The sequence below is a fragment of the Oryctolagus cuniculus genome, chromosome 9 (assembly GCF_051225735.1).
Source record: "Oryctolagus cuniculus isolate XC-2025 breed Fujian yellow rabbit chromosome 9, ASM5122573v1, whole genome shotgun sequence".
NCBI classification, from domain to species: Eukaryota; Metazoa; Chordata; class Mammalia; order Lagomorpha; family Leporidae; genus Oryctolagus; species Oryctolagus cuniculus.
In genome coordinates, this window is record NC_142875.1 from 109,400,795 (window position 1) to 109,461,742 (window position 60,948).

General features: G+C 43.7%; 1 protein-coding gene across 6 annotated transcripts; it reads right to left on the reverse strand.

Annotated features, from left to right (window-relative positions):
- Positions 1 to 13,378: 13,378 nt before the first annotated feature.
- LOC127492064 (uncharacterized) lies at positions 13,379 to 60,544 on the reverse strand. Of its 6 annotated transcripts, XM_089304599.1 has the most exons (12): positions 60,005 to 60,544; positions 37,798 to 37,894; positions 34,713 to 34,799; positions 20,293 to 20,353; positions 20,086 to 20,166; positions 18,027 to 18,101; positions 16,494 to 16,664; positions 16,285 to 16,347; positions 15,890 to 15,937; positions 14,775 to 14,810; positions 14,260 to 14,310; positions 13,379 to 13,648 (listed from the first exon to the last, which is right to left on the reverse strand). In XM_089304599.1, exons 6-11 carry the CDS (start codon positions 18,094 to 18,096, stop codon positions 14,270 to 14,272), a joined length of 429 nt encoding a protein of 142 aa, XP_089160725.1. In that variant the 5' UTR covers positions 18,097 to 18,101; positions 20,086 to 20,166; positions 20,293 to 20,353; positions 34,713 to 34,799; positions 37,798 to 37,894; positions 60,005 to 60,544; the 3' UTR covers positions 13,379 to 13,648; positions 14,260 to 14,269. The 6 variants fall into 6 exon arrangements, with proteins under 6 accessions (XP_089160725.1, XP_069905494.1, XP_069905496.1 ...); XM_070049393.2 differs by lacking the exon at positions 20,293 to 20,353; XM_070049395.2 differs by lacking the exons at positions 20,293 to 20,353; positions 34,713 to 34,799.
- Between the last annotated feature and the right edge of the window lie 404 nt (positions 60,545 to 60,948).

Consider the following 60,948-nt stretch of genomic DNA (forward strand, 5'->3'; position numbering starts at 1 on the left):
GCGCCAGCGCCCCAGGCTCTAGTCCCGGTCGGAGTGCCAGTTCTGCTGCCCCAGTTGCTCCTCTTCCAGTTCAGCTCTCTGCTGTGGCCTGGGAAGGCAGTGGAGGATGGCCCAAGTGCTTGGGCCCTGCACCCACATGGGAGACCAGGAGGAAGCACCTGGCTTCTGGCTTCAGATCGGCGCAGTGCGCTGGCCGTGGCACGCTGGCCGTAGCAGCCATTTGTGGGGTGAACCAACGGAAAAGGAAGACCTTTCTCTCTGTCTCTCTCTCTCAATGTCTAACTCTGCCTGTCAAAAAAAAATAATAAAAATAAAAATAAATCAATCTTAGTTAAACCATCAGCCTGGATGGTGTTTTAATGCTTCATCACACTATTAATAAATAATAACCATATCACACAAAATAAGAGCAGAACAAACAATGGGGGAAGGACTCTCAACTTATTTAGTCTTGGTAGTTTGCATTTCTTAGAATCCATTCATTTTCTAGGCCATCCAGTTTTTGATGGACAATTGTTTTTAGCACTGTCTTATAATCTTTTCTATTTCTGTAAAATTGTCAGTAATGCCTGATTTTAATTTCTAATTTTAGAAATTTCAATCTTCTTTTGTTATTTAATTGAGCTAAAAGTCTGTTTATTGTGTTGATGTTTTCAATGGAGCAATCTTAATTTTCACTTGTTTTATTTGTTTTCTAGTCTCTATTTCCTTGTCTCTAATCACTGTTCTTCCCAAACTTCTGCAGGCTTTAGTCTTAGTTTCCTCTATTTTTAGTTCCTTCAGTTGTGAAACTGTGTTGTTGCTTTGAGATCTTTCTTGCTTTTAATGTAAGCATTTATAACTAAAACTTTACCCCCAGCATGGCCCTCAACCATAATTAACATATATTGTGTGGTTTCTCTTTTTTTCTACGTCTTCCTAAGTATTTCTAATTTCTTTTCTGATTTCTTGTTTGCATCACTGGTTATTTCAAAGTGTTGCATAATGTCTTCATACTTGTGAATACAATGATTGCATTTCTCTAATGTGGTTGAAAAAGATTCAGTAGTTCCTCCATATCCACCAAGGATATTTTCCAAGACCAACATTAAATGCCTCATACTAAAGAGACTACCAAACCCGGCTTATACTATATTCTTCCCTACAGAGAGATAAGGACACATGCAAATTTAATTTATAAACAAGGAACAGGAACAAATTACATCATCCTCTAGAACTATGAGAAATAAATTTCTAAAAGTTATCAATCACCAAGAGAAACTTACAAGATTTTCCTGTAGAAGCCAGAGCCAACTAAAGCAAAGGTTTATTTACAACAGTCGAGGGTACAATGTATGTGAAAACACCCATCATATGCACAGCAATAATAATTCAACACAGGCAAATTTATAATTTATTCTATTATTCCTAAAGACTGGCTTTGGTGAATCATTCCCAAGACAGCATTCTCATGCTGACATAGCTGATCTGACAAGCTGCCACTCTGCACAGCATTGGAAATATTCAAAAGGAAGCAAAAAGGCCACCTGAGAGCTATGTGGCTGCCTGAACACATCACTGCCTCACGGACACCAATGACATCTTAATCTCCTTCCACATTTAGATGCCAGTGAGCTCACCTTGAACAAAGAAACTCACAAATTACCCAGTTTGAAAAACAGAGAAAATAGACTGGAAAAAAAATCTACCTATCCTCAGGGTTCTTGGCATCACAACAAAAAGCCTATAATTGGTGACATCTGAGTCGCAGAATGAGAGGAAATCAAGGCACAGTTGACAAAGAACTCATATATGAAGGGTAAAAGCTTCCCAAATTTGGCAAGAATCATAAACCTGCAGACTGCAAAAAGAATAAAATCCTGGCTGTCTTAGACAGTTGAGGCTGGTTGGCTTCTACACAGCAAAGACTGACTTCTCACATCTCTGTAGGCATCAAGTCTGTTACCAGGACAACAGCATGGTCAGGTTCCGATGGGGACACTCTTCTGGGTTACAGACAGACATCTTATTGAACACTCACCTGGTGTACAGCAGAGAGACGGAGATCTGATGTGTTCTCCTCTTTTTTTGGGTACTAATCCCAATGTGATATACCCACCAGCACGATGTATTCTAATTCACCTCCAAATACTATCACATTGTTGGTGGAGATTTCAACATATGAAGGGGAGGGTACAAAAATATTCAATCCAGAATACCAACCAAGACAAGTACAATGAAATTAGCACAAAAATACTTCATAGTCAAATACCAAGCAATAAAAAGAAAAAGAGGTGAGTGTTGTAGAGCCACATCTTAAGTCTCTGCTTGGGACACTTGCATCTCAAATCAGAGTGCTTGGGATTGAGTCCCAGATCCCTTGCTTCCAATCAAGCATTCCTGCTAATGCATCCTGGAAGGCGTTAGATGATGACCCAAGTACTTGGGTCCACGCCATCCACATGGGAGACCTGGATGGAGTTTCTGGCTGCTGACTGACCTAGCCAAGTTTTAGGTATTGTGGGCATTTGGGGAGTGAACCAGCAGATGGAAGATCTCTCTCACTTTTCACTCTCTCTCTCTCTCTCTCTCACCCATGCCTTTCAAATAAATAAATAAATGCTTTTTAAAATCAATAAATAAAAGGAAAAGGAAAGAAATCTTGAAAGTCACCTAGAGAAAGTTTATATACAAAGAGAAATAACACAAATTAAAACAGACACTATTCTGAGACTCACATGAAAGTAATAGGAAGGGATATCACATTTTTTAAATGTTAAAATAAAAGAACTCTCAATCCTGATTTCTGCATCTGATGAATTTATCTTTCAGAAATGAGATAGAAGGACTAAAGAAAATGAAGAGAACTGTCACAGCCACAAGAAATATTTTTTAAAATGAATGACAAACTTTTAAAAAAAGCATGAAACACCAAGTAAAAAGAAAGAAAAATGGAAAAGGAAATACATTGGTAAGTGTCATATGTCTTACTTTTCCTCTTGAGTTTCTAAGTACATTTGACAGTCAAAGTAAAAAATTACAGTACTAACTGCTACCATTCTAAATATGTGTCAACGAATACAGTCATTTCAGGTATCCGTGGAAAATTGGTTTCAGGATCGATCCGGGTGCCAAAATCTACAGTTCCTCAAGTCCCTTATCTTAAAAAGGTACTATTATCACATAATATATTCACATCCTCCTTTATACATTTAATCATCCCTAGATTGCCTCTAATACCTAATATAATGTAAATGTTACATAAATAGTTTATGTACTAAATTATTAAGAATGATGAGAAAGCAAGTCAGTACATGTTAGCACGAGAATTTTTTCTCAAGTATGTTTAATTCATGCTTGGTTGAATTCACCACATGGTAACCCGTGAATATGTAGGCTAAATGTATTTAAGTCAATTATCCCAAACAATAGTGGGCAAAGAGACATTCAGAGAAGTAAAGTTACTACACTGCACCCAGGGTACTAAAGTGCTGACCCTTAGTCTGTGATTAGTTATATTCATATATATGTAAAATGAAATCAACAGCACCCACTAAAATAGTTAATGCAAAGACACACTCTCAAAAATACCATAGAACAGCCAAAATAGAAATCTATGACAAATGTTCAACACCTAGGAAGTCAAGACACAAAAACAGAGTTTTAAAAAAAACATAAGCAGAAATCATAATGAAAATGACATGGTTAAGTCGCAACATATAAAAAATTACATAACATAAATGGCTTAAAGTAGACCAAATAATTAAAACTTGGGAAGATGCTACATTGCATAAAAAATTAAAGTATATTCCTTTATATAAACCTGCTCAAAATTTATAGTGGTATGTTCTCATACTTTATGTTAAATATTATTTAATTAATTTTATATATTAATTGATATACAATTGATGATAATGTACATTTGTACATATTTTTAAGATTTATTGACTTATTTTATTTGGAAGGAAGAATGACAGAGAGGCAGAGACAGAAAGAAAAATCTTCCATCTGTGGGTTCATTCCCCAAATGGCCACAACAGCCAGGCTAGTCCAGGCTAAAGCCAGAAGCCTGAAACCCCATCTAGGTCTGCATGGGGGTGGCAAGAGCCCAAGACCATGAACCTTTTTCTGTTGCTTTCCCAGGCATACCAGAGAGACTTGGATCAGAAGTGGAACATTCAGGATTCAAACCAGTGCACCAATATGGGATGCCAGAATTGTGAGTGGCAGCTTAACCCACTGAACCACAACTCCACCCCTCTACATATTTTAAATAACCAACATAAAGCTCTCAGCTCAGTCTTTTCCTGCATAGGTAAGCCTTCTCTGGTGGCTGCTATTGCAAGGACATTAATTGAGTGGGACTCTTCACCCTTCCCTTTCTTCTATATCAAGTTTTCACAGTGCTGTCTCAAGTGCTTCACTCCTCCTGATACCCACACTAATCCTAGGGGACCACACTCAAGCACGTGGCCTCAACTGCCACTTATACCAGAGCCAGGGATTTGCATGGCAGTGGTGCAACAACTTCCCTTGTTCTGTAACATCTCACTATTCTCAGGGTAGTTATTATTAATTAATCAGTTGTAATTTGAAATAAATAAACCTGCTATTTCCCTCAGCTGGGGCTGCATCCTAGGAATCATGGGTTTTTATCGCTATATGATCTTCTATGCTGTAGTGGTAACCTTGCTCTGAAGCACAAATGTTAGAAAGCGATAGGTAGCAGGATGATGGACACATGGAACCTTTTCTTCACTTTTTTAAAATATTTGGAGCAAATTTGGCCTTGCAGTGAACAAACCCACATCCCATACAAAAGTACCTAAGTTCAGTCCCCAGCTCTGCTACTGACTCCAGCTTCCTCCTAATGCAGACTCTCGGAGACAGCAGTGCACCACATGGGAGACCCAGAAAGTGCTCCTGGCTCCTGGCTTGGCCTAGCCCAGCCCTAGCTGTTGAGGAGTGAACTAGCAGAAGGAAGCTCACTCACTCTCTCTCTCTCTCTCTCTCTCCCCCTCTCTCGCTTTCTCTCTATCTATCTCTGACTCTGTTATTGCTGGGTTCTGTGAACAAGGTGTTAGCAGGGTGGATATTTGGCTTAGTGGTCAAATCCTTGTTTGAGAGGCCTGCGTCTTTAAAATAAATAAATAAATAAATAAATCTTTTTTAAAATTATGAAGTAAAAATAATAAAAAATAGAACCTCTCTCTCATTCTAACTCTCTGGCTCTCTCTCTTTTCAGTATGTGTGTCTTTATTTCTCTATTGTTCTTCTAAAAATCCAAACAAATAATTCTTTTTAAAAATTAGGTAATTTGTTTATTTTCATTTTATTTGAAAGACAGAGAGACAGACAGAGACCTCCCATCTGCTAGTTCATTCCCCAAATGTTCACAACAGCCAGGGTTGAGCCAGGCCAAAACCTGGAGCTTGGAATGCTATTCAGGTCTCTCACATGGGTGGCAGGGACACAAGTACTTGGGTCATCATCTGCTACCTCCCAGAATGTTCACTAACAGGAAGCTGGATCAGAATTAAAGGAGCTGGGATTTGAACCATGCACTCCGGATATGGGATGCAGGCCTCTCAAAAAAGGATTTGACCACTAAGCCAAATATCCACCCTGCTAACACCTTGTTCATAGAACCCAGCATAACTGACTGAGAGGTCTTCCCTCAAAGTTGTTTCACAACACTGTTTTCATTGTATCTGGTGAGTTCATAGCTGGCATTTACTCTTTCATTACATGCAAATCTCTTTCCCGAATTTCTGAAATTGGAGAAGGTTAAGGAAAGGTTGAGTGATATTGCAAAGAATCACTTGTTCTCTTCGAGTACCCACCAAGCTAAGGTCAAGGTTGTCTTCCACCAGAACTATTTTTTCCACAGGTGCCCACACAGTGTGAGCAGGTCTACCTGTCTCTCTGCTCTGTTGCTTCTCTCTGACTACCATCAGCTATTTAGAGGTCACTTCATCTCCAGTTTCCTTCCCAGATAGCATCAGAAAAACAAGCAACAATCATTGAAATAAAGCAGCAGAACTGTCAGGCCAATGACACTGCTTTCCACCTTTCATAAAAATATGCCGTCCAGAATTGTACTGTTCTCCACTTCTAAGTGAAAGAAGAGTGGCCAGCTTCAGAATGCATCCCAAACCATGCCACGGAAAACACCATCTCACTGGTCACCTTCTTTGTTTTGTTTAGTTTTTTTTATTTTATTTTATTTAAGAAACACAAACTTCATGCATTTCATATACACAAATTTAGGAACATACTTTTTTTTTTTTTTTTTTTTTTTTTTGACAGGCAGAGTGGACAGTGAGAGAGAGAGACAGAGAGAGAAAGGTCTTCCTTTTGCCGTTGGTTCACCCTCCAATGGCCGCCGCTGCAGCCGGCGCACCGCGCTGATCCGATGGCAGGAGCCAGGATCCAGGTGCTTTTCCTGGTCTCCCATGGGGTGCAGGGCCCAAGCACCTGGGCCATCCTCCACTGCACTCCCTGGCCATAGCAGAGAGCTGGCCTGGAAGAGGGGCAACCGGGACAGAATCCGGCGCCCCGACCGGGACTAGAACCCGGTGTGCCGGCGCCGCAAGGTGGAGGATTAGCCTATTGAGCCACGGCGCCGGCCAGGAACATACTTTTTCATCCCACCCTACCCTACTTCTCACCCATACTCCCACCCTACTTCCTCCTCCCTCTCCTATTCCCATTCTTATTTTTTTAATAAAGATCCATTTTCAGTTAACTTTATACTCATAAGATTAACCCTACACTAAGTAAACAGTTCAACAAATAGTATGAAGGAAGAAAAAAAAAAAAAAAACTGTTCCTTAACAGTCAAGACAGCCTGTTCACAATCATTGCATCTCAAAGTGTCAATTGCACTCGTATAGATTATCTTTTAGGTACTCTTTTAGTTACCACAGATCAGAGATAATATATGGTATTTATCTTTATGGGACCGGCTTATTTCAGTAAGCATAATGGTTTACAGTTGCATCCATTCTTATTTATCAGAATATATAATTATCTTTTCTTAAGCATATTATCTTTCCTTAAACATATTCTGTCTCCACACAATTCCCCATTTTCTGTTTCTTGGACTCTTATGGAGATTTTCATGAAATGTCTAGTGCTCCTTTGCTTTCAGTTCCTACTTCAAAGTTGGGCACTAAGATGATCAAAAAGCTGTATATGCATTGTAAGACTTTTGGAGAACCCTGTGCCTCTGGCCACTGCCGGCCTGGGGCTGTTTTGTTGAAGAGCTCCAGGTGTTGCTGGGCAGCAGCTCTGTTCTCAGAAGAACCTCCCACCGTGTGCCCTGCAAGCACAATCCTCATTGCTGGCATTTGGAGCTGGCTGGGCCAAGAGGTGGGACAGCTCTCCGTTCGCTTGCCAGGCTTTCACTTGACTTCAGTATAACATTTCCCTCTTGCTTTTGTCCGTGCCTGTTGCCCCCAATTTCAGAAGCTTTTTGTTTCAGTTTTCTAAATAAACCTCCTGTCTCCTGGTGGACTAAGTGAGGATGTGAACACAGTTCTTTACTGCCACTTGTCTCACCACCGCCAAACCCTGCCCCTCCAGCCTAATCCTCAGAGCTCCAGTTCTTGAGTCTTGCTGCTTTGAGACCCGTCTGCCTCCTTTTTTCTGGGTACCATTTTGCCCCCAACCACACTTCCACAGTATGTGGGTATTACTTTGTCCTGTCTGCAATGCCATTAACCATTCCTCTTTCCCATCTTCACATAGGGTGGCTTGTAATTACCCTTTAAGACTGAAGATATTTGCACTTTGGTTTCTTCTTGTTTTTGTTTGGGGCTGGTCTTAGAGAAGAAAGATTTTAAAAATGCCTTTACTACAAGAACTCTGTTAAGCTCAGGAATATTTTAGGAAAACTATTTGCCAACAAGCTAAAGAATGAAACAAGCCTGCTGAAAACTTACAAACCATGGCCTCTATCCCCATCATTACATGGAAGCGGCTTATACCAGACTATCAGTGACTTTCAGCTCGCAAAATTCCACGGAAATTTCTCAGTCTTCATCTTATCTTGCTTCTCAACAATGACAAACATTGTTTACAATCTGCCCTACTTAAAAAACATTCTTCCTTGGGTTGCATGATGCTATATATATGTACTTGTTTTACATGTACTACACTGTACTTATTTTATATATTAGAGCATCACAGGTACTCATTCTCTGGTGGCTTCACTCCTTACCTATTTAATTTGTCAAATATTTGCTGAGTGCCTTCTCCATGCTAGGAAATTTTCAAGGAGTTTAGAATGGATGATGAATACAAAATCACAGTCCCCACCATCCCTGAGCCAAAACCCTGTATGTCCTTGCAGATGCATCTGCTTCCACCTAGCGACAAAATCATGAAATGCATTGCTTGTCTTTTATCACCATATACTATCTTTATCTCCTTAGAGACCCATCCTTCCTTAATTATGATCTGTGTACCAAGGCACAAAGTTCTCTCTTGCCAAGACTACAAGTTCAAACCTTTATCTACTTGACATCTCCATCTCAGTATTTTAAAGGCACTACTCAATCGGAGGGAACTTTGAAAAGTTTATGCAGAATGCACATTATCTTACTATTCCATTTTTCTATTAACTTTTCGAAGTCCCCTGATATTTCCAAAACAAAACTGAATCTGGTACCATAATGCCAGTGACCACCCCTCAACCATTCATGTAACATAACACCTACAGCTTTGCCTGTCTTACGCAACATAAATTCTACCACCAATTTTGTCCCCATTTCTAGTTTTCTAAATATTTCTCCATCTTACCCACATGTCCCTGTCTCTACTGTCACTCTTACCTACTAACAGCAATATCCTCCTTGCAGGGTGGTCATGTAACTACCAGTCTAGATTTCCCTCCAAATTCTCCAAGCATTAGCCTGCTGTCAGAGTAATATTTCCATACCACACGTCATCCCATAAAAATCCTCTGCTCACTATGGTTTTAAAATTCCCTGTAACAAGGATCCTGTATGCTGAGAGTGGTCTTAAGACCAGCAGGACCTGACACTTTCACCCTCTCCAGGCACATCTCAGATCCTTCCCTTTCACTCACCATTGTAGACCAACCTTCTGACCTTCCTGCTCCCTCTACTCACCTCCAGTACTCTTGTCCCACACCCTAGAGTGCTCCGCTCCCACCCCACCTCCCCTTTGCCTATTGACTCCTAATCAAATTCCTCTGCTATAACCTTGCATGGAGTCAAGCTCATTTCTTTCTGAGTTCTCAACTTAATTTGTAATTATGTACCCATTAGTACACTTATTTGATGTATAGCCCTATTTTCTCTAGACCCAAACTGTCCAATATAGAAGCCACAAGCCACATGTGCCTGCTGAAATATAATTGGGTTAAAATTAAACAAAATGCAGAATTCAGTTTTTCATTCACACTGTTCACTTTTTAAGCACTTGATAGCCACATTTTTGGTGGCTACCATGTGGGATAGCAGATATCGAATATTTACATCATGAAAGGAAGTTCCATTAGAGTGCATTTCTTTACCCTTTAAACTAAAGTAATAGTTGTAAGTTATATAATTTATGTAAGTGGTAAGCTATATATATGTAATATAAAACCTACAGCATTCACTGAAAAAAATCTGCACAGAGATACACTCAAAACCACTGTAGTTAAGACCAAAAAAAATGTTTAAGAAACATACAGGAATGCAAAACCTAGAATATAGACAAGTAAATAGGCCTAGGAAATAGACAAGATAAGTAGAAAACATGAAGTAAAATAGCAGGGCTAAGCCCCAACATATCAAAAACATCATGAACTTTAAATTGTCTCAAGTAAAACAAATGCTTGAAAACTGCAGTTTCCAAGTAGACATAGATTAGCCAATTCCACTACCAAAATGGACTCAATATTTATATTGATATAGAAATTGTACAGATTTTATATTATTTAATTAATATTTTATACAATTGATTTGGCTACAAATTAATTTTATACAGTTAATTAAATTGTTTTTTAAATGTACATATTATAATAAACCCATGTAAATCTCTTGGCTCAGTCCTTTGCTGGCACAGTAAGCTTTCTCTGGTGGCTGCTAGTCTGAGGACGGTAATGGATGGGGCTCCTTGTCATTTGCTCCATGTGTAGATTCCCACAGGGTGTCTCAAGTACCTTAGTCTTCCTGATACCTACACTATTCCCAAGTGTCCTAACCTAAGCCCATGGCTTCACCTGCCACTTACCTCAATGCCAGGTACGTGAATGGTCCAGGGGCTACAATTCCCTCTTCCAAGCAACTTGAGTTTGGTGTCCTCCTCATGACTCTAGAGAGCCACTTTTTGTTTGTTTTTAATTTTATTTGTTATACAAGTTTCATGTATTTCTTATATACAGATTTAGGAACAAAGTGATACTTCCCACCCCACCCTCCCTCCAGCCCACCCTCCAACCCGTCTTCCTCCTCCCTCTCTCATTCCTTTTACAAAGATGTATTTTCAGTTTACTTAATGAATGTAAAGTTAGCCCTACATTAAGTAAAAGAGTTCAGCAAATAGTATGAAGAGAAAAAACTGTTCCTCAATGGAATAGACAGCAACTTTTAATTGATCCATTAGAACTTGAAGTAAAATCTGGAGGTTTCAAAAAGTCCATAGGGACTTTTTTTGACAGGCAGAGTGGACAGTGAGAGAGAGAGACAGAGAGAAAGGTCTTCCTTTGCCTTTGGTTCACCCTCCAATGGCCGCCACGGCCGGCGCGCTGCGGCCGGCGCACTGCACTGATCCGATGGCAGGAGCCAGGAGCCAGGTGCTTTTCCTGGTCTCCCATGGGGTGCAGGGCCCAAGCACTTGGGCCATCCTCCACTGCACTCCTGGGCCACAGCAGAGAGCTGGCCTGGAAGAGGGGCAACCGGGACAGAATCCGGCGCCCCGACCGGGACTAGAACCCGGTGTGCCAACGCCGCTAGGCGGAGGATTAGCCTAGTGAGCTGCGGCGCCGGCCAGTCCATAGGGACTTTTAAGTTTAAGCCATCACCTGCAATGTTGGCATCCATATGAGCACCAGTTCAAGTCCCAGCTGCTCCACTTCCTTCTTTTAAAAAAAAATTATTTATTTATTTATTTGAAAGTCAGAGTTACAGAGAGAGGGAGAGAGAGAGAATTTCCATCTACTGGTTCACTCCTCAGATGGCTGCAATGGCAGGGGCCGGGCCAGGAGCCAGGAGCTTCGTCTGGGTCTCCCAGCTGGGTTGCAGGGGCCCAAGCACTTGGACTATCTTCTGTTGCATTTCCCAGGCCATTAGCAGGGAGCTGGATGGGAAGTGGAACAGCCGGGATTTGAACCTGTGCTGGGGTCACAGGCGGTTGCTTTACCTGCATGCCACAACACTGGCCACTTTGTTCTGCTTCTGATCCAGCTCCTTGCTAATGCAGGGAAAGCAGTGATAGATGCTCCCAAGTGCTTGGTCCCCTGCCACCCACATGTGAGACCCAGATGGAGTTTCAGCCTCGTGAGTTCAGCTTGTCCCCATTCCAGGCCATTGGGACGATTCAGGGAACAATCCAGTGAATGGAAGATTTCTTTCTCTCTGTGTGTCTCCCTTTCTGTCTGTCGTTTCGCCTCTTTTTTTGAAATGCACATTTTCCTGAACATTTAGGACTTCTCTGCTAATGAGTGCATCTTGTGTGCCCTACTATTTTGTCTTGTCTCAATTTCATAAATCATTGTAACAGCCCAACATAAAATTCCATGTTGAAATCAACTTGCTATTGGGCCGGCGCCATGGCTCAATAGGCTAATCCTCCGCCTTGCGGCGCCGGCACACTGGGTTCCAGTCCCGGTCGGGGCGCCGGATTCTGTCCCGGTTGCCCCTCTTCCAGGCCAGCTCTCTGCTGTGGCCCAGGAGTGCAGTGGAGGATGGCCCAAGTGCTTGGGCCCTGCACCCCATGGGAGACCAGGATAAGTACCTGGCTCCTGCCATCGGATCAGCACGGTGCGCCGGCCACAGCGCACTGGCCGTGGCGGCCATTGGAGGGTGAACCAACGGCAAAGGAAGACCTTTCTCTCTGTCTCTCTCTCTCTCTCACTGTCTACTCTGCCTGTCAAAAAAATAAAATAAAAGAAATCAACTTGCTATTGGAAAGAAAATAGTAAAGGAAAAGAGTTAATACTAGCTGGCAGATTAGAAATGATTTTGGTCTTTTTAAAAAAGACTACTTTCTGTTTAGAAGAAAGCACTGAGTCAAGGCCTGATGGAGCCAATATAAAATCTGATGTTATCTCACACAAGTTCATTATAAGGGGAATAAGTACAAGGGACTTGTTACATATTGCATGAAATCCACTAGTGAATTAGAATATTTCTCTGAGAGGCAAGCTAATGAGTCAGTAATTCTGTAAGTTAATGACTCCAAAGACTGATGCATTATTTGTGACATATACTAAAGAACAGAAATGGACTTTCAAATTGTCTTGGTAAAACTGATTCATTTTATAAAAGGAAGTAGAGTTTCTTAAAAGACCGACCAAAGTCAGTGAGAGTTACTATGAGAATCCACCCCAAGTTTGAACACCCCTCAGAAGGGTCTACCACCCTCAACTTACAAAGCAGAAAAAGTCAAAATAAATTTCTGCCAAAAGTAGTTTGTCATTCACACTATTGCATATAAATCCTGCAAAGTACAGATGTCTAATACCAACTAATTTTACATAAACTCATATATATCCTTTTACAAAAATCTAGTGTAAATCTATGAAAAAGGCTGTTTCCACTCACCCTGAACCAACCCATATGCAGAAGTAAGACATCCATCCTATGATATGAGAATAACAGCCTCCCAAAGACACACACCTGCTAATTGCCAGAAGCAACAAGGATGTAAATTTGCATGATAAAGGGGAATTAAGATTGGTAAACAATTCACCTAAAATAGAAAGATGTTGTTGTATTATAGAAACAAGCCCAATGATGCCATTGCAAAGTTGTTAAATGTAAATGGAGGCAGAAGTCCGTTGAAGGGGATGTGACTTCTCCACTGGTCACTGTTGGCTTTGAAGATGGGCAAGGGCCAAGGGATGTGGGAAAGAAAACAGGGTTCTTCCCCAGAACCTCCTGAACTTGGCCAACACATAGATCTAACCCAGTGAGCCCCATGTCAGACTTCTGGGCCGCCGAACTATAAGATAATAAATTTGTGTTGTTTTAAGCCATTATTTGGGGTAATTTTTCACAGCAACAGCAGGGATACCAATACACTCCCACATGTTCATTTCATATTGTCCTGTAACCCCAGATAAGTGCTGGAGTGTGTTTATAAAGCATCAGAGGAAAACCATGATTATGGGTATTATCACAAAGCAATCTCTTCCCTCACAAAATAAACACCACTCTGAAAATTAAATTCAGATTAACATTTATTGAGCCCATATTAAAAGGCACACAACTACAAAGTGCTCCTCCCCCGGTTGTGTAGAATTCACCACACCCACCCAGGAGCAGTGCTTTGCTGCTTCTCCTCAGCTGGGCATACTTGGGTTCACCAGCGTTCTACATTTGTGCCATCTCCTATCTGCTGACACTAGGCTTGTTCTACAGCTCAGAATCTTCTTAGAAAGTGCTAGACAGAAGAGTGAGCTTCAGATCTCATGAAGAATATACTTCGTTTTCTAAACAAACAAACAAAAATAAGCATTAGCAAGAGTAATTACCAGTGCTCAAAAGATCAGCCTCATCTTTTCTGATTTGCCACTGGGCCCCTGGACATGGCTATAAATGTCTTTAAGTGTAATTCCTCAGCCTCCTTCCCTCCACTCGAGTCTCTGGTGAGATAGTCACATACTTCAGGCTCTTCCAAAGAAGCCGAGAGTGAAGTATTAAACTCACCCTCCTGATTCAGAGCCCCAAGCTTTGGAGTTTTTAAGTGGATTGTGTGTCCTATGCATCAGAAATCCGCAGGCTTCTCTTCAGACTCTTGGTTAAGATTCCTTTGACTAAATTGGAGTTCATATCCAAAACAGAAAGAAAGGAATCTTAAAGAACTCTGCGGGGAGTCTTCGTTCACCCCATGCCTCTTTGGTTACAGAAAACCCAGTCAACTGAGCTGGGAAGATAAACCCCAAGAAGGATTTCATAGCTAGATTTCATCGCTAGATTTCATAGCTAATAGCAGCACCTGGAAAGTGTTAAATTTGGAATCTTTTTCCAGTAAGTTTAAACCAGCATCAGAAATAGTATCAAATCGCTAGAAAGACACCAGGGACAAACAGAAGAAACTTACAAATATCCATTTAGAAGGATTCATCGCTTTCTTCAGAGCTGTTGTTCTGATCTGCAAATAAGAAATGGTTTTATTCATCTGCAAATAAATAACACTCACAACACGTCTAGCATTCTGTTAAACAGCTTCAAAGCGTTCATTAAAGTGAACTCAACGAAGTCAATGGCACCAAAACACTTCTTGTCCCAATCGCCAAGGCACTCTTCCAGGGCTGACATGTAGCCAGTGGACATGGAATGAAATGCACCCCATGAAAAATATTTGGTTGAAGGTTTTGTCTCCACTTCCACTCAGAAGTTCCCAGGAGCAGCACTCAAACCAGATAGGCCTGCCTGTGCTGGCACCACTTATCTCTCCCTCCCAAGAGAGGACTCAACTGAGCAAGCATGGTACCTACATAAGAAAGGCAGAAAATGGGGCAGCGAGCCATTGTGTCTGTCCAGGAATGACTTACGAGAATAGACACCCCTCAAAGGCCAAGAATAGAGAATTAAAGCAAAGATCTTTGTCCTTACCAGTTGCTTCACCCTGCTCATCAGAATAATTAAAACCTACAAGAAATAAGGGAGTAAATTTCTGAATTTAAAAAGTTAAAACTCTCTGAATTTTTCTCTTCCTACTTATAACAGAAGTTTCTGATTGTATTGGTAATTGCCATAGCTAGAAATCTCTTAGCAGATAGGTATAGAAACAGGGAGGTGCAGGACAGCCGTGTTGCTGCTTCTCGCTTTTCAATCATGAGAATTTTCTTGGTATTCAGTGGGTTGCAGAACAGGGAACACTGATAATTCACTAATCAATTACTACAGGTAAGATAGACTACAATACTGAGGCAGAGCTCCATTACACAGATGAGATGTTCTGTAAAGATGGTCTCAAAATGTAAGGTCACATGACCCACCCCATTTTAATAGATCATTCCAGCTCCACAAAAATAGTTTCTAGGTTCTTCAAACTGCCAATTGCAGTCCTCTCACAGTCTTAGAGCAGTGCTAGATTTCAGCCAGCTATTATTTGTAGACATAATGAGAATACTTAAAATGTAGCTTTCAGGTAAGGCTCTAAGCTCAACTGCACTGAAACCTTCAAAGCATCTCTCCGACTACTGGCATCTGCGTGGGGAGACAGAAGGCTTTGAAATCCCTTGATCCCTTCTTTAAGTGGCAGACAGAAAAGTGAAAAACACATAGAGGGGGCTGGCGCTGTGGTGCAGTAGGTTAATCCACCGCCTGCAGTGCCAGCATCCCCTATGGGCGCCGGTTCTAGTCCCCGCTGCTCCTCTTCCTATCCAGCTCTCTGCTATGACCTGGAAAAGCAGTAGAAGATGGCACAAGTGCTTGGGTCTCTGCACCCACATGGGATACCTGGAAGAAGCTCCTGGATTCAGATCAGCTCAGCTCCAGCCATTGAAGCCATTTGGGGAGTGAACCAGTGGATAGAAGACCTTTCTCTCTATCTCTCCCTCTCATTGTCTGTAACTCTACCTATCAAATAAATAAAATCTTAAAAAAAAAAAAATGGAGGGCTTGTCAGAGGGAGTCAGTAGAGATAGGACCCTTATTTGATTCCTGAAGCTCTTAAAATCCTTTTTCTTCTGTTCAGTCTAAATCCAAACAACATTTACACTTACCATGGTCATCAGTCACAAAGCTCTCTGTCTGAAAAGTGTCGTAGTAAACTGGAAAAGAAAAGGAAGTTGTTCACCACATTCTCCCCACCACGCCCATCAGCCCATGGAGACACCGGGAGCTCGTCCTTTTTACAGAAGCCCAGAGGCTGCTCCCAGGGATCAGTCGAGGTGGACCCCAGGGCTGGGCCATGTCAGCTTCCAGCAGATTCCTTCTCATGACAACACTCTGGGAAAGTGCTTAAATTCCCCCCAAATTTCAAAGAACCTTTGGCCAAAGTCTACTCTGCCTGAGAGAACAAAGCAACAAAACTATCCCCAAACCACAGAGCATCCTGAGCTGTGAGACATAGCAAGGAGGAGGAGAACACGCTGCTGTCTGAAGACAGAACTTCTACCTGTGGTCTCAGTAGCTTCTCCCACAAGGCTGGAGGTGGCTGACTCCTCGAAAGTAGCAGATTCTGGAATGCAACACAGAAGATGGGTGTGGTCACAGCCAATGGTGGGATTCCAGTACAACAGGGGCTGGGGGGAGCGAAGCGGGAATGCAAGAGATGGGGCCCAGCAATGCATGACTCGCCACCCGTGAGGCCACACCCCTACTCACCGACAGTCTGTGTGCTCTCCCGATACTCAGCTGTGGTGGACTCTGTGTCCCCAGTCGGGTCCAGCTCCGTGGTGGAGACTCCATCTGTGACTGCCGCTAGGTCTGTGGTTAAGTCTGCGCCAGTGGTCAGCTCTAGATCAGAGATCCATTCTGGTATGTCAGCAGTTAATTCTAGAGCAGCCAAAAAGGAAAGAACAGCTCATGGACTTTCCAGTGGGACTGTGTCTTCCATTTCCACACCCTTCCATTCCCAGCTGCATCTCTCTCTGGGGAGAGCACGGAACATAAAGTGGGAGACTGAGTCCAGCGTGGTCTCCCCACAGGCTGTCCTCTGCCACTGCTAGAAAGCCAAGGGACCGAGGCTGCCCAGGGCTGTGCACAGGGCCCCTCCATCCCCTCTCCGGCGAGGGTCAGCTCAGGGTGGGGCTGGAGACACTGTGCCTCCACACAGTGTTGATCAGACTGGAGCAGGAGAAGAATTCCCAGACGCCCTTTGTAATCCTTCCAGTTCCTGGAAGCTGACAACAGAACCCGGGAGGAGTCAAGGAGCAGGGAGACAGCCATTTCTAAGAAGTGGGAGCCAGGATGGGGGCAGCTGTCACTCGGGCTACTCCTACCACTATCTCATTTCACGGCTGCTGTGTAGGACAGCAGTTTTCAGCGTGCCCGCAGAACACACCACCCAGGCCTGCTGGGGCTTGCTGAGCCCGAGGCACCCTGTCTGTTAGGTCTGCGGAGCGGGCAGGGCCTCCTCAGGCCACAGTGAACACGCATCTGCAGCCACTGTTTCCGCCCCGGGGAACCCGCCCACAACAGCAGAGTCCTTAGCTCTCTGGCATAGTCATTGCACTTATCAGAAAGAAGCCCAAAGCTGGCAGAGCAGACATTGAGAGCTGCCAGGGCAAGAGCTGGGAGGAACTGGGCAGGGAAAGCAGCCATTTTTATGCAAGCTAGCAAGCTGCCATCCCACTGAGGGTCAGGCCTGATTGCAGGAAGAACTGGCAAAGAAAGCTGGGGGAAGGGCTCCTTCCCCTCTGGCTCAGGGGACCCCGACTTCCTTCCTTCCTCAACGTGACTCGAAATTTCCTTTCCAGACCCTCTGATTCCACAACCTGAAATCTACTAAAATCCACTGTAAGCAGAAGTGCCTAGGAGGACTTTCTCGCCTGAATGAAATAGAATGACGCCTCTGAAGCAGCCAGTAGTGAATGGGACCCGCAGGAAAGCCTTAGTTCTTTCCCTACCTTTCATAAGGCCCAGCCTAGAGACCAATTGAAACCCCATCATCCAAATCTCAGCTTAGCCACTTAACTACCCAAGGCCCCAGAGCTCGCCTGGCCATACCCACCTTAAGACCAAGTCAATATAAATTTTGCTCAGACTGATTTTATGAACTTCATAGCAGATGTCTCTTTGTCTCTCTCAGTCTCTGTTTCTCTCTGCCACCCCCTACCCCATCTCCTTCCACACACACTCAAACACACAAGCACATCCCAAAAGAAGTTTAGCTCCATTTGCCAGCAGTCCTCTTACCGGAGGGCAGAGCCGGGAAAGCCACGGCCAGGCCACACAGGGCAGAGAGGATCAGGGCCGTCCTGAGCATGATCCCTGTGGCAGGGAGGGCAGGAGACCGGTGAGGGCAGGTAGACAAGTACCACGGCTACAGCTCCACTGCACTTTTATAGAGCCCTCAGCCCCCAGTTCCTTCATTCCTGGGTGGCTGGGGAAAAAAAAAAAAAAAGAAAGAAAGAAAAAGGAAGAAGCCTCGCCCACACAGGAGAATGCCCCTGGAGGGAAGGTAGGAAAAGAGAACTGGGGGTTGGGAGCAGCCAGGATGATGCTTGCAGGAAACTCTGATAAGGTCCTTGGAGAAATGAGGTTGCATTGCCCCACTGCAGTTACGCGGGTTACCTGCTTCACCGGGGTCAGGGGAGAAATTCCTGTCCTGCCAGATCAGGCAGGCAACTCCCCTCCAGGCCTGACTGGAGCCAGAGACAGCTCTACAGAACCTCCTAGATGTTGCTTCCATCAGAGGTCAGGACCCCGCATCCCACATCAGAGCCTGTGGGCTCCTTGGACTCCCAGGGAACCCCCCAACCCCAACCTGCATTGCCAACTGTGACCTCCTATTGTCAACCCTGGCAAATCCCTGAAAGAGAACTGGATGTTGACAGTAACTATTACTACATTATGTAAGCACAAAAGTGTGAAGAACCTTGTGATTCTACTTGGGCTATTATCTCATTTCTTTCTTTCTTTTTTTAAAGATTTATTTATTTACTTGAAAGTCAGAGTTACACAGAGAGAGAAGGAGAGGCAGAGAGAGAGAGAGAGAAAGGTCTTCCATCTGCTGGTTCATTCCCCAGATGGCTGCAATGGCCAGAGCTGTGCCAGCCCGAAGCCAGGAGCCAGGAGCTTCTTCCAGGTCTCCCACATGGCTGCAGGGGCCCAAGGACTTGGGCCATCTTCTACTGCTTTCCCAGGCCATAGCAGAGAGCTGGATTGGAAGTGAAGCAGCTGGGACTTAAACCGGCGCCCACATGGGATGCTGGCATTGCAGGCGTTGGCTTTACTGGCTACGCCACAGCACCAGCCCCTATCTCATATATTTCTTACCATAATCCTATATGAGAGGTATTATCATCCCCATTGTTCTGTAGGAACCTTGAGGCTGAGAGATTGAATTATTCCATATTCACCCTGCAGCAGTGACATTGAGTACTCTGGCTCTGTGGACCTCACTCCTGCTAGTGACTTTCCCTGTCTTCTGGGAGTAAGCTGCCCTGCGTCCCCTGCTGTAGTACCTTCTCATTAATCCACAGAGAGATGAAAAAGGACTTAAGAAAATGCAAGGGTAAGGGACCAACTCATAGGCACCCTCATCACCACTCCTCCCTGAAAAGTAGGACTTTAACAGATAGGCAGGACTCCCATCCCTTCAGTCAAACTGCCATAAGTTTTCTCTACATTTCAGTTTTCTTTACCTAGAGGATGACACTATATAACCATTCCCCAGAAACCAAGGGATGGATGATATCATTGAAAAAATAATAATTCACTATTGCTGAGTGTCTGACTATGCACCATAGACTTAGTTGATCCTAACACTGTGGTAATCTTATCATTCCCCTTCACTAGACAAGGAAGCCATGGCACAGAAAGCTTCGTAAGCTTAAGAAAAGTCATCCAATAAATGTTATACAGCCAGGAGACAAACGCATTGGCAATCTGAAACTACAGCCTGTTTTCTTAGCCACTTTCCTGTGGGGGTACTTCATGAAGGAAAAAAAAATATGCAATTTAAAAATAAGTTTATTTCCATCCCCCAAAATTTTGAAATCCCTGCATGTAAGAGGGCTTCAAAAAGTTCACAGAAAACGCATGTGATGAAAAAAGTTATACATGAAATTAAAAAATTTTTGCAACAAAATAAACCTGTCTTTGAATTTTATTCCCCATGAACTTCTCAAGGTACCCTCTTTTTTGTTCCCCCAGCCCAGTTATCCCTCAGACCTTCTCATTGCTGGCTTTGTCCCATAAAGTGTGGCACTCACTGTACAAGGCTTCACGCTAATGAAGGGTACGTACACACCTGGACGGCATTGTTTTGTTTCCTTGGCAAGCCCAGTCCAATGAAGTGTAGCCCAAACACAATGGTCAGGAGCTTGGGGATCTAGAAATGCAGAAAAACTCGCTGGCAAATAAGGCAAATAACACTGGCAAACAATGGGACTCACACACAATAACCCAATAAGTCATGGGCCAGTGGAAGAAGAGGACGTGTTACTGTGTTACTTACATTGGGTCTGATAGGAGACTATTTCCTGCCACCGGAAAATAGAACATGAACTTCAAGTTTGCTAAGGAATGAAAAAATTATGGAAGGGGTCAGGAGCAAGTTACTTGCTTTGGAAGTTTTAAGGTTTATTTACTAATTTATTTAAAAATGGAGTAGCACACAGAGAGAAAAATAAAGATCATCCATCCTCAGGTTCACTTCCTAAATGGCCACAACAGCTAGAGCTGGAGCAGGTCAAAGCCAGGAGCCAGGAACTCCATCTAGGTCTCCTCCATGGGTGGCAGGTACTCAAGTACTCAAGCTGCCTTCTGCTGCTTCCCAGGCACATTTGTGGAGAGCTGCATCAGAAGCAAAGCATCCAGGACTTCAACCAGAATTTCCATAAGGGATATGGATCACAAGAGGCAGCTTAACCTGCTGTGCCACAGCACCCACCCAGCTCTAGGAACTTTGACTTGCTCCCAGCCATCTAAAAGTAGGGACGCATTTTAGACATCCTTGCAAAGGTCATGTTTCCATATTTATGTATCTCAGCTCCCACCAGATTCGGGGAAAGAGGCCACCTGCTGACCCTTCATGGAAACTTGAAGATCATTGCTGTCCATCCTGGAGATGGAGTCACTCTTTGTCACCCCAGGAATGTTGTCAGGTCACAGACACAGTGAGTCCACAGTGGACGACAGGCCTCACGCTGAAGAGCGATCTAATGAAATTGTAGGGCTATCATTACAAACTTCTTATTTAAAGGGACTGTAGTTTTGTTTTTATATTAAAGACAAAAGGGTTTTTTTTAGATTGAGACATAAGAATTGTGCAGATTTATGGGACACCATGTGATATTTCAATATGTGGCTACATCATATAATATTCAAATCAGGGTGAGTTTATCTCTCCTCCCAAACATTTAGTATGTCTTTGTGATGAAAACATTCAATACCCCTTCTTCCGACTGTTTTGAAATGCACGGTACCTCATCACTATAAATTGTCACCCAACAGGGTGGCAGAGCACCAGAACTTACTTCTGCTAAATATTCCTGCTGACGGACCTTTCCTGACTTTCCTCCCAGTTGTGCTCGCCAGCGTCTGGTTAAACGCTACTCTACTATTGTCTGTGAAATCAATATTTTTAGATCCCACACATGTATGCAGTATTTGTCTTTTTGTACCTGACGCTACTGCACTTAAGATAATGTCTTACAGTTCAATATATGCTGCTGCAAATGACAGAATTTCACCTTTTGCACGGCTGGATATTATTCCATTGTGCTTATATACAACTCTTTTTATAGCCATTCATCAGATGATGGTCACCAGTTAGTTTGGTTCTATTTCTCAGCTCTGCCTCTATTGGCTTTTTACATTTGCTACCAAATGTTATAGAATTACTTAATCTCCCTGTTTGAAGGTATCTTAAATTGTGTCCAGCTCAATCAAATATCCAAGGTTTCTTTGTTAAACAAAAGGCATCTTGGAGCCAGTGCTGTGGTATAGTAGGTTAAGCTTCCGCCTGAGACTCCAGCATTCCATATTGGCACTGGTTCATGTCCTGGCTACTCCACTTTATATCCAGCTCCCTGTTAATGCCCCCTGGGAAAGCAGCGGAGGATGGCCGAAGTGCTTGGGACCCTGCACCCACCTGGGAGCCCTAGAAGAAGCTCCTGGTCCTGACTTCAGATTGGTCCAGCTCCAGCCATTGAGGCCGTTTGGGAAATGAACCAGTGAATGAAAGACTTTCTCCCTCTCTCTCTCTCTCCCTCTCAAATAAATAAATAAATCTTTAAAATAAGTAAATAGAGGGCATCTTTCCCTCAGGTAACATACCTATCAAGCCCCTATCATCCCTGGTGATGGGAAACTCACTACCTTGAGATGAATAGTCCCTTTCAGGACAAGTATTTCTTCCAGTTGATGAAATATGCTTTTTGCTAATTTTGGCTTATTTGCCCAGTTCTATTCTTGGAGGCTATATATATCAAATTAGGTCTTTCTTCCCTCTTCAGATGTCAAAGGCAGCTTTCACTTTATTTTTTAATTTCTTCCCCATCCTAAAAGGAGTTAAGGATAAGTTCGCTCCTATCTTTTCCCCTGATATTTCTCCAGTACGTAACACAGTGGCCAGCACATAAGAAATAATGTTTAAAAAGTTATTACTAAATTAAGGACCATATGTTTCCTGGCCACTAGTCTGTGATCTCATTTGTCTACTGTCTTCACAAAAGAAGCATCACAGGGGCTGGCACTGCAGTGCTGTGGCATCCCATATCAGAGTGACGGTTCAAGTCCCAGCTGCTGCACTTCTGATCCAGCTCCCTGATAATGTCCTGGAAAAGCAGCAGAGGATGACTCAAGTGCTTGGGCCCTGCCACACATGTGGGAGATCTGCATGGAGTTCCAGGCTCCTGGCTTCAGTTTGACTCAGCCATGGTCATTGCAGTCATTTTGGGAGTGAACCAGCAGATGGAAGATCTCTCTCTCTCTCTCTCTCTCTCTCTCACTGCTTTTCAAATAAATAAAATAAATCTTAAAAAATAAATAAATAGGAGCCGGCGCTGTGGCACAGCGGATTAATGCCCTGGCCTGAAGCTCCGGCATCCCATATGGGCACTCATTCGAGACCCAGCTGCTCCACTTCCAATCCAGCTCTCTGCTATGGCCTGGGAAAGCAGTAGAGGATGGCCCAAGTCCTTGGGCCTCTACACCCACGTGGGAGACCTGAAAGATGCTCCTGGCTCCTGGCTTCGGATCGGTGCAGCTCCAGCCGTTGCAGCCAATTGGGGGTCGAACCATTGGATGGAAGACTTTCTCTCTCTCTCTCTCTCTCTCTCTCTCTCTCTGTAACTCTGACTTTCAAATAAATAAATAAGTCTTAAAAAATTAAATAAATAAATAAAAGGAAGCACTAGAGTTAAAACAAAATATCACAGGGCAGTAAAACAAAAAAAGTCCCACTATCCTTCTTTCTGAGCAATATGTGCTATTAATTATATTATATTATATTATATTACTTTCTACATTAACACAGGGTAGACCTGGCAGAGAGTAGGGAAGTTTTCCTGACAGCACCAAAGGGGCTCAAACTTCCGCACCTGCCTCCTCCAGAGTGAGAGCAGTTTGGGGAAGAGAGTTGAGCCCTCAGTTTTGTCCCTGTCTCTCCCAACTCCCACCCCCAGCAGATCCAGGCTCTGAAGCAGCTGGGAGCAGCCAGGCAGGCATCTGACCTAGGGCAAGGTGCCTCCTTCATCCCCCAAAAAGCCCAACCATCAGCCTCCCACCACCACTGCTGAGGGAGCAGTTTCCACAGACCAAGACCCACATTGCCCCTGGGTAGAGGGAGCCCAGAGTGAGAGAAAGATATTATGACAGGAGCCATCTGTCCTTGCAGACTGGATAGAGATAAGGACTGACTCAGCCTTCTATGGTCATATCAAGCATTTTGCAAGTGGCTGACTCAACTCTTATACAAAGCACAACCTTGAGCAATTTCAAAAAAGCCCCCATATTGATTCCTTTTTTAAAATTATAACCACAGAGTAAGAATATTTATAATACAAAGCCAGTTCATAGCAAGATGCTAAAATATCACATCAGGTGCCAGTAGTACAAAAAAACCTATTTACGCAACAAATGTTTACAGACTGACTGTACAGTACAATGGCTAAAGTGGAAAAGGCACAAAGCCAGGAAGTTAAATTTGCAGGCTCTGAGGTTAACAGTCTGACTACAAATCCTGGTTCTGCAGAAATAGTTAGGTGACCATGTACAAGTTACTTAACTCAAGAAACTTCAATTTTCTCTTCTAGGTTGTACAGATTAAAATAGATTTTACTTTAATGTGCTGTACACTGAGGCTTAATGCTATAACGAGTACTCAAACAGTATATTTCACTTTGTGTTTCTATGGGGGTGCAAACGACTGAAATCTTTACTTAATGTACACTAAACTGATCTTCTGTAAAAAAAAAAAAAAAAAGAAAGAAAGAAAGAAAGAAATTATCAATTCCCAACTTGACTCTCACTGGGATTAAACATGACAATAGGTCTGATCTGATTTCATCATCATTTAAAAAAAATCATCTATTATTTTTCACTTTATGTTTCTGTGTGGGAGCAAACTGTTGAAATACTTACTTAAGGTATACTAAGCTGATCTTCTGTATATTAAGATAATCGAAAATGAATCTTGATGTGAATGGAAGGGGAGAGGGAGTGGGAAAGGGGAGGGTTGTGGGTGGGAGGGACGGTATGGGGGGGAAGCCATTGTAACACATGAGTCGTACTTTGGAAATTTATATTCATTAAATAAAAGATTAAAAAAAAAATAGATTTTACTGTGTTGGGTTGCTGTGAGAATTAAATTAATGAACTCATACAACATGCCTCAAATAAAGAAAGCACATGATAAAAAAAAAAAACTAGCAGTTATTATTGGGTGCTGCCCATGGAAAAAACACAGGTCCCCACTGAGTTGATAACAATATTTTATGGTGGGAACATGAAGGAGTATTATCTTGGAAAGTTCCATGGTGAAGACGGAACAAGTTGAAGTGAGAATAAGATTCATTTGAATTCAATAACTGTATCTCTAGGCTTATGAAGAGACCAAAATATTTCCAGGCAAAAGAAACTAACAATGCATTGGAGGAGATAAAAAATATGGATAAAAAGTGATGTTTGAAATATCATGTCATGTGAACTAAATAAATTTAAGAACATAGAAAAAGAACATATTAATTCCTAAATTACAAACCACTGAAAGCTGGAATCATAGTAAGCAACTTTGCATTGCCCCATTCTTGCAGAGTCTATTATAATATTTTACGCATAGCAAGTACCAAAAATATATATTATTTATTTATATTGATTTCTTTTTTTTGACAGGCAGAGTGGACAGTGTGAGAGAGAGAGAGAGAGAGAGAGAGAGAGAGAGAGAAAGGTCTTCCTTTACCGTTGGTTCACTCTCCAGTGGCCGCTGCGGCCGGCGCACCGGGCTGATCCTAAGCCAGGAGCCAAGTGCTTCTCCTGGTCTCCTATGGGGTGCAGGGCCCAAGTACTTGGGCCATCCTCCACTGCCCTCCCGAGCCACAGCAGAGAGCTGGGCTGGAAAAGGGGCAGCCGGGACAGAATCCAGCGCCCCAACCAGGACTAGAATGGGGTGCCGGCGCCACAAACAGAGGATTAGCCTATTGAGCTGTGGCGCTGGCCTATATTGATTTCTAACATGGGGTAGAGGAGGAGGCACTATGAAATTCACCATTTGAGCAGAACGGTATTCAAGAACTTGGGATCTAGGCTCAGATTGTCTGGATATGAATACAAATCCTTGTGAGACCTGGAATTTGCTCAGTTCTTCAGTCTTCCTCATCTGCAAAATGCATGTGGTGGGTGCTGGCGTTGTAGTGCAGTAGGTTAATCCTCCGCCTGTGGCACCAGCATCCCACATGGTCACTGGTTCTAGTCCCAGCTGCTCCTCTTCTGATCCAGCTCTCTGCTATGGCCTGGGAAAGCAGTGGAGGATGCCCCAAGCACTTGGGCCCCTGCACTCCCATGGGAGACCCAGAAGAAGCTCCTGGCTCTTGGCTTTAGATCGGTTCAGCTCTGGCCATTGCAGCCATCTGGGGAGTGAACCAGCAGATGGAAAGCCTTTCTTTCCATCTCTCCCTTTGTCTGTAGCTGTACCTCTCATATAAATAAATAAAATCTTTTAAAGAGAGAGACGGAGGGAAAGAAAGAGATAATCTTGATGGAAATACCCTACGGGCAGCAGAGAACAAGTCTAAGGAGATCCAATCAAGGACAATAATGGTTTTTCAGAGAAAGGTTAAGAGTCAATAGAGGGGCCAGTGCTGTAGCTCAGTGCGTTAAAGTCCCAGCCTGCAGCACTGGCATCCCATGTGGGTGCTGGTTCAAGTCCTAGCTACTCCACTTCCGATCCAGCTCCCTGCTAATGTGCCTAGGAAAGCAGTGAAGGATGACCCAAGTCCTTGGACTCCTGCACTCATATGAGAGACCCAGAAGAAGCTACTGGATCTTGGCTTTGTATGGGCTCAACTCCAGCCATTGAGGCCATTTGGGAAGTGAACCAGCGGACAGAAGACCTCTCCATTGATTAGAAGTGCTAACTGCCACCAAAGTAGCAGATATGGCTCCAAGAAAGAGTTGGAGAAAAGCAGGGGAAACAGCCCCTGCCTAGCCAGACAAAACCTTGGTCTAGGGAAATTCTCATATTTAGCGAGATGGAAGAAAACTTAGAAACAAAAAGAGAATTTAGAGAAGTAGGAAAATCAGAATGCTACAGAAGACAAGGAGAGGGAGGAGTTCCAAGATATAGTTTACAGTGTCAGAAAAAGATGAGTCACAAAGACAAAGGGGGAAGGAAGTAAAGGGAATAAAGTCAAGGAAAAAAATGAGGGTTTTTTTCTCTTTTTCTTTTTTCTTTTCTTTTGAGAGATGGTTATTTGGGTCTTTCAAATTTTATTTTTTTATTTGATTTTATTTGTAAGGCAGAAAGACACAGACCAGACACAGAAAGAGATCTACCATCCCCTGGATCACTAGCCTGCAACAGCTGGGATTGGGATAGGCCAAAGCCAGGAGCCTAGAACTCAATCTGAGTCTCCTACATAGGTGGCAGGGACCCAATTATTTGAGTCATCACTGCTGCCTCCCTGTATGCACATTAGCAAGGAGCTAGAGTTGGGAGCGGAGGTGAGATTTGAACCCAGGCACTCCGACATGGGTCATGGACATCCCAAGTACCATCTTATTCACTGCGCCAATGCCTACCCTTGTTCTTTAAGATAGCAAAGTACAGTTTGGTCAAAAGGAAAAGGAACAATGTGGAATAAGAAAGTGAGAGTGTTGATGGCAAAAATGCTGAGATAGGCTGGCGCCACGGCTCACTTGGCTAATCCTCCACATGTGGCGCCAGCACACCAGGTTCTAGTCCCAGTCGGGGCGCGGATTCTGTCCCGGTTGCTCCTCTTCCAGTCCAGCTCTCTGCTGTGGCCTGGGAGTGCAGTGGAGGATGGCCCAGGTCCTTGGGCCCTGCACCCGCATGGGAGACCAGGAGGAAGTAGCTCCTGGCTTCGGATCCGCGGAGCGCACCGGCCCCAGCGTGCCAGCCGTAGCAGCCATTGGGGGAGGTGAACCAAGGGAAAAGGAAGACCTTTCTCTCTGTTTCTCTCTCTCTCTCACTGTCTAACTCTGCCTGTCCAAAAAAAAAAAAATACTGAGATAAATGACGACACAGGGTTGCATAACATCCGTTTAATTACCGACTTAGACTTCTGCTTTCTCCCACCAAAGTAAGCAACTCTTTGGGAGGCACCAAGTGTCATTCATGTTTGTTTCCCCAATTGCTTGTTATCCCTGTTGTCCATTTCCCCTTCTGTCTCAGAGCAACAGAATCTCTGATGATTTGTGGGGACACTCAGCTACCCAGTGAAGACTGCATTTCTCAGCCTTCAAGAGGATATGAACAAAACCGACATGTGCAACCTATGGAGTTCATCCTCAAAGGGAAGAGAATCTTTCACCTCCTCTTTGCCACTGCAGGAGATGGGCACAGGGACAGCAGGGAAGGCATAAAGAAAGGATCTTGCGTTCTCTCGAAGTGGCAGGAAAAAGCCACCATACCAAGTCATTCCTGCTTAAGACACCATTGGTGAAGCGTACATTGTCAGTGTCTCCTACCCTGAATCAGCCACATCCCAGCACCTAGCACATCTCTATTTGTTGAAGGAGAGGAAGGAAAAGATTGCTAAGATCTGGGTCAATAAAAAGATAGTTAAGATGCTGGCAGTTACTGCCGGCGCCACAGCTTACTAGGTTAATCCTCTGCCTTGCGGCGCCGGCACACCGGGTTCTAGTCCCAGTCGGGGCGCTGGATTCTGTCCCGGTTGCCCCTCTTCCAGGCCAGCTCTCTGCTGTGGCCAGGGAGTGCAGTGGAGGATGGCCCAAGTGCTTGGGCCCTGCACCTCATGGGAGACCAGGAGAAGCACCTGGCTCCTGGCTTTGGATCAGCACGGTGTGCCAGCTGCGGCGGCCATTGGAGGGTGAACCAATGGCAAAAGGAAGACCTTTCTCTCTGTCTCTCTCTCTCACTGTCCACTCTGCCTGTCAAAAAAAAAAAAAAAAAAAAAAAGATGCTGGCAGTGATAGAGGTAGAGGAAGCGAGCTGGGTTGGGTTAGACTTAGGCAGACAGCTGAGGCTGGGGGTGACTACAAGGTCAGGAGGGTGGCCTTTGGTTACCTGGCAACACAAGGGTGAAAGGAGTCACAGCAGGAGTGGTAAAAAGGCAGGGAACAAAAGGGCCCCTCGGGTAATTAGCTGAGCTGGGAAACTGGCCGGAGCTAGAAAGCAAGTATGACAATAAAAGAGGCATAAGGAATCTCACTGATTAGTCAGGAGAAAGCAGGCTCTGCCATCAAGGTCACGAACGGCGGGTGGCTGGAATTGTCTGTGACCGGTCTCAGGAGTGTTGGTTTGTTCATCTGCCTCATACTTCACCGTCAATAGAAGTCCCTGGGCTTCAATATAGGCTGTAACAGCAGGACTCAAGGAATCAAAGAAACTTTGCTGGGGCAAGCGTTGTGGTGCGGTAGGTTGGCTGTCCCATTCTAGAGCCTCTACTGGAGTTTCACTTCCCATCCAGCTCCTTGCTAATGTGCCTGGGAAGGCACAAAGAGAAAGAGGACCAGCACTGTGATGTAGCCAGTAAAGCTGCCGCCTGTAGGGCCACATCACATACAGGAACCATTTGAGTCCTGGCTGCTCTACTTCCAATGCAGCTCTTTGCTATGGCCTGGGAAAGCAGTGGAAAATGGCCTAATTCCTTGGGCCCCTGCATCCATGTCAGAGACTCAGAGTAAGCTCCTGGCTCCTGGCTTCAGATCACCTCAGCTCCAGCCATTCTGGCCATATGAGGAGTGAACCAGTGGATAGAAGACATCTGTCTGTCTCTCTCTGCCTCTGCTTCTCTGTAACTCTGCCTTTCAAATAAATAAGTCTTTTTACAAAATGTGCTGTGAATGTGTCAACACATATGTTTTTGCTCTCTGTGTTTCCATTTCTTATGCCAATTCAGGATTGCTATGACCAAAATCTCCAATTTGATCTCACCTCAGTCTGCCATTAACTTAATTGAAGGCATGTTATAAGACGTCTAATCTTAAATGATCAAGAATTTCTCTCTGATTTTCAGCCTTTTGTTCTGAGATGTGTGAGGTTTATAAATGTTTCAAAGGGTTTTCAAATCTGTATTTGATTCCAGTTGTGAAAGATTGGCAGAGCACATATTCTTTTCAAGTTTTTATTAATTTTGATCTACTTGAAAGGTAGAGTGAAAGAGAGAGAGAGAACAAGATTGATCTTCCATCTGTGGGTTCACTTCTCATATGTCCCCAATAGCCTGCGTTGGTTCAAGGCAAAGCCAAGAGGTAGGAAGTCCATCCAGGTCTCCCACATACATGGCAGGAACTCTAGTACTTGAGCCTACTGCCTCCCAAGCACCTTAGCATGAAGCTAAATTGGAAACGGAGGCAAAAATCAATTCTGAACTCTCATATATGACATATGGTCATCCCAAGCTGCAGCTTAGCCACGGAGCCACATTGCCTACCCCAATGCACATATTAATCTCATTTTATAAGTGAGCTCCCAGAGCATTATTGCTTCCACAAATAGTTAACTAGTAAGTGCCAAATAAGGCAAATGGGAATCCAAGGTAGTAAATGACTTGCACAAGGTCATAACCTGGGGAGGTAGAACCAGGGCCTCTAGAATTCTTTCATCTCACATTCCAGACCTAATGGACAATGACTTCGGGGGAGTGTTTTGATTCTATTTAGGATAAGGTTTCTCTGGAAATACAAGGAGGCGTCCAATTCCCAGTATATTCTGTCTGAAGCAACAAATGTCTCAAGATTGGCATTATTTTCACCATCATTTAGAGAGAAATACAGGCAAGCACCTGCTGATAGTTTGTTTTACACTGACAGTGGCAGACAGCAAAAGGAAAATTCTTTTAAGCAGCTTAGATTAACACATTCTCCATTTATTCCACTCTTTGCTTCCATGAAACGCAGGCCCTCCCTGTCATAGTGAACACTGGGTTCATCTTCCTTCTGTATTGTTAGCTAGGGAGTCTTACAGCAAGCATGTTAAGTTCAGCCTTCGCTCCTTTAGGACATATAATTAATATTTGACATTTAAGCCACAAAAGTGGTCTTTAAGAACAACAGCAAGAATCCACTAATTGCATAATCATGGGAATTTCCAGGAGACTGAAAGGCAGATTTTTTTTTTGGGGGGGGGGGGTGTTATTTTTTGTTTTGCCTTCCAGAGCTTTGTGATTCTGTAAGATGTCTTTGCTTGGTGCCTTTGCTTGAGCAGTGTCTCAAGGACAAATAAATCAATGACAAAGGAAACTTGTAGTGCTGTCCCTCCAATTCCCAACATAGCTTCAGAGTGCAAATCCCAGTGCGCCCAAGGGTTATAGAAAATTTCCAAACTTTCCAAAACTTCTCAGTCATCAAAATCTCGGCCCCTCTCCCCCATCCGTAAGAATTTCCCTGATCTTTCTCGAAGTTGGGCTGCTCACAGTTCCTCCACCGACATCACCTCTCCATCACCCACGGCTGTATAAAACCAGATTGCTGACCCAGTCTCAGTTACTGTTGGTTTATCCACACAACAAACACCAACTGCACATCTACACTACTTAACCTCTGGTAATCCCATGGGTTTTGTTAAACCTGACTTCTGTGATGAGCTTCTTACCTTCCTGGTCTAGTGACAGAGCAGGGCTGATGTGTGATACTCTTCTATCCTTGGGAAGAACAGGACCTAACCCCCGCATGGTCTTCCTCAGGGCCCCTGTTTCCCTTAGGAGGCTCCTGATGGAGTGAAGGGCAGCAATGGGGACAACAAGCTGCAGCCTGTTCACTGTTAGGCTGCTCAGCGCTCATTCCTCTTGTAGGATACAGGTCTCTCCAAGGGAAGGCAATCCCTTTAACTCCATCTCCAGTCATAGTCTTCAAATAGTGGGAATTCAATTCAACAAATATTGAATAATAAAGTCAATAAACTGAAGAAATGAGTGATGAGGATGGGAATGAAAAGTCTGGGAATGAGCACAATTCAAAATCACAAAACAAGCAGCATTTGAGATGTAATTATAAGAAATTTTGTGCTTCCTAAAAAATTTTTATTTTTAACCAGTTAGAGAAATTTAATAGAAAACATTGGAGCATGGGTGCCTGAGAACTCTGGGTAGTGAGCAAGCTTACTGGAGGGCTCTTCGTGAAGGTGCCTGTGTCTTACCTCCAGCAGAGTGAGAATAAAGCTGAGGGTATCTTGCACCTTAATTAGCACAGGCATGGACCAAAGCAAGCACAACATCTGTGCAGGCTTCCTAAAGTGCAATTTGCAATCTAATAAGAAAACTAGTTTCTCCAGTTTCTTAGTTGTGAATCAGAGTTATTGGACAATGCCAATATGTCTTTGCCTTTATACAGAACCTAAGTTACAGAATAGTTCCCAACCGTTACCTTATTTAAGCCTCACAACAGCCATGTAGGGTAGCCATTATCCAAATCTTATTGAATATCTTTCAGAGACTGATATTCATTCTTTTTTCTTTCCTTCTTTCTTTCTTTCCTCCTTTCTTTTTCTTTCTTTCTTCCTTTCTTTATTTCTCTCTTTCTTTGAAAGACAGAGTTACAGAGAGAGGTAGAGAGAGAGAAGTCTTCCATCTGCTGGTTCACTCCCCAAATGCCCACAATGGCCAAAGCTGAGCAGATCCAAAGCCAGGAGCCAGGAGCTTCTTCTGAGTCTCCTTACAGGAGTGAAGGGTCCCAAGGGCTTGGGCCATTCCCCACTGTCTTCCCAGGTGCATTAACAGGGAGCTGGATCAGAAGTGGAGCAGCTGGGACTTGGACTGGAGCCCGTATGGTATGCTGGTGCTGCAGACCAGAGCTTTAACCTCTGCGCTGCTGTGCCACAGTGCCAGCCCCCAGATATTCATTCTTTAAAGGTGATAAAAATGGGCTGATTCAGGCTTTCCTGTAAGAAGCAGATAGTGCCACCCTTGTTTCAATTGATATCACCTTCCAACTCCAAAAGCAAAAACCAAGAAAAATGGGAGGAAGGAAAGAAAGGTTTCTGTAGTACTGATAAAAGCAGTTACCCAGGGTTCCTAACCTTCTACATGAAAGCAAAGCATCCTAACATCCCTATCTCTGAAATAACAGACTTTGTAACAGGGTCTTAGAATGGAAATAAACATGAAGAGCATCAACTTACAAATAAACTTAAGATCGTTCAAATAGAATAAGCTTAAAAATAAGCCCCAAACTTTCATTTTACTGAGAAAAAGAAATTCAGAAAGATTGGATAATATTTTATTTTATTTTTAATATTTTTTTCATATTAGAAAGGCAGAGTCTGAGAGAGAGAGAGAGAATTTCCTGTCTGCTGGTTCACTACCCAAATAGTGGCAACAACCAGGGCTGGGCCAGGCTGAAGCCAGGAGCCTGGAACTCCATCAGGGTCTCCTATTTGGTGCAGGGGCCCAAGGACTAGGTCATCATCTGCTGCTTTCTTAGCCAGAAGCTGGATTAGAATTGGAGAAGTCAGGATTTGAACCAGTGCCCATATGGGATGCCCGTATGGCAGGCAGAAGCTTAAAGCTACTGTGCCACAGTACCTGCCCCTAGATAATATTGTCTGAGTTCCAATCCCAACACTGCTTTTTAGCAACTCTCTTAACATCTCTATGCCACATTTTTCCTATATATAATATGAAAATAATAATACTCATCTCAAAAGGCTGTGGTAAAGATTAGGAGAGTCCCTTTACTTAGTAAGTACTGAGTACTTAGTAAGCTAAGTATTCAATGAATAACTGATGCTATAATCACTGTTGTCATTTACTAGGTACTCAGAGAAGAGTTGAAGCTAAAATTTGACTCTAAATCTGATATTTTCCTCCCAACAGAACATTGATTTCTGTAGAAGAGCACTTTGGTTTTCTTTGAAGTATCAAAGACATTGGCAGTGAATTCCTGTTCTCTACATTTAAACGTAGAACAGGAACTAGATTCAGATCAACCCTGAGGCAACAGGTATCCAAGAAATGTGGGCTCAGTTTGTTATCTTCCCTAGGTTCTCAGACACAATCTCAGATGACTTGGAATCTTTATTAGTTACAGTTTCAGGCATGAGCTACAGAAAAAAACAATGGTCATTACAGTGACGGGGTAAGTTGAAGAATGTGTAACCCTCCCTCTCTATGAGGGTACTTCAAAAAATTCATGGAAAATAGAACTAAAATATAAGTTTACTTAGGTGTAAAAAATGTTGAAATCCATTCATACAAGAGTTTTCAAAAAAGTTCGTAGAAATAAATATTATGGAAAAAGTACACATGGATTTCATGTTTTTTACACCAAAATAAGCATCATTGTTATTTATTTTTTATTTGAAAGGCAGAGAGACAGAGACAGCGACAGGGGCAGAGAGGAAAACAGATCTTTCATCTGCTGGTTCAATCCCTAAATGTCTGCAATAGCCAGGGCTGGGTCAGGCCCAAGTCATAAGTTGAGATCTTGGACTGGGTCCCCAACATGGATAGAAAGGACTCATGCACTTGAGCCATCACTGCTGTCTCTCAAAGTGAGCATTAGCAGGAAATGAACATGGAAACAGAAGAGCTGGAACTTGAACCCTGGCATTCAAATATGAGATGTGGGGACTCCAAGTATATATTAACCACTGTACCAAATGGCCACTCCAAACTTACCTTTTAATTCCATTTTTCCATGAACTTATTTTTAAAGATTTATTTATTTATTTGAGAGGTAGAGTTACAGACAGAGAGAGGAGACACAAAGGTCTTCCATCAGCTAGTTGACTACCCAAATGGCTGCAACAGCCAGAGCTAGGCCAGTCTGAAGCCAGGAGCCAGGAGCTTCTTCCAGGTCTCCTACATGGAGGCGGGGCCCAAGCACTTGGGCCATCTTCTACTCCCTTCCCAGGCCATAGCAGAGAGCTGGATTGGAAGAGCAGCAGCTGGGACTCGAACCAATACCCATTTGGGATGCTGGTGCTGCAGGCAGAGGCTTAACCTACTACACTATAGTGCCAACCATTCCATGAAGTTTTTGAAGTACTTTAATATTTTCAGTGACTGATTTCCCAGTGTCCTCTATGTGTAAAAGGAGAGGAAAGGAATAGAAAAAAACTAGAAAGTCTAGTATTTCAGAGTTATTGCAGACAAAGTAAAATAAACTTCCAGGTTTAATAATAGAATTGGCTAATTTCATCACAAGGCCAGACATTTCTGAATAATACATATTCCAAGATAGAGCACACTAGAAGACTGACAAAACAGCCAGAACCATTAAAGAGAGTCTTACCGAGTGAAAATCCAGCCATAGCATCCCAGAAATATTCCGCCACCAAAGCATGTAGAATAAAGTCTTGTGAAGGTAGAGTGGAGATACCTGGAGAAGATCAATCCAACTCCTCAGCATTTCCCCAATGCTTAGACAGAAGTCAGGAATATAATAAATTCTCATAGCTTGACAAAGAGCAGGGAGAAATATGATGGGGCAAAGCATTCATGTAATAAATATTAACGTGATCATAAGACTTATTTGTCCATGAAGGCATTAGGATCCCAGATGAATGTAGAGTGCCCCAGGAGAATAAAATCAGATAGCAGAGCCTGCAGACCACATACCTCCCTCAAGAAGTCCCAGTCACCCTATAGCTTGGTATACGTGATGCTGGCCTTGTAGCCCTTCCCAGACTGTGGGACTACAGTAAAAGGCAGGATAAAGATCAAATTCTCCAGCTGCCCCATAATCAGGAAGAGCCTTGATATGGAACCCAGTGTCAGCAGAGTTAGAGCCCCAAGGTGTTGTAATCCCAGTAAAGACCATAAAGGGAGACTAAAAAAATCACTCTAAAATTACAGGGAAAGTCCTAGACTCCTCAGATGGCAATCGAAAGAAAAATTTACTTGCCACTATCTTGTTGTGTTCTCCTTATCGACCAAATTCCTAAGTAGGCTGCTCCGGTCCCACTGCTGTTGACAGCCAGGATGGCCTGCCCAGCCAGAGTCCTCACTGCATTAACCTGGGGATTTTCTCCTGATGGCTTTTTCTGTTTAGATTCCACAATGGGTTCTTTTTTGGGGTTTTCATCAAATGGTTCAATTGAACTCTCGATAAATTCCCAACTGAAATCATGTTCCAAAATGTCTCTGAATTCTCCACCGCTATTTCCTAGTCCATAGACATCATTCCATGTAGAAGACACTAAATAAAAGGCACAGAGCAAACGAAAGCAAAAGATACTGAATATTTCAGCAGCCAAAGCAATGTCTGCCATAAATATCTTTTTTTTATTATTTTCATTTTTTACAGGCAGAGTGGACAGTGAGAGAGAGAGACAGAGAGAAAGGTCTTCCTTTGCCGTTGGTTCACCCTCCAATGGCCACCGCGGCCGGCGCACTGCGCTGATCCGATGGCAGGAGCCAGGTACTTATCCTGGTCTCCCATGGGGTGCAGGGCCCAAGCACTTGGGCCATCCTCCACTGCACTCCCTGGCCACAGCAGAGAGCTGGCCTGGAAGAGGGGCAACCGGGACAGAATCCGGCGCCCCGACCGGGACTAGAACCCGGTGTGCCGGCGCCATCTTTCCCGCCTGCCTGATCCCAGGAAGAGAGAGGACAGCACACCTACAATTCTCAGTCATCTCTACAGTGATGGACATGTTCTGTCTCTGCACTGCCTGATACGATAGACACCAGTCTCTAGTCATGAGTAGTTGGTAAGCCCTTGAGTTCTTAATTTTGTTTGCTTTCAATTATTTTAATTTTTCTAGTTACCTGTTGCTGGTGGACAACACAGTCTTCACCACATTTCTTTTGTGACAGAGACGCCTACTTCTTATACTTTATAACATAGATACCTGTTCTCTGCTAATTTTCCCATCTAATATACTTTGTTGAGAAAAGAGAATTCCTTGGGGAAAATGTACCAATAACTGAGCTGTTTTGAATTTCAGTAGCACAAACATAGACTGAGTCATTCCCATAAAACCATTCTTATGGTCTTCTTTCCACAGACCCAACCAAGTGATATTAGAAAAAGATACTGTTGGCCGGCACCGTGGCTCAATAGGCTAATCCTCCGCCTGTGGCGCCAGCACCCCGGGTTCTAGTTCCAGTCAGGGTGCCGGATTCTGTCCCGGTTGCTCTTCTTCCAGTTCAGCTCTCTGCTGTGGCCCAGGAGGGCAGTGGAGGATGGCCCAAGTCCTTGGGCCCTGCACCCGCATGGGAGACCAGGAGAAGCACCTGGCTCCTGGCTTCAGATCAGCGTGGTGCGCTGGCCACAGCGGCCATTGGAGGGTGAACCAACGGCAAAGGAAGACCTTTCTCTCTGTCTCTCTCTCTCACTGTCCACTCTGCCTGTCAAAAATAATTAATTAATTAATTAATTTAAAAAAAGAAAAAGATACTGTTGGAATAATCATTCCAATAGAACACTTTGTGTCTTTCTTGTGCACACTCTCACTTTGCCATGTCACTCAGAGAAACTATCATTCATTAGAATATAGTTATTAAGAGCATTGGAGAGCCAAGTGAGGTATCTAGGTAAGTTAAAGAAGAATGTATATTAGGATCCATTTTCTCTTTATCTCTATGATCTAAGAGTCCTTAGTCATTCCCACAACAGCTTTATCTCTATTTATACTGGCTGGCCTGCCTCTCAGCTCACCTGTCCAAGGGCAGAGGTCAGGGACTCTCACTAGCTAAGCAGTCAGGACTTGGGCTCCTTCGTGGTTTTGCCAGGTGCTATAACCTTAAGCTCATTTTCCTCTTGGAAGAAAAAGAAGCAAGATATGCTTTCTTCCAGAAGTGATATGCTAATCTACAGGGGAAAAGATGCAAAAATATTTATTGCTGTTTTTATTCTTCGTAGCCCTCAAACAGCTTGAGTTTGCACTTCTTTGGGAAGGAAAAAAAAAACTGCTCATCACCTCCTCTAGGTTGACAGCATCTTGAATGGCAGATCAAAAAATAGTATTTCCTAAGTTTTCCCTATTCTTCCAAGACCTTTTCTCTATAACTCACCAATATGATCCTGGCAGACTTTGTTTAATCAGTCTGTGTCTTACACAGTGCAGATGCCCCAAAAAATTTCTTTTATGATTGAAATTATTAAAGTTGTGAGAAACAGATCAAAAAGACCACTCACACTAATATGGCATGGAATTCATGGAAACCTCCTCAAGGATCAGGCGAGTGAGAAAGGCATCAACCAGGAAAGAGGGCTGTCTCCATGATTTCCTATGCACCTGATTCAAATACCTAGGCAATAATCAGCAAGTATTACCGAAAGGGATAAGCTGTGATAATAAGCTGGTCATGCTGGAGCAGAGGAAACAACAAGAAAGCAGAGCCCATGAGAGCCCAGAAAGTAACTGTGTTACCTTGGCTTGGCACCAGGCTCCCTTGAGGCAGAAGGCATGGGACAGTACAGCTTGCCTTTCTGGTGCTGGGAAGTCTTCTGTCTGCACTGGAAGCAGACTGAGAAACAAAACAGAGAAGTACACAGAGGTCAGTGGTTCTCAGCTAAGGCAAAAACCAGGCCCTGGACTTTCCCCACTTTGCAATCTCCATATGATAGGAGGAGAACTGGTATCTGACCCACTGAATTCTATTGGGATGGTCACTGGGAGCTGAATTGGTAGGAGTTATTGCACAGAAGAAGCCAAGTCAGAGATTTCTAAGCAAGGTAGAAGGAGGAGCACAATACATTGAAAGTAACTTGGAGGGGCCGGCGCTGTGGTGTAGTGGGCTAAGCCTCCACCTGCGGTGCAGATATCCCATATGGCCACCGGTTCACCTGCATGGGAGACCCAGAAGAAGCTCCTGGCTTCGGTGAGGCCCAGTTCCAGCTTTTGTGGCCATTTGGGGAGTGAGCCAGCAGATTGAGGATCCTTCTCTCTGTCTCTCCCTGTCTGTAACTTTACCTTTCAAATAAATCAATAAATAAATTTTAAAAAAATAGAAAATAACTTAGAATCACACTAAATATGGCCATGATAGTTTTTTAAATGTATTGAGCACCTGCTAGAAATTGAGCAGAGATGATTAGTTTACAAATTCAAGAAAGTACAAAACATCAGAGACCAATACAAGATCATTATTACCAGGACCTGTAATTGAAACACTCAGAAGAAATTAAAAAAAAAAAAATGGAACTTGAAGAAAAAGAAATCCAAATACAAAACACGTTCTGTAGCAGCAAGTCATGTGCTGGAAACACACGGGTGCTACCAACATCATTTTCTCTCTTTTGGGTTAGGTTTTAAAACTTCTTTCTCTGAATTAACAAAATAGTTAGAGGATGGAAGGGTGAACATGAAAGGAAGATTAGAAATCTGGCTGCATAAACCAGCACTGGAAGGAAAGGAAGAAAGCAAAGGGGGAAATTTCCATGGGAAGTAGGTCTACCTTGAAAAAATGTAAAAGGATGAAAAGAAGCAGCAAGCATGAAGAAACTCTGCAAAGTAGCAAGATGAACGTCTTTACCGTGGGGCCGGCGCTGTGGCGCAGCAGGTTGACGCCCTGGCCTGAAGCGCCGGCATCCCATATGGGCACCAGTTCTAGTCCCGGCTGCTCCATTTCTGATCCAGCTCTCTGCTATGGCCTGGGAAAGAAGATGGCCCAAGTCCTTGGGCTCCTGCACCCGCATGGGAGACCCAGAAGAAACTCCTGGCTCCTGGCTTCAGGTCAGCACAGCTCCGGCCGTTGCAGCCATCTGGGGAGTGAACCATCGGACAGAAGACTTTTCTCTCTCCCTGCCTCTCCTCTCTCTGTGTAACTCTGAATTTCATATAAATGAATAAATCTTAAAAAAAAAAAGTCTTTACCGTGACCCAGGCAGGACAAGCTAGGTGACCCACACAGAGGTGAAGTAACCTGTCACAGCATACAGCTGGCTAATGGCATATTCAAGGGCTGTGAAATATCCATTAACAACTCCAACAGTCAGCTTCATCCAAAGCTGATTCAAGGCTTATAAACCAGAACAGAGCTCAGCTTACAATCTTCAAACAAATTTTCTTTCCCTCACTCCAAACTCTCCCAGTCAGTATTAAGGGGATCTGGCGAAGAGGATCAATATAGAAACAAACAGGACCCTGGTGATATGAAGCAAAGAAGTGCTCTTGGTTGATCTCCATTCTGTTTTGACAAACTCAGAGGAACGAGTAGGAGCTAGGAAAATGGGAGATTGTAGAGGAAATAAGAGAATTGCCTGCTTGGCACAGGCTCCTGGGCCAGAAGTCTTCAAGAACATTGTCTCCAGCCCAGAACAATGCCAGCCCCACAGGTCAGAGCTAAAGGTTGCAATAATATTGATTAGACAAAATATAAAATGTAGGAATGGAATTTTTTTAAAGAAGTTAGAAGACGAGAATTAGGGAAATTCCAGAGTAAGAGAATTTCAAGATTAGGAGATCATCAGCCATTTCTCTGAAACCACCATGACAACAGGGGCAAGCATTTGGCACAGCAATTAAGATTCCCCTGGAAATGCCCACACCCCATATTGGAGTACCTGGGTTCAAGTTTCAGCTCCACTTCCTGCTAATGTGTATGTACCCTGGGAGGCAGCAGGTGATGGCCCAAATACTTAGGTCTCTGCCACCCCACATGGGAGACCTGGATTGAGTTTCTGGCTCCTGGCTTCACCATGGTCCTGGCCTGGCTGTTGCAGGCATTTGAGGAGTGAACCAACAAATGGAAGACTTCTCTCTATCTCTATCATCACTTTATTTAAAGTGAAAATAGTTTTTCTTAAGCGCACATCAAATGCATGTGATCTGAAATCTGAAAGCGCATTTAAGTAGCAAGAGCTATCAGATACTGAGTCAGCCGCACACATCAGGTCGTTTGGGAAAGCAGACCTGGAGGGCCAATAGAAAGCAGAAAGGACCAGCATCTTCCTTATTTCCATAATTATACTGTTGACCACCCATGCCTTATGCCTCTTGGCAAGAGCTGGGACCACATGATGGTTTCCACAGCACAGGGCTCACCAGACACTTCTTTTGCTGCTGGACCTCTGCACTGACAAGTCCGTAAGCTTCCCTGAGGGCTGTGCTCCACAGGGCTCCAGGAGTAGCTTGCAATTCTCAAGCACTGTGGGGTTAGGGTTCAGCTCTGCGGCAGAGCACCCCACCACCAGTTACAGGAATCAGGCCGAATCAGTGGGCTTGGTCTACTGTTTCAACTGTTTCAACCTCGCCCATCTCCTCAACCTATTTTTCATCCTGTGTCACCTTGAGCTGGACATTTTCCAGGGACATGCTCCAGACACTCCTGAAAGACACATGAGCCCTTGCTGCTTGCCCAATGTCCAATGGGCTCAGAGCCAGTACCTGAACCCAGGCTGCCTTTGGAGCAGCGTAGCCCTGCTGTGGGCCTTGGAACACAACACCGTGACCCCTGCCCCTCTACCTTCCCTTTGCCTATGTCCTGTATGTCTGCCAAGCCCCAGGAAACGATTTCTAATTGCCAAGCCCAAAATGTGTTCTTCCTCAAGAACTTAGTTTACAGGGACAAGTGTTTAGCACAGCAGTTAATGCTTGTGATGCCATACCACACCAGAGTGTCTGGGTTGAGTCTCAGCTCTGCTTGTGATTCCAGCTTCCTGCTAACAAACACCCTGGTAGGCAGCAGATACTTGAGTACTTGCTGTCCACATGGGAGACCCAGATTGAGTTCTGGGCTGCTGGCTTCAGTCTGGCCCAGCCCCAATTGTTACCTGCACTTGGAGAGTGAACCAGCAGATGGAATCTCTCTCTCCCTGCCTCCCCCCCATCAAGGAAGCCAAACTTCTAAAAATATATATTAAAAAAAAAAAAAACTTGCAGTTTGTATCATGATCTTGGCACTTAGCTTGTTGTTTTTCTTTATTTTTTAATCATCCCTTTCCAAAACTAAATTCAACTGACCTTTGTAAAAAATAAGAATGAGAAAGGGAGAGGAAGGAGAAAGAAGTGTGGAAGTATGGATGGGGGGGGGATCACCATGTTCCCAAATTTGAATATATTAAATGAGTGAAGTTTGCACTTCTTAAATACAATTTTTTAAAAAAATTTAAAAATCTCCATCAGGACAGGCACATACTTTTACCTCTGTTTATGTATTAGTGCCATAAAAATATATAGATGGTGATGACAAGGATGAGAGGAAGAGGAAAAAGAAAAATACATGTTCTTTATGATGTCTGATACATTTGCATACAATTGATTGAGTACGACACAAGCCAGGCATTGTCCTAGCCACCAAAGTGTTATGGCTCATCTTCTCTACCCTCAATGAGTTCATGATCAAATGATCAGGACAAACACATGATGCTTTGGTTTTTAAAGAATAAAACGTAGGGGCCGGCACTGTGGCATAGCAGGTTAAGTTATCGCCTAAGACACCAGCATCACATGAGGACTCCAGTTCAAGACCAGGCTGCTCCACTTCCCATCCAGTTCCCTGTTAATGTGCCTGGGAAAGCAGTGGAAGATGGACCAAGGGAGGAATACGATTTTGATTTTTACAATCTTAGTTCTTGATTTTTACAATCTAGTTTTAAGAGACATGTGTGTAAAAAAAGGAAAAAATCATGAAAGGAACAATGCTATATGAGAACAATGCTGTATGAGGAGGGCATCTGAGTGAAATTGGAACTTGCAATTGGAAAGGTAGCACTTGGCTTGAACCTTAAAAGATTAGGAAATTAGAGGTGAAACGGGTATTCTGAGCCAGAAACCCTGTGTCCAGTTTCACCAGACTTTTAAAGTTGACACTAAGAAAACACACCCAGGAGAGATTTAGATCTGCTGAGGTTTTCTCCTCTTGCCAATAACTCTGAAAGGATTCCAGTGAAGAGATAAAGACCTTTTTAAAAAATTATTTGAAAAACTTACAGGAATGGGGTGTGGGGAGCAAAGAGAGAGAGAGAAATCTTCCACCTGCTGGTTCACTTCCCAAATGGCCACAAGGTGAAGACCAGAGCTTGGAACTCCTACAGGGTCTCCTACACAGCAGGGTTCCAAGCACTTGAGCCATCTTCCACTGCTTTTCCCAGGCTATTAGCAAGAAGCTGAATTGGAGTCAGGGGAATGCATGCATCACAGACAGGGGCTTAACCCACTGGGCCACGATGCTGGCCCCAGGAGTCTTCCTTGTCCCTCATGCCCTGAGACAGGAACTGCAGAAGGGCTCCTGCTGATGAGGAACACACGTTCTATTCTGGGTCTTTTTCCTACAACATGGGAACAAATGTTTTTCTTAATTCAGTCACTTTTCTCTGACCCTGGGAGCGTTCCATCAGTCCTCATTCATTGATCATGCACTGAGCACATGTGAGCTGCCAGTCACGGTGCTAAACAATGTCTATAACAAGATTAAAGTCACAGAATTTCTCCCTTCCCAGATTTCAAAAGAAACTGGGAGAAAGAAATACAGGTACTTCAAAAAGTTTGTAGAAAATAAAATTAAAAGAAATTAACTTTGGTGCAAAAGTTTTTGAAGTCCATGCATATGAGGGAGTCGTCAAAAAGGTCATGAAACTCATTTTAGAATTAAATTAATTTATTTGAGAGAGACAAACAGAAAGATGGAGAGCTCCCATCTGTTGATTCATATCCCAGATGCCCATAATGGCCAGTATTGGGCCAGGGCCAGGGAAGGAAGCAAAAGAGATCCTGACCTGAAACTCACTTTACAGGAGATTTCTCAATAAGGATTAGGATGTATGCATAAGGAGGCATGTGAACTATAATGCTGGGTAGGATTAAAACCAAGATGTGAGTTTGATGAGGAAGAGCTTACATTTCAGGACTGGACGCTCAAGAGGGAGTTCAGGGCCTTGAACATCTTGTTGAGGAGCTCAGGTTTCATCCTGTAACTCAATGGGCAAACACCCCTTGCTTCAGATCAACAGGCTGACTTGCTAAAAATATTAATTTCTGGGCCATGCTCCAGAGAATGGGCCCTAGGAATCTACATGTTTAATAACTTCCCCAGGAGATTCTCAACTGCACTGAAGTTTGGTAGGGTTAGGATAAGAGGTGGGAGAGTCTTTGAAAATGTTTCAGCATGGGAGGAAAATGTTACATACATACACACTGTGCATGTGTGCTTGTGTGTGTGCTTGTGTGTCACATCTAACTGTGTACTAGTTCAAAACCATTTTCATCATTAAGAAGGAAAGACCATGCCTATCCCAGTATACATTATCAGTAGGTTAATTACTCCTCCTCTGACCATAGCCAGTAGCTCCCCCCTACCAAATCTTCAAGCACAGATGGTAGGAGTGTCTGGAAAGAAGAAAGGTCATTCCTAGAACTGAGCCTAGAACTGAGTCCAATCATGACACTCCCCCTCTTTGATGGCTTTCTATCGTCCCCTGGAATGAGACCAAAAGCCAACATAAACTGCAGCATTCAACTCAATCTAGTCTCTGTCTTCTTTTCTAAATTTGTTTCTTATTAATATCACCTGTACTTTTTTATTTTTAAGATTTATTTATTTTATTTTAAAGTCAGCAGTTCTATTTTCAGTTGTGGCCAAGGTTAATACATGTACAATAAATCATTTTCTCTGTGGTCTTAGCCAAAGAATGGGGGGGGGGGGGGGGACTAGGTTTAGAAAAAATCTATGAAAGACTGGGAATATAAGCAATTAAACTGACTCCATGGATTTCATTTTTCATAAAGTTGTCATGACCCACTCTTCTGGTGGGGGGGGGGGGGGGTTCTGCACATGAAGAGTGTACATCTCCAGCACTGACATTGTGGCTTCACAGGTAAACCCTCTGCCTGCGCAGCCAGCATCCCATATGGGCAACGGCTCATGTCCCAGATGCTCCTCTTCTGATCCAGCTCCCTGCTAATAGCTTGGGAGAGACAATGGAAGATGCCTCAAGTTCTTGCACCCCTGCTGCCCATGAGGGAGACCTGGAAGAAGCTCCTGGCTCCTGGCTTTGGCCTGGCCTAGTCCCAGCCATTGCAGCCATCTGGGAAGTGAACCATCAAATGGAAGAGTCTCTCTCTCTCTCTTTGTCACTCTCTCCCTGTAACTCTTTCAAATAAAATAAATAAATCTTTATTTAAAAAAAAGTATACATTTCCCCATAGTGTACCATTGATCCTCACTGGTGTCCAATTCCTGAGTGCACTAAGGTAAGTTTTCATATATCTTCCACCCAAAACATTAACAACTAAAGCATTAATAATGTATAAAAAATTATCTACAGTATAAGGAAGAGAGCTTCAATTTGGTTCAATAACAAGGTCATACTCTAATAAGGCTTTTATATCTTTAAATCAAATCAGTAAATTCCAGATGTATGCCCCCAAATATCTAATGGGCAATTGGTTCTTCTACGAGAGCTTCAAATCAAGCAAGATGAAAACAAGAATCATCTTCCTGCAAAGCCTATCCCCCTACCGCCTCGCCCCCTATTTCCAGTCATCTCTACCTCTCTACTAACCTCCACTGCTAATCTTATCCAGTCCCTAAATTCGTCTGTGTCACCTGGTCTCCTTTGTCTCTCTTATTCCACAGATGTGATCAACGAAATCCTTTTGATTCCATTTCTTAGGCAGTTCTTAAATCCATGCCTTCTTTCCATTCCAGTTGGAATGCTATCATGCTTTCCCGGAAGCAACCTCTTCATTGAGTCTTGCCCCTCCAGTTTAGTGACCACAGTGTAGAGTGGGATATGTATTTTTTTTCTAAAGAGCTAACCCTTTTTTGCCTCTGTGCCCACTTAAAAACCTTTCAGTGACTCCTTCAATGCCCTCAGGGTAAAATCCAGACTTTTACAACACACACCTTGGATACTTTCCCAAGCCTGTTATGAAATCTTTTCAGCCCTCTCCCACCATAATCACAGCACCCACTCCCCGTAAACACACGATCTGAAGTGCAATCACGGAGCTATTTGCAATTGTCCAACACACAACGTTGTTCGCTTTTGCTTCTCCTCACCCTTCACCTTCCTTCAGTTTACCACATTCCACTCTGTTTAGATGCCATTTTTTTTTTCCAGGAAGATCTCCTTGGCCCACCAAGAGAGATCCACACATCCCTCCAAGTGGGGTTCCTTTGTATTTTCTTAGAAATTCTCTCCTGTCTCACAATTCCACTTCCAGTTCCTAGTCCATAGTATGCATTGAATAATTGAAATACCTGGGGGATGAGAATAAGGGTTCGGCTACCATGAGTATGGTCCTTGTATCTCAGTGTCTCTGGCATTACATTCTTACTCACTGAATGATTAGGCACGCTTTTCCTATCAAACACAGATCTTCGACAAGCTCTCCTCCACCAACCACCTTCTTTACCTCTACTCAGTGCAGGAATGTAACTCCACATCAAGTTTTCTCCTATTAATTCTTTTTTAAGACTCAGGAAAATATAGTTACATTTCAAATATTTTTAAAAATTTAAACAATATTTTAAAGACATCAGTGAGGTATTCCCTACACATTTCCTTTTTCAAAGAAATGATGGTGAAGAACATGTGACATTAGCTTTATCATCTTGATCTCTTTTGGTCTCTTCTAAGTGTACAGCTCAGTAATGCTAAATATCTTCACAAAGTTGTGCAACAGAAACCGAAAATGTTTCATCTTGCAAAACTGGAACTTTCTATCCACTAAACACTAATTCCCTTTCTCTTTGTCTCTAGCCTTTGATAACCATCTTCCATATACACACAGACACACAGACACACACACACACACCAGGGTACTTCAAAAAGTTTGTGGGAAGTTGAATTCAAATGTAAGTTTATTGACTAAAAATTTGTTTTTTGAAATTCACACATGGTTTTTTCATAATACACACCTTACAAAAGTTTTGAAGATCTCTCTCATATGTGGGAATGTGTGTTTATATACTCATACATATTATGTTTTATCCAATACTTGGTTTGCAAATATAGTTTCTTCCATTCTATAGATTTCTTTTCATTCTTTTTTTAAAGACTTATTTATTTATTTGAAAGAGTTACACAGAGAGAGGAGAGGCAGAGAGAGACAGAGAGAGAGGTCTTCCATCCACTGGTTCACTCCCAGGACGGCCAACAATGGCTGGAGCTGCGCCGATCTGAAACCAGGAGCCAGGAGCTTCTTCCGGGTCTCCCATGCTGGTGCAAGGGCCCAAGGACTTGGGCCATCTTCTGCTGCTTTCCCAGGCCATAGCAGAGAGCTGGATCAGAAGTGGAGCAGCGGGGACTCAAACCGGCGCCCATATGGGATGCCGGTTTCAGGCCAGGGCACTAACCCACTGTGCTGCAGCGCTGGCCCCTGCTTCTCATTCTATTGAGTATTTTCCTTAAGGCACAGGGGCTTTTCACTTAAATATAGTCCCATTTTCAATTATCTGCTTTTGTTGCCTTTACCTTCAGTGTTATATCCAAGAAATGCCAAATCCAATGTCATGAAGCTTTTCTCCTTTGTTTACCAATGAACTATTTTGAAATGAACGTTGAGGAAAACTTCAAAAACCATTCACAAAAGAATAGTCTAGCAGATGCACCAGAGAAGGTGAAGGGACCCCTCCACCTGCCTGGCTTTTGAGAGTCCAGTCTTGCTCTGCATGATGATGACATTTCGGACATCATAATGGGGCACACATAATGGCAGTTCTACAAGATTATGACAGAGCTGAGAAAATCCTATCACCTAGTGAACATACAGCTGAAAAATCAGGAGAAAAAAGAAATTGCAGGAGAAATCCTCCCAGGAAAAGTCATAATGATGGGCTTAAAGAGAAGTTTTTGCTGACCTCAACAGGCTTCTTAAAGTTTGCAAGCATTGGCCTGCGCTGTGGCTCAATAGGCTAATCCTCTGCCTGCGGCGCCGGCACACTGGGTTCTAGTCCTGGTTGGGGTGCCGGATTCTGTCCCTGTTGCCCCTCTTCTAGTCCAGCTCTCTGCTGTGGCCCGGGAGTGCAGTGGAGGATGGCCCAAGTACTTGGGCCCTGCACCTGCGTGGGAGACCAGGAGGAAGCACCTGGCTCCTGGCTTTGGATCAGCACGATGCTCCAGCCACAGCGGCCATTGGGGGGTGAACCAACGGAAGGAAGACCTTTCTCTCTGTCTCTCTCTCTCACTGTCCACTCTGCCTGTCAAAAAAAAACAAAGTTTGCAAGCATGGACCCCAATACTGAAAGGATCCCATCAATAAAGGGGCATGTTCCTCATGCATTATCTTTTTTCAAGAAAATGCAAACCACCAAGGACATATTAATAAAGAGAGTGACTTCTCCTTAAGAAGAGCCTTAGGTAGACCCTTCCATATATGTCTAGTGGAAGGCATTGTTATCACAGGAGATGATAGCTCCACCCTCGTTATCACCCCTGAAAACCTTCCCAGGGGATAAGATGTGCAGGTGGAAAACAGTGATGCTGATGATCTTGACCCTGTGTAGGCCATGGCTAAGGGGTGTGCTTTTCTCTTAGCTTTTAACACAAAAGTTCCAAATGTACAAAACTTTAAAAATTAAAATTTTTTACCATAATTTTCTTTTTTTTTTTAGAATTGTTTTATTTCTTTGAAAGTCAGAGGGGCCAGTGCTGTGGTGCAGCAGATTAATGCCCTGGCCTAAAGCGCCAGCATCACATATGGGCGCCGGTTCGATACCCAGCTGCTCCACTTCCAATCCAGCTCTCTGCTATGGCCTGGGAAATCAGTAGAAGATGGCCCAAGTCTTGGGCCTCTGCACCCTTGTGGGAGATCTGGAAGAAGCTCCTGGCTCCTGGCTTCGGATCGGCGCAGCTCTGGCCATTGCGGCCAACTGGGGAGTGAACCAGTGGATGAAAGACCTCTCTCTCTCTCTCCCTGCCTCTCCTCTCTCTCTGTAAGTCTGAATTTCAAATAAATAAATAAATCTTTAAAAAAAAAAAGTCAGAGTTACACAGAGAGAGGAGAGGAAGAGAGAGCGAGAGAGGTCTTCCATTCTGCTGGTTCACTCCTCAAATGACCACAATGGCCAGAGTTGAGCTGATCCGAAGCCAGGAGCCAAGAGCGTCTTCCAGGTCTCCCATGCAGGCACGGGGGCTGATGACTTGGGCCATCCTCTACTGCTGTCTCAGGCCATAGCAGAGAGCTGTATTGGAAACGGAGCAACTGGATCACGAACCGGCGCCCATATGGGATGCTGGCACTGCAGGCTGGGACTTTAACTCATTGCACCACAGTGCCGGCCCCTTACTATAATTTTCAATTTTGCTATATCAGTTTTCTCAACAGCTTACCAAAACAAACAAACTAAAAAACACAAATGTTCCCCAATCTATAGACACCTACATCTATGGTTCGGAAGGCATAGAAATATTAACTTCAAAGAGTTCATTTTGATTATGAATTGGCTTTGCATTTCTAGAAACACTAGCAATAATGAAACAATATACCATGGACAAAGCCGATAATAAACACATGGCAATCCTGGCAACATGTTCATCCTGTTGATTAAGCAGAATTATTTTTTTAAAAATGTTTTCAGGGAAAATGCTTAAAATTATACAAAGAGTTAAAAATAAAATTTTCACAAAGTTTACAGGAAAAGAGGAAATCCTAAAGTCTTTGAACCTTCTTACAATGGTACCTGTTTAATTAAACCCCAACTATGGTGGAGCATTTTTGTAAGGAAAGTAAAATGCTTGCAAATTGCATTTCCTATGTTGCTTAATGTGTTGGTCACTTCAGATCCTGTTGTGCCTACTTGTGCCCAGTGTATAATCATCACATAGAGGTCATCTGGACCCTACACCTGTTTGGCTTTTGAGTTCACTCCAGTTGAACTTCCTGCATTTGTGCTTCCATCCTTTCCTCTCAGAACAATGGTGAAATCTCTCTTGCAAACATAGGTATCAGGTAAGCATAGCTCCCAGTAGAGCCTCCAGGTTCGTTAGCCTCGTCTTGTAATTCTCCGAGGACTTTCTTTGTTTTTGATGACACCTGGCTTTCCTCTGCACACTGGCTCCCACTACTGCTGGCTTCAAACCATTCTCTTTTCTCTAGTTCCTTGTTTTTACTTTTCTTGTTCTTTTCTTAAAACATTTTTATAAAGATTTATTTATTTATTTGAAAGGCAGAGAGCGAAAGAGAGATCTTCACTTCCCAAATGGCCACGACAGTCAGGGCAAAGCCAAGAGCCAGAAACTCCATCTGGGTCTCCCACGAGGCAGGGGCCCAGGCACTTGGATCTTCCATCTTCTGTTGCCTTCTAGCATATCAGCCTGGAGCTGGATCAGACGCCAACCTGCATAGCTCATATGGGATGTGAGCTTTGCAGGCAGAGGTTTAACCATGGCATGACAGCACCAGTCCCTTTCTTTTCATTTTTCCAGCTCTTTGTTCTTGCCCAGAATGGTGAGTTTACTTTTAGGAGTTCTTCTGAATCAGTTAATTTATTAAAAAAATCTTATTTATTTGAAAGGCAGAGAGATAAAGATCTTCCATCTGCCAATTCTCTCTCCAAATCCCCACAAGGAGGCCTAGCAGGTAAAACTGCTGCCTGCAGTGCCGGCATCCCATATGAGAGCCAGTTCGAGACCTGGATGCTCCAATTCCAATCCAGCTCTCTGCTATGGCCTGGGAAAGCAGCAGAAGTTGGCCCAAGTCCTTGGGCCCCTGCACCTACAAGGGAGACCCAGAAGAAGCTCCTGGTTCCTGCCTTCGGATCGGCGGGGCTATGGCCATTGCGGCCAACTGGGGAGTGAACCAGCGAATGGAAAACCTCTCTCTGTGTCTCTCTCTCTGCCTCTCCTCTTTCTGTGTAACTCTTTCAAATAAATAAATAAATCCTTAAAAACAAAAAAATCCCCACAAGGAGTTGTGGAGCCTGGAACTCAGTTTGGCAGAGACCCAAATATTTGAGCCATGTCTTCATTAACAGGAAGGCAGAATTGAAAACAGAGCTGAGTCTGTAACCCTGGCACTCTGATGTGAGGTGCAGCTGTACCAAGCAGCAGATGGTAGACCAAGTGCTTGGGCCCTGTGTCAATGTGGGTGATCCAGAAGAAGTGTCTGGCTTCTGGCTTCAGATCAGCCTGGTTCCAGCCGTTGCAGCCATCTGAAGATTAAACCAGCAGGTAGACGACCTCTTCCTCTTGTTCTCTCCCTTCCTCTCTGCCTTTCAAATAAATCCTTTAAAAAAAAAAAAAAAGACAATCCTGGGCTGAAGCCACACACAGATGCCCATTCCATGGAATCTTAGAACTCTGAGTCCAATTTCATTTTCAAATGAGGTGAAAAAATTTTGAAATCCATTCATATGAGGATTCTTCAAAAAGTCTATGAAAAATGCATATTATGAAAAATTATGCATGGATTTCAAAGTTTTTGCACCATATAAACTTATCTTTTCACTCAATTTTCCATGAACTTTTGACGTCTTTTCATACATGTTTCCTCAAATATTTATACATAAACCCACCCATCCTCTAACAGCAGGTCTGTTTAAAATGAAAGTGGGGGCAAGCAGTTACAGTGCTTGGGTTGAGTCACTGCCTGCAATGGAGCATCCTATGTGGTTGCCAGCTCAAGTCCCAGCTGCTCCACTTCTGGTCTAGCTTCCTGTTAATGCACCTGAGAAAGTGGCAGGAGGATGGCCCAAGTGCATGTGTAGCTACACCCACGTGAGAGACCCAAAAGAAACTCCTGGCTCTTGGCTTTGGCAGTTTGGCCTAACCCTGGACATTGTGGCCATTTGGGGAGTGAACCAGCAAATGGACAACCTTTCTGTCTCTGCCTCTCTCTGTAACTTTATCTTTCAAATAAATAAAATAAATATCAAAAACAGTTTAATCCATACATCTGATAAATTTTTTAAATTCATAAACATTTTGAAGATCCATTCACTATATGAATGAGTTTAAAAATTTTTTGAACCAAAATAAACTAAATAAACTTACCATTTAATTCCATTTCCATGACCTTTGTGAATTACCCTGGTATAAAGGGAATGGGATCCAGACTAAACACAAAGTTTATCTGTGTTTCATATACACCTGAAATACATGGCCTGAATGTTACTATTATACAATCTTTTTAATGCACCTGCATTTTGACTGCATCCCACCACATGAGATCAGGTGTAGTATTTTCCACTTGTGACATCAGGTTGATGATCAAAAAATTGAATTTTGGAGCATTTCAGACAGACCAGAAGGCACCACCTGCTGGCTCATGTGGGTTAAAAAAAGAAAGAAAAATCCGCCGGCGCCGCAGCTCACTAGGCTAATCCTCTGCCTTGCGGCGCCGGCACACCGGGTTCTAGTCCCGGTCGGGGTGCCGGATTCTGTCCCGGTTGCCCCTCTTCCAGGCCAGCTCTCTGCTGTGGCCAGGGAAGGCAGTGGAGGATGGCCCAAGTGCTTGGGCCCTGCACCTCATGGGAGACCAGGATAAGTACCTGGCTCCTGCCATCAGATCAGCGCGGTGCACCGGCCGCAGCACGCCGGCCGCGGCCGCCATTGGAGGGTGAACCAACGGAAAAGGAAGACCTTTGTCTCTCTCTCTCACTGTCCACTCTGCCTGTCAAAAAATAAATAAATAAAAAGAAAGAAAAATCTGGATCTGCAAAGACTGGTTTTAACTAAAGGACTCTACTGCCACCTACTGATAGATTCTGAAATTTCTCAAATGTTTCACAGCAAAATGGTATATTTTATTTAATATATGCATTGCAAAGCATCGTGCATGTTTTAAATGTGAGACGCTAGAAACAGAAAATAACACAAAATGGGGAAGGAAGAGGTGAAATCCTGATGAGATGGCAGAGTGCACCCAAAACACAGAGGTGTCTACAAGGGGGTGACTGGCAATGGGCCTGTGTTGTTGGTGGGGACAGTTAGGAAAGCCTTTTTGAGGCAAGGAACCCCAAGCCATCTGGTGAGTTAAATTTAACAAGCATATGTGAAAAGGGAGGGTTAGGAATTAGAGGAGAGACAAAGTGGAGACCTTGTGCCTGCAGCGATTTAGGAAGGCTGAACTGCTAGAGGAGGCATGGGTACCAAGAAAGACAAAGCAGGTTGGGTCATGGAAGGTACCCCATGCAGTACGTGGAGGTTATCCTGGGGAGTCACTGGTGAGTATTAAATAGGGAACATATAGGATTACATTGTGTCTATAAATGTCACTCAGGCAGCAACATAGAGAACAGATCAGAAGAAGGTGCATCAAGATGGGAGATGGGGCTTGGAAACAGGCAGAGGCAAAGTCAGGGTGGGGAGGCACAGCAGCCATCTCACTGCTTGGACAGTTTGATCAAGGGGCGTCTCCTGTGTTAGGATATTGCTGCTGCTACCTGACTTGGAGACAGTCATCCGGCCCAGTGTCTTGGGTCCAGGCAGCAGGAGAAGCTAACTTCTGTGACTTAATAAACAGAGCATAGTCGGGCTATAATAACAAAGACCAAAATCAGCAATGACTAGATCAAGGCTGAAGATGGTGTCTCCTTCATGTAAAAGCTCCAGTGTGTCTGGCAGGTCTTGTCTGTAGAGCCGTTGCTGCTGGCCCACCTCCCTCTGTCTCATTACTCTACAATACTCTAAACATGATCCCCCATCCTAGTCTGAGTTCTAAATCCCACCATCACCTTTCCATTCTAGCTATCAGGGAGAAGGGGAGAAACCTGATGGCACAGTTCTTCCTTTTTAAGAGCACAGCCTGGAAGTTATGACTCTCTTTTCCACTTAGGGGCATTTGCCATTATCCAGAATGTGATGAGGTGCTCGCATCAAACTTCTGGAAAACTAACAAATGCAGTCAGGATTCTGTGTGGCCATGTGGTCCATTAAAATTCTAATGTTACAATCTCGGGCAGAGAGAGAGAGATCTCCATCTGCTCATTCACGCCTCAAATCCTGCAATGACCAGGGCTGGGCCAGGCTGAAACCAGGAGCCAGAAACTCCACCCAGGCCTCCCAGGTGGATGGGAAGGGCCCACGAACTTGGACCATCTTCCACTTGCTCCCTAGGGTGTGCATTAGCATAAAGCTGGAATCAGAAGTAGAATCAGGACTTAAGACTTGAACCCAGGCACTCTGATAGGAAATGCAAGCAACCCAAGCAGCAGCTTAACCTCTACACCAAATGCCTGCCCATGTAAAAATTTTAATTTGCAAATGTTTTCTCTTTGAACTCCTGAGATGGTAACAATGTTGATCTTCATCTTCAAATGGCTCTAAGATGCTCTGATGGTTTATGTATAGGACTTGCCTTCCATCCCACCCCACTGCCCTGACTAAGCAGAACTTTAGTCAGCAGATCATGTGACTCCTAGAACTGTACTCTTCTGATTACTATAAATTTTCCTGGGTAAATAATATTGGCTTTCATCCTGGTGAAAACAGGGTAGAAGGAATGAGATTAAGAGGAAAATAAATTTCATAGGAAGAAGCCGTCATAGCCCTGTGGATAAAGTCTGCATGAAAGTTTCTGTGACTTGTAGGAGCACCAGGGAGGAGAGGTAAGGGTTCTCCAAAAGGTGTGCAGAGTGGAGCACCCCAACGAGTGGGACAGGGCACAGGTCAGTGACAGGATGCATGAAAGACAGTCTGGCTAGCGTGGGGTGCAAGGTCACTCTTGGGGCCAGGGTCTGTGGCCTGCACAGGAAAGAAGCATGGGGACATTTTTACCCTGCATCTCCCCTCCGTCCAAGTAAGCATAAGCTGATGTTCTTGCAAACACTCCTGTTTAGACAGTCTGTCCAGTTGTCCACTCCGGAATGCCTGTGGTCAGGCCAAAGCTGAGGGCTGGGAACGCAACCCAGGTCTCCCAAGTGAGTGGCAGATGCAACTACTTGGTTATCAGTGCTGCCTCCCAGATCTCCCTTAGCAGGAAGCTGGAGTCAAAGAGCCAAAGTTGTGATTTAAACCCACAACTCCAACATGGACTGTGGGAGTTCCATCAGGCATCTTGACTTCTAGGCCAAATTCCTGCCCCCAGTTCATTCTTTACAACGTCAAACACATTGGTTATGCAGATCTCCTACAAAAGGACTTGTCTAGTTCTGGACGGTTACGAAGTCATTGTGCTTTACCTAGGAAGCTCCATACTGAATGTCCAAGTGCTACTCTCTAGAGATCAACTCTAAGTATATAGATACAGTCCAGGAATGCACACAGCTCAGTTGCACAGTCAGCTCATCCAAGAAAGTCACAAAGCAGGTTCCTCCTCCCCTGAACAGAGTCAGGTGCAGGCAGGACAAACAAGAATTGTGCCTTTGGGTCAACTCGCCAGCCTTTCTTGTTGGGAGCATTGCCCAAGTATTGCCCGGGGCTAAGGAGGATGAAAAAGTCCAAATATGTGGATCCTTGTCATCCACGTAGGAGGCTCAGATGGAGTTCTGGGCTCCTGGTTTTGGCCTGGCCCAAGGCCTGGCTGTTGTAGGCATTTGAGAGAGAACCATTGGGATGGAAGCTCGCTCTCTCTCTCTCTCTCCCCCCTCCAACCCCTATCATTCTGCCTTTCATATAATTAAATAATTCTTTGTTTTTAATTGCATTACAGAAAACTAACAATGAGGAAGTATCAGATAAGCACATACTACAGGATAGTCTACAAAGCAATTAGTTTATTCTCTTAAGAAATGTCAAAGTTGTGAAAAAAAAAAAAAAAAAAAAAAAAACAAGAAAAAAATGGGGAGATGTTCCAGATTAAGGGAGACTGAAAAGACATAATGGCTAAATAGAACGCATGATCCTGGATTGGATTCTGAAATTATAAAGAACATTATTAGAAGGGTTGGTGAGATTTTCATGGGTCTGTGAATTAGACAGCAGTATTACAGCAATGTTAATTTCCTGATCTTGCTGGCTGCATTCTGGTTACATAAATGTCCTTGTCTTAAGGAAATACACACTAAAGTGGTAAAAGCTAATGAGGTATTATATTTACAGCTACTATTACATCATAAAAGACAACAGCTGTAATACATATAAATATGTAGAAAGAATGAAAAGACATGGAGTAAGATGTTAAAGGTTGGGGAAGCTGGATGAAGATGTATAGAAGTTCTGTGATTCTTGCGACTTTTCTACAAGTTTGAAATTGTCTCAGACTGAAAAATGAAAAAGGATTGCTGTTCTTGAAAACGCGAACTTGTCTGTAATAACTGAAAGGAAACCACTGATTGTCTGAATTGGGGGAGATCAGAGAGAGCAATTAAGATTACAAAAAAGCAAAAGGAAACTTTGGGGGCCCAGGATTTGTTCACTATCTTGATTGTTCAGTGACTTGCCTGGGGCAAACGTAATTCAAAATTTGTTCTATTATACACTTTTTACAACAGTTAACAAGTAAGCAACATGAAGTAATTATTTTTTACAATGCCTGATATTTGCCCAGGGAATCCAACCAATCTCTTTGTCATATGGATACTTTTTGCCAAGCTTTTCCATATTCCTGGAACACTCTTTGCCAGGAACTTTTTCCATCTGACCCACTCCTTCATATTCAAGAAGGCCGCAGGTCTCTGTCTCTTTCGTTGACTCTTTTCCACTGCGATTGATTCACCTTTCATTCATCCAGCGATTATTATTATATACATACAATGGAAGTATGTAATCTTTTCCATTGCTCACTCTGTCGTCACTTCAGTGGTTCATTTTCCTGTACACTAGCGTGAGTAATGAGGTTGAAGTCCTTGGGGAGTAGGGTGTTATGGAGCAGTGCAGCTTCAGGAAAATCAGGGCAGGAGGGAGAACTGTAGATGTGTCAGCAAAGCGGGAGCATCACACAGCTTTACTGTAAGGAGTTACGATACACGGGTGCCTCACTTCACCTCATCAGGTCTGAATAGCCCCATACGTCATAAAAGGGATGGGTGTGGTCAAGTGGCTTAGCAATTCAGACACAAGTTGGGACAACCACATCCCACATCAGAGTACCCAGATGTGAGTCCTGGCTCTGCTCCCATTTCCAGCCTCCCGCTAGTGCGCACCCTGGCGGCAGCAGGTGGTGGTTAAAGCAGTCGGTTGCCTGTCTTCCACAGGATGGGCTGCACTAAAATGAGTTTCTGGTTCCCAGCTTGTGCCTTGTCCAGCCCCAGCTGTGCAGGTATTTGGGGAGTAAAGTGGGAGTTATCTCTCTCTCTCTCTCTCTCTCTCATATTCAAAATGTTCCCAACTTTTAGATTGTTTGAGTAGTGACCACTAGATGGAACCCATGTTCATACTTGCACACTACAAAAGGAGGTGGTGCCAAAGCATGAAGCCAACAAAGCAGCAGTGGGGAGATTACCCTGTGCTTGATGCAACAAGGCTAGTATGATGACGCTTTAGCAAGCTAATGGCAACTGAAATTAAAGAGCAAATTTATTTTGGTGCCAAAAAATGGAAATCCATGTATAGAGAAGTCTTCAAAAAGTTCATGAAAGGGGTTGGTGTTGTGGCACAGTGGATTAAGCCATCACTTGTGGTTCTGGCATCTCATATCGAAGTGTGACTTTGAGTCCCAGTTGCTCTGCTTCTGATCCAGCTCCCTGTAAATGCACCTGGGAGAGCAGCAGAAGTTGGCTCAAGTATTTGGGCCTCTACCATCCATCCACAAGGGAGACCAGGATAGAGTTCTTGGCTCTTGGCTTTGGCAGGCCCCAGCCTTGGATATTGGGGACCATTTGGAGAGTGAACTGGTAGATGGAAGATATCTCTCCCTCTCCCCCCGCCCCATCACGCTATAGTTCATGGAAAGAATATCTATTATTTTTAAAAAGTACTTGGATTTCAGAAAAATTTGCACCAAAATGAACTTATCTTTTAATTCCATTTTCCATGAACTTTTTGAGGCAGCCTTATAGGTAAGAAAGGAGAGAAACTGCCTCCCACAGGCAATCATGTTCTTACATTGTTGATCTCTGGGTAGGAAACTAGTGATGAGGAAGTCCGACCAAAGGGAAAGCTGCACACATTTTTTGTTCTCCTCCTTAGCAAATCCCAAGGTTCTTTAACCCAAAATGTGCAAATCTTGTACGATTTTCTGTGTGAATGAAGTGAAACTTGGTTAGCACTCCACCTGCTTTTAGCTAACTACGTTAAAGGGAATACTGTTTTGGCAGAAAGGAAATCCTAGTCAGTCACGTAGATATGGAGAGAAATCCTTGAAACCTGCAGAAATAGTTTTGATTTTGAAAATAAAACTCTTGTAAGAGAGGTCAAATGGGTGAGAATAAAAATGTCAAGCTTTAAGTAGATGGAAAAATTCTTATTTTGTGTATTAAAAGAATTATTTTATTTATTTGAAAGAGCTACAGAGAAAGGGAGAGACCCTCCATTCTGTGGTTCACTCTCCAAATGGTGGCAACATCCAGGGCTGGGCCCTGTGAAAATCAGAAGCCTGGCAGCTGGAACTTGAACCGGCACTCACACAGGATGCTGGCTTCGCAGGTGGAGGCTTAGCCCACTGACACAATGCTGCCGCTATTTTGTGTCCTTTTTGTATGTTTATAAATTAATTCTACCACTTATTAAACACAGAAGCATGACAACCTGTTGAACTGATTATTTAGTAAGTGTTTACAAGACATATGTATAATGAGTGACATACCTTGTGCCCCTGAATAATCTTTTTCTTTTACCACTGAAGTTTCCTGCTGAATATTTTAACTCTTTGTAAACTGACTTCAGCACCCTGCAGGGTATTCCCTCTCCCTGCCAATCCTTACTTGTCAGACACTCTGTCTTTGAGAGACTCACTATATATTTCTAAAATAAATGTAGATACTTAGGGACGACGACGATGATGATGATGAAGACCCACGAGACTCTGGAATATTTTGTATATCTCCATATTATTCATATTCAACAAACAGAGAAAATATTTGGCAGGAATTTTAATTCCTTTATTCCTTATCATATCTTTAAATAATTGTATTAATAATATTTTATAGATAATAAAACAAAATCTTAATGCATTAAGTAACTTGTACTCATAATTCAGTGGCAAAGCAAGAACTCAAAGCCAGATCACTTGATTTCAAGTGCAGTTCTTTGCAGCACATCCTGGAGGGATCATGCGTGATTGACTAAGTCTTCGCATGGAAGGTAGACACACTCACAGGTGAGTCATCATGAAGCTACGGGACAGCTCCCTCCATCTTCCTTAAAGCTGTTCTTTGTCCTCCCCCAATTATGCTTACCATTTCTTTTTAAGATTCATTTATTTGAAAGGCAGAGTGAGAGAGAGAGAAAAAGAGTGAGAGAGAGAGAGAGATAGGTGCCTTCCCTCCACTGGTTCACTCCCCACAGGGCCACATGGGCTGGACTGTGTCAGGCCAAAGCCAGGAGCCAGGAGCTTCATCTGGGTCTCCCACATGGGTGCAGGGGCCCAAGGACTTGGATCATCTTCTGCCCCTGCCCAGCTTCTACTACTTTTTTTTAAATTGATTTATTTATTTGAAAGAGTTACTGCAAAGTGTCTGGCGCGTAACAAATCTTCCCAGGCAGACGAATCAATTAATTCACAGGCTTTTATTGGGGTTCCGCTCCCGGGCGAGGTTCCCCAGTCCCAACAGAGCAACAGAGCAGGGGCCGGGGAGTCGCGCGTCAGAGATTGGGAGAGCTCCTTTTATAGATTCAGGGCATGGGGGTTAAAGGTTGAGGTGGGTCTGACCCCCATTGGTTGACCTTTAGGCACCCGCAGGGACCTTGACAAGGACTTTTCTTCCCCAGAAGTACAGGTAGGGATTTTCCATTCCCGGAAGTATAGGCCTTTCCTCCATGCGGATCCCAAAGCTACCAGTTACAGAAAGAGGGGGAGAGAGAGATCCACCATCCACTGGTTCACTAAAATGGCCATAATGTCTGAGGCTGGACCAAGGCCAAAGCCAAGAGCTGGAAACTCCATCTGTGTCTTCCACATAAGTGGCAGGAGCCCAAACACTTGGACCATCTTCCACTGATTTCCCATGCCATTAGCAGGAGTTGGGTTGGAAGTGGAGTAGCCAGGACACAAACTGGCGCCAACATGGGATGCCAGTGATGCAGGCTATGGCTTTACATACTACACTACAACACAGGCCCCTGTCATTTCTTTTTCACCTGACACAGAAGCATCTCCTAGGGAACTGCACAGTAGAACCATCACTTGCTACCAATAGTGCAATGCTGCATGATTTCCCTGATCCATAACAAGTGAAAGGAAAATCAGATGAAAGCCATGACACAGAGCTGCACTAAGAAAGGCAATACAGTGACTACAGGGCAACCTTCCTTCTCCCCAGCCCAAACCAGAGAAATACAACTTAGGACTTAGGCTCAAGCTCACCACAGTGTCAACAACTTGCTCTTTTTGTTTTAATTGTTTTCAAGTTGTACAAAAATTTACCTGAAAGGCAGAGATAGACATACGGACAGAACTCCCATCTGCTGGTTCACTCTCCAAATGCCAGGAGCCAGGATCCTAACCCAGGCTCCCACATGGATGGCAAGGACTCAGTCACTTGAGCCATCACTGCTGCCTTGCAGCACCCATATCAGCATCGGTGGGTTAACCACTATGCCGAATACCAAGCGATAGTGCAGATGAGAGATATGTGAGCTACACGGGGAGAGAGTTTTCTTTCTCACGTTTTTCTTCTTATCTGCAAAGTAAAGAAGGATGTGGATTTACTCACCCTTATCACGATAGTTGGATCTGACCACGCAATTAGGAAGCTGTCTGTTCACATAAGAGAGCAAAGGAGGGAGTCGTCACTGCGGAAAATGATATCTAAAACATTTCCCAAAGCCTTCATGAAGTTCACTCTTTCGCCGTTATGTCTGCAGTTCAGGAAACCAGGCGGTGGTAAGGAAGTGTGACTGATGCTCTCCAGCCTTCCCTAGCACACTCAAGCTGTTGTCCTCCCATAGAAGTCTCTCACCAGGACAGCATGGGTCCCTTCCAGGCAGAAAGAAAGCAAGAACCATGCTCCACATCCAGTGATCTAGACCAGGAGAGAGAGCTGGGCTGTCCTACTTCGTCTCCCTATGACGTCCCAGACCCATCAGTTCTGTAGACAAGAGCCAAAGCTGGGTTTTTTATCTTGGCCAAAGCTAAACCAAAAGAGAAGTTTTGTTGTGCTATTCACTCTCTCTTATCAGTGTAGCTGGTGACAGCCCAAGGTTCCCTGCCACTTCTCCCAGGGCTCCCATCCAGCATTGTCTTGCACCAGCTCAGTGGGAGGAATTCCTTCCGGACTTCAGCATTCTTTGCCAATTACCCTTTGCCTTCAGAGACCTGGGAAGCTTCAGCCGGCTGCATTGTTGTGGGGACCATTCTCACGCAGATGAAGACTGAATGCATTTACAAGTGAATTGCACAAGTTAATTATCGCCTCCGTTTAAACTTTTTTTAAGTTTTCTCTTAATCATTTAGAGCATCTCTCTCGGGCTGGCCTGGAGATGATGGACACAGACTAGATTTAATTAAAGGATTTTCTTGTGTCACAGCAGAGAAAGACAATCTCACTTCTCTGATGCAGGAGACTTTGACTAAAATGAGAAGCAGCCATTGTTCCCGGGAGTACATCCTCTTGTTCCTCCTCCCAGACAGTACCTAAGTATCCCTTCCCCCACACAT

Coding starts and splice junctions, on each gene's coding strand:
- LOC127492064 (XM_070049393.2), bottom strand. Junction 16,348..16,493: donor GGAGAGCACACAGACTGTCG/GTGAGTAGGGGT, acceptor GTTGCATTCCAG/AATCTGCTACTTTCGAGGAG. Junction 14,311..14,774: donor TGAGCAGGGTGAAGCAACTG/GTAAGGACAAAG, acceptor TCTTATTTGCAG/ATCAGAACAACAGCTCTGAA.